General features: G+C 36.8%; 2 protein-coding genes and 1 non-coding gene across 4 annotated transcripts; all 3 read right to left on the bottom strand.

Annotated features, from left to right (window-relative positions):
- Positions 1-246: 246 nt before the first annotated feature.
- On the bottom strand, positions 247-768 carry LOC130463369 (uncharacterized). Its single transcript, XM_056832478.1, has one exon. It carries the CDS (start codon positions 766-768, stop codon positions 247-249), a length of 522 nt encoding a protein of 173 aa, XP_056688456.1.
- A 9,126-nt stretch (positions 769-9,894) lies between these two features.
- LOC110805240 (histone-lysine N-methyltransferase, H3 lysine-9 specific SUVH4) lies at positions 9,895-21,293 on the bottom strand. Of its 2 annotated transcripts, none has more exons than XM_022010846.2 (16): positions 20,941-21,293; positions 20,026-20,442; positions 19,873-19,917; positions 19,727-19,795; positions 19,481-19,535; positions 19,274-19,383; positions 18,318-18,494; positions 16,907-17,005; positions 14,796-14,894; positions 12,895-12,944; positions 12,712-12,800; positions 12,035-12,194; positions 11,839-11,944; positions 11,565-11,747; positions 10,671-10,907; positions 9,895-10,353 (listed from the first exon to the last, which is right to left on the bottom strand). In XM_022010846.2, exons 2-16 carry the CDS (start codon positions 20,398-20,400, stop codon positions 10,339-10,341), a joined length of 1,869 nt encoding a protein of 622 aa, XP_021866538.1. In that variant the 5' UTR covers positions 20,401-20,442; positions 20,941-21,293; the 3' UTR covers positions 9,895-10,338. The 2 variants fall into 2 exon arrangements, with proteins under 2 accessions (XP_021866538.1, XP_021866537.1); XM_022010845.2 differs by having other exon boundaries at positions 9,895-10,388; positions 20,941-21,292.
- A 6,913-nt stretch (positions 21,294-28,206) lies between these two features.
- On the bottom strand, positions 28,207-28,313 carry LOC130464507 (small nucleolar RNA R71). The gene has a single exon (XR_008924911.1). It is a non-coding gene; the product is annotated as a small nucleolar RNA R71 (small nucleolar RNA).
- Between the last annotated feature and the right edge of the window lie 32,635 nt (positions 28,314-60,948).

The raw sequence follows: 60,948 nt of genomic DNA, 5'->3' as shown, positions 1-60,948 counted from the left end.
AAAGTTCGAGTCTAAATCACAACTTCCAATTAAATCCCAAAAACTGTAAAAAATTATTTCGATGTAATTCTTTCGTTAAATTTCAATAAAGTAAAAACAACATTTATTTTTTTTGGCAAGCAAGTAACAGATTTTATTAATTACCAACCACCAATTTACAACTCAAAGTGATAACCCAACAGCTACACTAAGAAAACAGAAGCTAAGAACACTTAGCTAAAAAGCCTAAACAACGTAACACCCAAACTAGAGTGAAGAAAACCAATCCCTATCTCTGGAACTCACTTTCCTACCCATGATGTTCTGGATTCTGCCTCTAACATCAGTCTGCACATTCTTGACCACTTGATTCACAGTGGGGGTCTTCAACAGCCACACACTTTCATTCCTAGCCTTCCAAACATGGTACACAAGACCAGCAATCACTGTGTACATTACTTTCCTTCTAAAGTCACCCTTAGTGTATCTTTCAGTCTTTCTGAGAAGGGGGAACAGGCCTAGATCCCTACCAGGAATGCCAACCCAAGTGAGCACAGCCTTCTTACATTCAGTACTAAAACAACAATCAAAGAACAGATGAATGCTTGACTCAGTTTCTCTACCACAGATGGGACACAAATCATCAGTTCCTATTCCATATTGATGCAGTCTATCCTTTGTTTTCAGTTTGCCTTGGATAGCTAACCACAGGATGAACCTGTGTTTAGGGACAGTTAACCTGTTCCAAATATAATGAGACCATTGGACCTTCACACCCCCCTCAATCATTCTGGTGTACATACCTCTGATGGTATAGGTAGTATCAAGAAGCCATTGCTCACTGAATTTGTCATTGCACCAGCTTTTGACATGACAGATATACTTCACCACCCAGCTTGCTGTAGAAGTGGGGGTGAAATCAGACCAGTTCTTTCTCTTAAAAAAAACAACATTTTGAATCTACGCTATTTGTACATTTTAAGAAACGACTAAATACGCTTGCAAAGTAAGACAATTTAAAAGGTCCACCCTAGGCCTACTAAAGCTAAAGGTCCACCCTAGGCCTACTAAAGTTAAAGGTCCACTATAGGCCTACCAAACGAGGCTCACTCAGTCTCGCCTCGTGACTCAAAGACCACAACCATCTAACATTTAGCCCAAATAAAAAAAAATTGAAGGATTTATTTTGGGGAGAAATCCCAAGCAAAAAGAGAAAATAGAAAGAGAAAAGGGAGAGCGAAAAGAGCGAGCCATGAAATACTTAGCCCGTACCTCCCAAAGTGCGAAATTTACCCAAGTAAACGAAGGAAAAGAGTTGAGTCAACCAATCCAAATCATGCCACAAAAACTACATAAAGTTCTGCGATGTCTACCCTTTCCAATCCTTATGTTCTCAGACGCCTTCGCTCTGGAGCCCCTGTTCAGCTCATTTAACCCATCCATGTTCTCATAACCCAAGAAACCATTACCTCGACTCTTATTCGCGAACCACGTACGGCCATTGACACGTGCGTCATACCCATTATTTCCAAAGCCCAAACCTGCTCTTACACCACCATTAGCATAATGACCATATAACTTGTTTGGATACATCCTGTTGATATACCCTTGAGCCGTCCCCATGCTACTCATTGGCCTTGGTTGATGTAAACTCATGACACTAGCTACATTCTACGCTCAACGTAAAAAAAAAATGTAATAGTAAAAAAGAAACTTTGCAAAGCGCCTCTAAAGTTAGTCTAAAAAGAAAAAGAAGCATTTAGCGCACCAAAAAAACGATCCGCCCAGAAATCATTTTCAGCGCCCAGAGCTGGGCGCCGAAATCTTTAGCGCCCCAGCCTGGGCGTTGAATCTCTCTTCTTGCTAAAATTTGTCCAGAAGTGCTCGTCATTTTATCCGCACGTACACGGAACAATAACGAACACTTAGAGGGGTACAGCACGTATTCAGATATACGTACCAAAAAACACATGAAAAGATTTTTGCGCAAATACATGTACTTAAAAAATAAAACAAATTTTTGGCTTACGGCAAGGCAGCAGATTAAAATAATAATAAACTTCACTTATTCTACCGTTTCAAATAATATGTTTCCACCTCATAACGTACTTGTTTAAAATCGGCATTCTAAGAAACCATTTTCTAGGCTAAGAACTACGCAAGACCTGATTCCAAATTAAATCTATTTAAGGCGGATACGTAGGCAATCCACGATTCGGTCCAACCAATTTGCAAAATGTTAAAGCCTATAGAATAACAAGAATAAAAAATAGAGTCCTTTATTGAAATTTAATTACTTGCAACCCAAGTCGAAAGAAAAATTTAAGTAAAAATGAATCCAAGTCATCAAGATGCCAAAATGAGCACACATCGAAAAATAATAAGGGCACGTACCCTTGCCAGAAGGAGCACTCACACTCCTAGGCACTTAGCCAAGACTCAAAAGATCGCTTTGCCTCAATTGAGTGGGGGCTAGCGCAAGCGTCCATGACCTCTAAAGTACTCGACTTGACCCTCCCAAAAGCGAACTAACTCACTTAAAGACCTTCTTTCACCACTAGACACAGTCATAATTGCCAACAAGTAGTAAAGGCAGTAAGCTTGCAATAAAGAGGATTGTTCTACGGCATCCCCCATCGTTCCTTCGAACTCAGGGCACCCGTTCATGGTAATTCAAAATGTTTGCGAATCCCCTTTGAAAAAAAACAGACATTGTCAATAGGACTTGGCACTTAACCAAGGCTCACCCTACTCAGACATATGACACGGGCATCTAAAATCGAAATCTGAAAGCATCATTAATGGGAAGACATAACAACAACTGGGGGCTAAAAATTGAAATGAAAGAGCTAAGGAAGGAACTAAGTATACCTTGACCTTTTGTGCAGACATACACCAAGTAAATCTAAGTCAATTTGAAAAACGGTTTATATTCCCGCAATTATGGAAAAGATGGCCCTAAAAAGCCTAAAAGCATATGCCAAACGGGCACAAGTAATATCTTGACACCTGCACCCTGGCTTCCAGCAAATCCTTAGACAGCATTCCAAAAATCGTAACAGTATTTTGATTCACTCATGTAATCCTGTACGAACCCTTCTATAAGTCAACCTACTTAGGACACCTCGGATTGTACACAGTAGGACTCGGATTTCAAATAATTTTCAAAGACTTCTTCGAACATAATAAAGTGTCGTTGGTTTAAGCTAAGTATGCGTTTATCTCGATGTTGCAAGTGAGTCAAAAAGATTTCTAAATATGATTATGGGTAAAGAAAGGCACCTAGCTTTTGGCCAAGGCACACTTCAACATGTGACTACCTTGACCATGGCAATGTCGCACAATACGACACTTACAAGAGAAGTAGCAAATCACTACTCGAACGTACCTCGCACTAAACGAGTCTGGTTCAAACTATTCATGATCCATGTCACCATGAATGCATAAAAACGTATGCAAAGCATTATAGCACCAAGCCAATCCCGTAGCTACAGTTGGAGGCTTGAGAAAAACACTCTAAAAATGCTAGAAATGACGATTTTATCGCAAATTCTCGACGCTAATGCTATACACACGTCATAGGGGGCACGATCCTAAGGTTTAATCGTGTAAAACGAACCTTAGAATGGCTACAACCCCTCCCAAATTCTAAGCACTACTTAGAGTATATAAAGTCACCCCACTAACAAAGGGTAACTGAAAAATCGCGAGTCAAATTCTGCCCAGAGATCATTTTCAACGCCCAGAGCTGGGCGACGGTATCTTTAACGCCCCAGCCTGGGCGCTGAATATCTCTGCTTGCCAAATATTGCCCAGATATAAAAACAAGAAAGAAACATCCATGAATCCTCGCATCGAACGAAGTAATAAGTCGTGCACACCCACGCAGAAGGTGCTACACTTTTTCGAGCACCTGAACAAGGCGTAACGAAGTACTCCAACGCAAAAAAAAAAAATGATATCCCAACACCTGGAGAAATGTTCTAATACATGCGGTTAGGCCACACAAGCCTACGTCGCACCATAAGTTCAACCATCCCACGGTACAAGTCTAAAAAAAAAGTATAAGGCATATTGCACTAATGCGGGCACGACCAAGAGTAGGAGGCAAAGACTACTTATCGCCCAAATGCAAGCCCCACGACTCCTACATTAAGGATTAAAGGTAGCAAAATATTACCTACCACGGAAAGGACAGCTCGCACCTACACGAGCGGAACCCCAAGGCATCTTTCTCGAAAGAACCTACAAAAATCGTACGCCAAAAGGAAGCATCCCAACATGCATACTTGGGGCTCCAAGCTACGAAACGACCATACCAAAATAAAAAATCTCGAAGCAAATGTTTGAACGATCGAAAAGGGCACGATGCTTGAGCCCACTTCACGAATGGGCCTGAACCCTATCAAGCTTCTAAGCAAACTATTCAAAATCAGTCATTGCTCAAAAAAAAATGATTCAAGCGAACTGATTAATGGACCGCACGCAACGGCCATTCTATGAACGCTCGTTCGCACATACATATCATCGTTCTAGGAATCGAACATTCACGAACGCATTCAAAAGGAAAAAATATATAACAACAAAAGCGATCAAAGTCTCATGCCTCAAGGTATGTTCCTCGGGCCATATAGACTCGCCCAACTATTGCAATAACTGTACGCCTTAAGAGCGACAGTTCCTTTAAATAATCGCCCCAAAGCGACAAAACACCGTAGTCCACCAATCGGCTACGGCTTCTCGAGAAATCATCATGTTCACTCAATTCATTGTGATCTCCAATAAAATTCTACGAAAAAAAAATTAAAAGAGAAGAGAATACGTAGAATCTCCAAGTGAAATAAACGGACGGAAAAGAGGCAGATCTGCCCAATAATCAACTCCGACGCCAAATCCCACGCCTGACTTTGGGCGTTGAAGATGAATCCCACAATCGTTCTAAGCTAAGAAATGGCGAACGAATAAGGAAATAATAAACACCGTTGGTCCACTATTAGGCTACGGTTTCTCGAGAAATAGTTATTCACCAATCAACGGTGATCTCAAATGAACGGTTCGTTCCAAAAAAAAGAATCTCTAGACGAAAAAAAAAAAAACGAACGAACAAGAGGCCAACTGTGTCATCAAGAAACCTCGCCAGAAATCATTTTCAACGCCCAGAGCTGGGCGTCGAAATCTTCAACGCCCAGGCATGGGCGCTGAAAATGATCCTAGACCCAAAAAGGCCGCCCTGACTTCTATAGGACCCTGCCGTATCTATCCGACTCAAAAATTGCCGATTTCTTTACTGAAAGTCGCACCTCACGGCTTTGTTAAGAGTAGCACACCACTACAAAGATCGCTCGCACTTACGAGCACAATTCCAAACACGATCAAGGACATTACAGAATGCGTATCCCCAAGGAACCTCTTCAACAAGAAATGACCGTCAAGCACGAGTGCTTGGGGTCTCGAAAGGAAATATACATTTCAAAAGAGAGTATGCAAAATTAAAACAATATTCCCAGACTACGTTGTACGAAATCCCGTGTTTGGATAATCTTGAAAGATAAAACCAGATTACGACCTCAAGACAAAGGTCGTCGTTGATACTTATACATAGTCCCCTAATCAAGGACCCAGGTAGTGGCAAAATTGAGCCGTAAAGACTAGCTCAAAACCATGAAAGATGATGACCACGAGACAATGGTCCGTCTAAGCACGTTGTCAACCCACATTCAGGTTGCAACTAAATCCGAGCATCCCTCGAAAGAATTCGCTCCTGCAAGAATGAATAAAAAGAAATTCTCAAAAAGAAATCACAATGAACAAAGAAATAGGGACTTGCCTACCTCAATCAGGCAAAATCGCGTCACGAATCATGCGAGTTCCAAATTGAAAAAAAAAACGAATTCCGGGACGTCCACCCTCAGCGGACAGGGCTCGCCCACCTTCAGCGGGCGGGGTCTGCGTCACTAGCCGCGCAGGTCCTCAGTTTTCGAAAAATAAAATCTTTAAAACAAAAAAACAGGCTCGCCATCTTCAGCCGGCGGGGTCTACGTCACAAAACGCGTAGGTCCTTATTTTCAAAAAAAACCCAAACAAACTTCAAAACAGATTCGTCCACTTCTATCGGACGGGGTGTCCACCCTTAGCGGACAGGCTCGCCATCTTTAGTCGGCGGGGTCTGCCCACTAACCGCGCAGGTCCTTAGTCGCTGCAGCGATAACCTTTTCTGGTTTTCCCTTTTTCCGAAAATTAAAGGATCGGTTTTCCCTTTTTCCAAAAATTAAAGGATTGGTTTTCCGTTTTTCCAAAAAAGAACGATGTGATTGGTTTTCCCTTTTTCCAAAAATTAAAGGATCGGTTTTCCCTTTTTCCAAAAATTAAAGGATCGGTTTTCCCTTTTTCCAAAAATTAAAGGATCGGTTTTCCCTTTTTCCAAAAATTAAAGGATTGGTTTCCCGTTTTTTCCAAAAAAGAGCGATGTGATTGGTTTTCCCTTTTTCCAAAAATTAAAGGATTGGTTTTCCGTTTTTCCAAAAAAGAACGATGTGCTGGATTTTCCTTCATTTTACGTCCCATAAAAACAAGGAGGTTTTCTCGTTTAGCTAACCCTGAAAATGAGAATCTTTTAAAAACATTTTACCTCGTGATTGGGCTTGGCCCAATTACACTTTATAGCTTTGATTTCGAAAACATCTATAGCTACTCCCAATGACAAAGTGAGGGAGTTTCTACGCATCTTTAGATACTTCCAATGACAAGGTGAGGGAGTTTCTATACTATCCGTTGATAAATCCCAATGACACGTGAGGGATATGTCGACACTTCAAGTGATGACCCTTAAGTCAAATGTTATCACTCGGGGGCTCGTGAGACCCTCGCAAAACAGGTCACCATGGCTTGTGTGACGCACTCCGTCTAATACTTTGACCATCGTCTTACTCCAAGACTCAGTCAAAGTGGGGGCTAACTGTAGACACCTACTTTTGTCCCCATTCCCGAAAGGTAATGTTCGATGATGAGAACATAAATCTCCACTTGGCAACGCATCTCCTGTAAAATAACGAATCTCAATCACCCTTTTTATTTCACCCGAAACCTGCTATTTATAGAAACCTGCTATTTATGGAAACCTGCTAAAAATAGTAATTGCCGTAATGGGTAGTTGTTAAAAGTGGCAAGTCATAAAAGATAGAAACCCGTCAGAATTAGGTGTTGCACTCCAACATAAATCCTAAATGAGATAGAAATTGCGAGAGCAATCCTATTCCTAATATGATTCGAAAACAAGAGTTACGTATTAATTAAAATCCTAACGAGCCTAGAGTTGGAAATGGGCCCAGACGCATTCCGTCATAAAGTTAATACGCACTTAAAGACTCGAATAAGTCTCAAACACTCCGGATAATAAGAGTCCGAATCTGACAAAGAAAACGGCCCAGACCCTATTTTTAACGCCTGGCTCTGGGCGCCGAAATCTTCGGCGCCCAGCCCTGGGCGCTGAAATTACCTGGGACGTGTTCTTTCCTAATTCTTCGAAGATTAGAGCTCTAAAATTCTATCTTTCCACTAACTCTTTTCTATAAATATAGCCCCAAATTCGACGTGAAAACACACAATTCATATTCTGAGTATTGACTCCAACCCCTAAGCCTAAGCCTCACGCTGCGAAATTGATCCCGCGTTCTGTCGCAATCGATCCAAAAATCGAACAGAACGTATCCTGTCCCGTAACTTGAGATTCGTTAAATAAAAGGAGAAATAGCAAAGCCAGAGTGGTTAGTTTTCTGAGAACCGTGACGCACCTCTCAAGGGTGCGTCGTAATGTGTCCCTTCGCGTGATTTAATTGCTTTCCTCACCCTCTTATGAACTGTTAAACTAATCAAATCTGATTGTTCTATCACGCCTAATAAAGATAATATGTTGGGAAATTGGATTATCATGCTAGGTCCCTTAAAACAATCTAAATCAGATAATCGCGATCGATCTAGTATTATATGTTGCATATTGTTAAAATCAACTCAGATTAGTTTAATAGTTAACGCATGTCCCTTCAATTATTTATGCTGAGCTAGTAAGGATATCCTGCCTCTGGAGTTATCGAAGAGCGAGTACTCCTCTCGGTAGTTACAGTCCCCCGAACCCTCAATCTCTACCTTGCGGGTGTATGTTGAGAGATCCCCACACCAGGGATCACAAGGGAACCTACGGCCGTCGTGGTCAAACATAATTGCACTCCCTTTATGTCACGATAACCGGGTCGTGTCATTTTTTCTCATTGTCGTTAAAAACTGAATGGCGACTCCTATATTACTAGTCAATTGGGTGTAAACTCACAGGAAATCCAATTACACTTGATTTGACAAAAAGAAACGTCACACCCACGAGGGACGAGGTCACGCATTAGCCTCGCGCTTTTTCGACCCCCTCACATTGTCCTACTCGGATTAGAGTAGACAAGCGCTTCAAATTCAGTTCCGGTGTCTGAATAATTGAGGTTTTCCATTTTGCAAAGAAAATGGTGGATTTTTCAAGGCTTTGTAGTATCTTCCCCACATACGGTACAAAATTGTTCCGGGTATGAAACAATGGTTTTCAATCCGAAGGCCCTTTCCTAGTAGTGAAAAGATCTAGCTTGGTCTTGAGTCTTGCTGTCCAAGAATACCTGCACACAAGTGAGATTAACTAGCCTCAGGGGTGCTCCGAGGAAAGCACCTCTTATGCTTAAGTAAGTTCTAGGTTCCGGAGTATAGAAAGCTCTACAGGTTAAAGTGTGTGTGAAGGCAATAAATGATACATAATTTGGTTTGTGCACGAGGACGACATATTTTAGTGTGTGTAATAAATGTTGGTGGGCTTATAACTTTATTACAAGTGGGTCGTGGGCTTAAGAGACGTAGAACCTTAAGAGGGAGAACTGATTAATGTTGTGTTAGCCAAGTGGGCTTTTGGACAGCAGACCCAAGTGATCGACATGATTGCCAATTGGGCACCCAAACAACTCTTATTCACATACATTAAGCGAGGCAAACCAACTTCCTATTAGAAGAGCAAAACTTCATCAACTTTTAGATCTTGTCCCTAGGGGTATGCAAAAATTTGTCCGGACCTAAAAGGTGGACCGGATCGGACCGACCCAGATCGGATCGAATCAGACCGAAGGCAATCGGTCCGGTCTCCAGGTCGAGAAATATCAATTTCCGGTATTCGGTCTGGTCTGGTCCAAACCCCGATTTTGGACCGAGCCGATTTTTCTTTAATAAAATATAATATAAACTACCTAAAAAGTTAATTCTCTCCTTTAATATGTTTTATATATTACTATATTGTGATATATTTTATTTTAGCTTTCAAAACAGGCCTTAAACAATTGGTTTTTTTTATATATATTTTTTCTTTTTTACTATATTTTTTAGCAAAAAAAAATAATATCGAAATAGGTCTACAACCGGTCAAAACCGGTCCGGTCCGGCCCGAGCATAATTGGTCCGATCTTTGAGTCTCGAATTATCAAATTTTTGGTCTTCGGTCCGGTCCCATGAACACCCCAACATTGAGGATATTGTAGGGAATAATTGGGGAATAGAGGTTCGATTCTTCAATGCGCCATTTTGAAGATATTTCACTATCAACATATTCAACAAGCTCAAAACGTACTCCGTTGTCGTTAATTGGGTTTGAAGGATACAAACTTTAGGCTCACGCTCTATGAAAGAGCTTAGCACGTATACAAACTCCGTTGTCGTTAATTGGGTTTGAAGGATACAAACTCCGTTGTCGTACACAGTGACTTAACGCTCACGCTCCATCTGTGTGAGGCTACTGTCATGCATTGTTTACAAATGTTAAAAGGTACAAGTACCAACCAATTTCGGCTTTTGATGCTGAAAAACAACAAAAACAAATTACTTGTTGCATTTCTCAAAAAATGGAACTCTTCAAAATATAATTTCATTGTCAGTGGTTGTAGATAAATTACAAAATCCACTAGTAGTGAAGGATTATACATTCTGAGCAACATTTCACATTAAACTTCCAAATATATAAGTTTTAATATAGTGTATCATACAAAAACTGCCCCCTATACTCATCTATATCCGAGCTCCACAACCTCACTGTAATTGCATATCTATATCTAAAAACTCAGGGCTGGATTTGCTACCTCAAAAGTCTTACCATAAACAAAAAGAATACTCCTAACCGTTAGACATCTATACAACATTCTATCACAATTCACATTATCAACAATGTGGGAGCCCAACAGTTATAGAGACTGACAAAAATCTGGTTGCTGAAGCCAAGTACCAGCTCAAAATAGTCGCTTACGACAACCCTCAGCACCACAATAGCAAGCCATCTCCTTTACCTTCCCATCAGGTCCAATAACACTGTCAAGCGCATAGCCATAGTCATATGTAAGTTCCTATCAAAAACAACAATTCTCAGTCAGTAACTCGGTACATCAGTTTTAAATACTCTCATCAGGGGTTAGGATCACCATTCCTGATGTGTGTGTTACCCCCATCCCATATTTTTGACCAACTGTATAAGCCTTTTAGCTATTATACAGTATCATAGACACTTTATTCACTTTCTGTGATACGGCTCTGTACACCGACAAAAATTGCAGACTTCTCACTTCTAATTAACATGGTAGACAATTAACAAAACCAACACAATGCAAGGAAAAATATAACGCAATTACCTGTAAAGGTGGTATGTTATCAGCAGCAAAAAGCATTACTCTTGCGAGTTTAATATCATGATGTGCACTCAAAACACACTGCACAAACAGATTTGGTTCACAGCTATGATTGATAAATCTTGCTAGATTTCCTGTGACACCAGCATCGATGCAATACTCCACCATACTATCAACCACCTTCTCCTCGGGCTTCTCATGGATACCATCTGAAGGAATAGACACATCTCGCAATCTCATCTGATGGATGTATAAATGACAAGTTTGAACAGAAAGCATTATCAGAAGACTTGACCAATTGACAAGGAAATATGAGACTTGAATACTGAATTCATTCAAGGCATTGAAAGACTTTAAAGGTTAGTTTCAAAGTTTTAGATGGCAATACATCAAAGATCAAGTTTTTGAGACCAGTGCGATAAAAGTTTGAGACTCCGTTTTGTTAAACCAGATTTAAATAAAAAAAATGGACGAGTGGCAGAAAGAGAGTGGCGCCTAGCCGTTGAGAGCGTCTGAAATTCGCGCATTCGCGTACAAACCAGTGCAGACGACACATAGTTAGCAAAAAATAAAAGTGAGTAGAATAAAATAAACAACCGTAAATTGAAAGTGCGTGGAACATAAAGTGATAAAACCAAGAAGATGGTACCATATATCATTCTCTGGAAAAACCAGGAAAGTACTCATATGGATTAGGCAAGAACGCATGCTAAGTGGAAGAAAAATAAAGTGGTCTTTCTGCAGTGATACCAGTTTGCAGCCTAATTATTTTCCCAAATTCATATAATCCTCTTTCCTAAACCCTTTCAAGGGAAGTTTTAAAAAAGTGCGGAAAATAAACATCAAGGGAGAAACACTTAAAAAACCCCTGGAAAAGTAAAATACAACCCCTAATACCTGTCTTCCATCAAGTCCCTTCATTGTTTGAAGGCAATCTATGTCGAAAATGAAATTGTTTTCCAAGACACTGTCACCCTCGTCTGATCTTTTCAGAAATCCCGTATATTCACATATTGGTGCACCAGCTGGGATATAATCCCATGACCTGACACCCCAACCCTTCTTTGGTGTACGGAAAACCTACATGAATCAAAACAATAATAAAGTACATCAGAACAACAATTAAAACTAAAATTAATATTTGCTAACTAAAATTATCTCATAGTAGCACCTCAAAACGGTATCTCAGGCCCTTCTGGGAGGTACGATTGATACAGGATGATCCACAACCACACTTCGGGCCACACTCAAAAACCACAGCCTTTGCTTCAATGAGCCTAAAAAAACACGCAGATGTAAACAAAATCAAGGAAAAATATGGAAAAGCTAGAGCTCTTCCACCCAATTAACCTTTGAATTTTCTTTACCTGCCACCGTCTCTATGAACATAGGGGAAGTCTGACCCATTAAGCCGGGCACAAGCACAGATATTGGGGTTGGTGCAGCCACCAACACAATCACATCCACTAGAAGCAGCAGGAATTTTCACATTGTCCACAACTTGGATTGACTTGCGGTACTTGAAACCTAAAATTCGTAATCTCACTTAAATGGAAAGAAACTAAGCACATGAACTAGGTCCTAGTCAAATTAAGAAAATAAAACTTAAGCATACAATAAAACTACATATTACAGCCGTTAACAATTCACAATTGGAAAGTACCATCTCACAGATTAAATGGCAATGGTAACTTAAATATAACAATCCTTATCATTACACAATTACAGACACAAGCTTCATTTTTAAATTTTATACGCCAAACAAAAGAACCATTGAATTGTGATTATAATCAACTAAAGTTTTAATTTCCTACAGTATCTGGAACAAGGCTTTCCCATTCCAAAATCATGTAAGGCAAACAACACACAAACAATTTCCTACATTTCTATCAAGCATCAAGAATAAGGCAGGTCTGATGACATTAACAACGAATTCTAACCAATTTCTGATTACTGTTGGATTTACAATGCACATACCGTCTATGGGTCAAAAGAAACCAAATAGTAAGTAATTAAAATAAACAAAAACAAGTGATAAACTCACCAGTAGGTGGTACAGGAGGATCATCGACCAAATTTGTTGCAGGAATAGGAATATTCTCCTGACCCTCAGAAATATCCGCACAAACCAACCTTTATTTGAAAAACAAATCAGCATTGTAACATCTTGAAAAAATCAGTCAATTTACCTAAAGAAAGGGAATAAAGAGTCTAATATAACAGGTACCCTCGAACTTCAGAGACAGAATCAGGAATACGTCCTCGGATAAATTGAACCTGCCACATAAGTTAGAGGAACATAAGAAACTGGATAAATATGTAATTGTCATATAAAATTTGGGGATGAGAAGTGGAGGAAAAGTAAACCCATAGCTTTGGCTTCACCAGAGCTCCAAAATAACAAAGTACGGAAGGGAAACAAATATCCAGGAAAAGTGTGTGTGTGTGTGTGTGGGGGGGGGGGGGGGGGGTCTAACAAAAGATTCAAAATAAGGTAATGAGTTGTAAAGTTTCCAATCAGATTTTATGCTCATGATATCTTAAGTGTACCAATACCTGCAACTAAGGCCATAAAGCTAACATATATTTCGTTCAATGATTCACCTTCTTCTTGTGAAAGAAACCATCAGTTCAGAACAGATGTATGGTAACTGTCACAATGCCTGTGCCACTTTAATCTACACAGTTTGTTTTCCAAGATAACCAAGGTGAAAATGCAAAGGTAGAGTGGGAAAGTGAAAAATTGGAAAGAGAATGCAAAAGGGTTGCTGAGTAGTTTAAAAAAAGTAGAAGAAAGACAATAAATGACGGACCTCATGTCCAAAAATATAAAAGGCAAGAGTGAAGTAAAAAAAAAATGATCGAAAAAGGAAAGTGTGTAGGTTAAAAGAAGCGAAGGGGGTGGGAAGAGGTATCAAATCAAAAGATGGTTCATGATAAATTAAGCTAGGATTTAGCCAAATAATAGCAGAATACATGGTAGAGTCTTTAGAAAAAGATCGATGATAATGATTTAAAAAACTTGAACAGATATGCTTTGATTGTAAGATAGTAATTGAGCTGTCCGGCTAAGTGTTTTCACCACAAATTATATGCCTGAAGCAGAAGGAACACATTTTGTAAGGCCAGAAAGCTATGCTAAACGCTACAGTATTGCTATTTCTTTCACTGGAAGCGGCTAAAATGAACAAGGGGCAGCTTAGGTAATGCATAATTAGTTTGTCAAGAGTAGCCTGAAGAGGAAGATAGTTGGGTAGCTTGAGGGGAAAGGAGAATTAGTAATGCTATATAAATAAGGGAGAGTAGGGATTTAAGGAAGAAGAGGGCATTGAGAATGCGTTGTAATCATAGATTTGTTTAGCTTTTGGGAATAAATCAGACCCACTCGAACTCTGGATAATCTAAATCTCTTTCTTCTTCCTTTCAATTACGCTCCAGTTATGTCAAATTCACAGGACACTCTTTTCAACAGGATAAAGGCAGACTATGGTGAAAGTTGGAGAAAGAGCCCTTTTGGGAAAATCATATACAGATAAGAAAATAAAGACAAACTGCAGAATTTGCAGAGCCCTAGGAGGGGGAGGGGGAAGGGAAACATCTTCAAACAACCTTGCCTGGTTCACCAAAATATACTATAAGACATCACTACATCAGTTATGCCTGATACTCAAAAAAGCGAAGATCACGGCATACATACTTCTTTCCATTTTAGTTAGAACTCAGAAGACTTAGCGCACTCAATACCCCAACATGGCAACATCTTCAGAGTTTCTTTTTAAAGGTGAGTCAAGGCCATAACACCTAAATTTACATAAATACCTTCAACGCATGGCACCAAACAACAGATAAGTCTGGTAGAAATTTTTTTAAAAAAATAGAATAAAGTTTCTTGGGAGCTTGCAGCTGTATTAAGCAAGTATAAGTTATGCGAGCTCACAGCGTGAGCTTAGCACATAGTAATATTACAAATCTAAAGCAATAAATGTGACAGACAGAATGGAGACGGAAAGAGAAGACTTCAACAACTCAGTCAAAATAGGGAGAGCAAAAAAGAGAAAAATATCATGTCTGGACACCAACAATTATGTTAGAAACTTAGCATAGAAACATTTCGAAGAGTGCAGAAACCTGGTTGGTAGTCAACTCTGGCTGCCCCTCAAGCCGCTTCAAGCGAAATTTGTAAACAGTAAAACCAGATATGCCTTTCTCGGCCCAGTAATTCACAACCTGACCAAAAGAGTGATCACATATTTAAAACACAATGTCGAACAAACAAAAGTGATGCCAAGAAGATCACATGAAACTTGTATCATTATTCTACAGAAAGAATTACAATTTGAAACACAAGGCCAGCAAACAATGCTTAATCAAGTACAAGTCACCAACAAAATATTCTTGCGTAATCCATGATACAAGATGATTGTAGTGTTAACTTGGGAGTGACATAAATACTCTTCCTATTTAAAAATAAGGCATCACAGACAGACTGGATTTATAATCATTTCGTTACTACCTCCGTCCACGTAAGTGATTAGGAACTGAAAAAAACTTAGGGAACATCATCTACTGTGATGATTCAAAGACGTTCCTTGGGCAAGTATTACAACAGATACTGTATGAGCATCTATTGAGAAGAATCAAGACATCAACACAAATCAACAACTTCAAAGTTCACAAACAACAACAACAACAACAAAGCCTTAGTCCCAAAATGATTTGGGGTCGGCTAACATGAATCGTCGTAGGAGATCGTCATTGTCACCAATCAAACCAGAAAAGAGCAGGAAGTAAAAAGAAAAAAACAAAGAAGAGAAAGTGAAATTAATGAAAGTAGGATAAGAGAAAATGTATATATATATATATATAATAGAAGAAATATTGTAAAAGATAATAAAAATAAGTAAAATTTAAAATAAATGAATAAGTAAAATAAGTGCATTTCAAAATAGCATGTGAAATTAAAAAAATTGAAAGAATTTTAAAAATAAAATAAAAGTAAAATAAAAATACAAATACAAATAAAGAGAATCAGAAACATTGAAGTTGTGTAAGTCAAATGAAGTCATCAATGTATATTCTCTCCCTCCACTTTGTCCTATCCAACGCTATATTTTCCTCAATCCCAAGAAAGCTCATATCGTGCTCTATCACCTTCCCCCAAGTTTTCTTAGGTCTTCCCCTACCCCTTGCAATTCTATCCCTTTGCCACCCTTCTATCCTCCTAAGTTCACAAGGCTATAAAAAAATAACTGTAAGCTATACATAAAGAAGGAAAAGCTTATAGCGAATCTAATATAGTTTTATTAGTTAAATATCATAAAACATTGCTTTCTATTAAAGAAAGCAGCCCGGTACCAGAAATACAATTGAGACACATTGTTTGACCAAGAAACAAATACTATTACAATTTGAACATAGTATTATCAAGCTAAACTTTCACGGCCAAATTCGGAAGTCCTCTACCACAAAGTCTATACTATTTTATCACTGTTGGATAAGCAGATATACACACAATGTGTCCAAACCACTCTATCAAGTCCAGACTGTTTATTTCACCGATTTAACTATGTCAATATGGCACAGAGAAAATAACATATGCAAAACAATACAAAAACTGAAAACCCCATAATTTCCAACGATCATCTAAGACTTCCCTTCAAACCATCTCCAAAAAAAGGCCCACTACCATACAGCAGTCTGCACCCAATTTATCCTAGAGATTTTCCTAGAAGAATATGGAAAGTCTATATCAACCCAATATCCAATCACTGGCTGCTTAACCTAAATGGGAACCTCTCCCATCTCTCTTTTGCAGCAAAAGCTAACCACATAGTACATACATCTATTTTATAAGTGAGCTTAAAATCTATTTAGAACTAATTCTTCAGCAGTCAAGACACTTGCAGTTACTACACGTAGCCTTTTGCAAAGCATGGCAGTCCCTCCAGGAGCAGATGGAAGGTAGGGCACAAATTATATGGCCTTTAACTGCCCGATGTTTTATCATTTATTAGAAGATTGTATAGGTTTCCATTCACATCAATATTATATAATTATCACACACCAGTCTTACAAATAAAGAGTCTTCTATTGGAGGAAATATTATGATAAGAGCGAGTGTCAAATATCAAATCTTTTTCACTTCCCAGATTATGAGGAAAAAAATACCTTCAAAACAATAACAAATAATAGAGGCAAACGTGATCAACACTATGTAATAAGCCTGACCAGGTTATCACCTTATACAAACCATCATACGTGTAGACTTTCCCGACATAACTGCTTTTAGAAGAATGACCACGGACGACTCTCACAGGCAAATCCTGCTCCATACTATTCTGCAGACAATAATTATATACATCATCAGAGAAAAGGAAGTATTTATCAGAAAATTTAGACACAAGTGAGTTTTGTTTGCAGTATATAGATCCATTAGTACCCAAGTCTTAATTGATGCTTCACAATAATTTTGAGAGCAAATTATGAGCTTTGAGCAACCAATCCCCAAAAAAGTGCCTCGATAAGACAGCATGAATCGCATCAAGATAGCCTTGAATACAGAAAGTATATGATACTTTTATGCATTGCAACAAAAGGAAACTAAGTTGGGAACTTGATATTACAGGATGTTAATTTTGGGACAAAGAATATTCAAGGTTTCTGGTCAAATAGATTGGTTGTTGGAACTCGGAAAACAAGCAACACCTGCCTCCTTTTCCCACGTCCAGCTGCGTAGGAGTTAGGAGTTTATTTATTATTTCCTTAGGCAAGAAAGCTTTTCGTTACTGAAAATAAATTGTTGAAAAAAAACAAAGATCAGTATTCCTCCAGTAACTAAACCAGACACTAGGTCATCATCAACATTGTCTAAAGAATATTTCTGAAAGGTTCACCATGGGCTGTGACCATAAAGACCACTCCTTTTCAGAACATTTTGGTCATATGGAGCACTCTCTCATTCCAATTAAAAAAGTGGGGAACCTTATTTCTTGATTAAAAGAAAAAAAATTAAATTTTTCTCCATTAAGATCCCCTAGCACTTTAACTGCACTCATCTGTTTTGGAACATTTTATTAATGCATTGTAGATCTTCAATTAAAGAGTGGTGGAAGCCTGATGGTATCTCTTACCAATTGCCTCAACATTATTTTCAATTGCCCATTGCTGCTACAGTTGTGTCTTCAAGTGTCCACTTAGGCATTACTTTAAGTATCAAAGTTTCAATTGAAGTAATAAATATTTATTCTTCAATTAGAACTCACAAGAGCAGTAATAATTAGTTGAGCTATTCAGCCTTTCCAGAGAAAATAAAAATTTGGATTATGAAACAAAAATGTCAAGACAATCTCCTGTGACAATTCATGGTAGCCGACCGCAAATCATTTTGGGACCTAGGCTTTGTTGTTGTAAACAAAGATGCCAAGAAGATTATGAAACTATTTACACATTTATTCTATATTTTTGTAATGAGCCTATTTTATACACTTTTTCTATTATTTTTATAACTGAAAGAAGATTTCCTGCAATTTCACAATCTCTGTACATCTCAAACTCTCCTCGAATCAGATATGCAGCCATGAACAATCTTTATCTATAGAGAAGCTAGTAAAGTATCCAGAAAAAGAGACACTATTATATAATTTACCAGACCTTTAGTGCTAAATTGCCACGTAACATTTTCTGATCTTTATTCTGCTTCTTATCACCTAATAGGTTGTTTCCACCTTGACCTGTGTAGACAACATCCTCTGAATTGTCCAAATCATCCTCATATTGGCCTGAAAGGACAATAGCAACAGCAAGAGGAAAGGTATACTCGCTGTACTCCTGAAAAATCACAGGAACAGAGGTTCAGATAAGAGTGTTCGCATACAAGGGCCGTTAATAATTAGTGCATATATTAAAGATGTTAAGTGCATGCATGGACCATTTACTATGTTCTATGTGATAAGCACCATCAGTATTCATATAAATAAAGCACACTAAAAGTATTGGAACTCTAATCAGTTAATCACTCCCAAGATGCTCCTACCTTCGTTTCATGATTATCTATTAATGTTTTTCATTTTACTCAATTTCATGAAGTTCCTTACATTATGCTTTATAATTTTTTTTTAACAAATTTACTATCCTTTATCTTTTGCCCCACCAACATTTACAACTTTTCCGCTCAGTTATCATTTTTTTACACTCACCCATCTTTTACACACTCTATCTCCTACTTTATCCATATTTTATTACTTTCACCCGCCTATTTACACACTCTCTCCCTTTTTCTTAATATTGTGCAAATGGTAAGCATAATGATCATTATCAAACAAAGTAGTATGCGATACACATCATCTCATAAGTATTCATATAGTTGAAGCACACATAAAGGATCGAAACTCTAATCAGTAGAACAACTTCAAAAGTCCATGCAAAGACCGAATAACTAAGCACCTCAAGATGCCATGAAGAATAATACTATCTCATTACGTATCAGAAGTTAAGCACACTAGGAGCATTAGAATTTTTGATGTTGTCATCTAATCATTTTCTACCGTATCATAACAAAAGTCATCAAACAAAGGGCAAAGAGTTATAGAAATGGCAAAATGCATTACCCCAGTGCTATATGACGTGCCCATATAATCAATTCCATTCAGCCAGTGGCTATGGAAGCCTACTGCAACCATTTCCGCCCGTGAAAAGAATTGGTGGCCCACATCAACACCTGCATCAAAGATACGATGAAGGCATAAGTACAACTTTCATCATCGAGACTGTTGTACACATATGTTCTAGAATTTATATTTTACTTCTACACCTACCAGGAATGGCCCCAAACCGCTTGCTGGGATACAGCACTTTACCAGTATTCATCATCTGTCACATACCATGAGCAAGAATCAAGTAACACTTAGTTTCAAACATAAAATGCTCATGCAAAAAGAAAATAAACACATATTCACCATGACTTGAAATATTCACATATCAAAGAACGAAATAAACTCCAGAATATCATTGAACAGCGGTCAGCGCATATCCATAAATTTTGTAATGTGTATGCAGAATACCTTTGTAATTGCCTTAAGATCTGGACGCTTGTGAGGTATCCTTTTGTCCTCTACACCTTTCTGGGCTTTCTGGGAACCCAAAATGACATAAAATCAGAAAAGTATTTAAAAAATAAAATTAAAACTGAAGAAAAAATATATTAAACCTGCTTCTTTTCAGCTTCAATCAGCTTGCATCTGTTCTCCTCGTCCTACAAAAACACCATAATTACAGGCATAAAATGTCAAAGACAACATCAGAATTAAAATAAAAGATTATTATAGTAGATATTAGAATCCCGTCACAAACACACACACACCTGAATAAGATGCAGGTAATAATTGTTGAAAATTCGCAGAGTTTCCTTAACCCTCAAATGATCACTCTTTTCAACAACCCCATTTCCATCCTCTTCCACCTCCTCAAGCTTAAACCCTAATCCTGTCAACCCATCACCGTCAACTCCAAGCAATCCTCTCACCATTTCCATCTCAGTACTCTCTTTCTGTTCCGGCACCTTCACTGTCTTCCGTTTGCCCCCATTCCGTTGATACTTCCTCTTCTTCGGACTCACTTCCTCAATCTTCGCAAGTATCGTTTCGTTGTAAGAAATGCGTCTCCCTCTTGTCCGGTCACTGGTTCTCCTCCCTTCCGCTGCCACAACCTTGTCTCCCACTTCAACAACCACTTCCATTTCCGCCACCTTAAAATTTCCAATATTCTGTCGACTTTTATACTGCCATAAAAATTCCAAGCAATAACATGCAGAGAAAAAAATGTTGACAAAAGTTCCATTATCACTCAAATGAAGTCACCATTTCAACAGAATAAATAAAATTAAAATAAAGTCATCATAAAAAACAGGACAACATCACAAAATTATCAACAGAAAGTAAATTAAAACAATATTGAAAAAACACATGAAATGCAGTCACCTCTCATCAACAGGAAGTCAGGAAAAAAAACACAATTTGAAACAAAAATACCCAAAAACGCAAAAATCACTGAAGTTCGCAACACCAGCGAAACAAATTTTTCAATATTTTAAAAACACACCCAAAAAAAAATTGCTACCTATGGGACACAAATTTCTCAATATTCCAAAAACCACATAAGATGCAGCAACCTCATCAGCAGAAGAAAGAAAGGAAAAACAATTTGAAAACAAAAATACAAAAATCAAATAAATTCACAAAATTATCATCACGAGAAGAAAAAAATTTGAAGAACTTACGAGAAAAATGAGACGATTATGACGAAATTAATCTCAGTTTTCTGGAAGAAAAAAAAAAAGTGAGATTGATTTCACCTAGGGTTTGAAGAAGAAGAAGAGAAAGTTTGGGGAAAAGGAGGAGAGAGAAAGTAGGCGAAGAAGCAGAGGAGGGTGTATCCGTATATGAACACCTCGAAAAGTGTGGAAATGGAAGTGGAAGAGGAAGAGGCGCGGAATTTTGAAGGAAAATTTCACAAAAAATCAGAAAAATTGCGCCATGTTCAATTGTTTGGTTTTCTCTCTCTAAAAATGCATTATTTTTTAATGGTTTTCACTTTTTTATGATTTGGTGCTGTGAAGTGGGGAAGGGGAAAGTGCAGGGCTGGTGTATGGTTTTCTCTCTCCTGTATTTTTTATTTTTTTATTTTTTTGTCTTTTTATCTAAATCTAATCGAATCCTAATACGTATAAAGGCTTGAACTCTTATTACGGAGTATTATTCATGGAACCGTGGATTGCCCATATTTCCCTTTGTTCTCCTTCATTTTACGAAGTATACCCTTCCCTCCAGATGCTGCCACGTCCATGTACCTGATCTCATCCCATTTTGCCACGCTCTTCTTTCCTCTTTCCTCGGATTCCTTCACCCTTCTTCTTCATTCAAGCTTATGTGGTTTCTTCGCCCACTTCACCCTAGATTTCATCTCTCCTCTTCAACAATTCTATATGTTAAATCCCATCCAAGCTATCTCAAATTATTCGACTTTAAGTTCTTTTCAGGTATTATCTTCTTATCTCCCCCAATTTCTGAATTTTTTTTACCTGTCTAGGTTTTTGTATTAAATTTTAATTTTGGGGATTTTTGGCGTTTTAGATTAGGGTTCATATCTTCCTCATCTCACCTCATAGAAGGTAGCTCCAGAAGATGATTTATTTTTTGTTCTTATTTTATAATCATCTAATCTCTCTTCTCTTTCACCTGACTGTATTTTTTTTCCGTCGATGTTTTGGTTATCAGATTGCTACCTACTTCATTTGTGGGATCTAATATTCCCTTTTTTATTGTGTTTGTTGGTTGTTTTTTATTTCGACAATTTGGTTTTTATGTGATCTCTTTTATTCGGTGATGATTCGAGTTTAATTTGTTTTGTTGATTTATTTGGTTTTATTCTCACTGGATCTGATTAATTACTATTCTTTTTAGTTCCTGCAATTTCAATAATTTTATTACCATGGTTCATTTTCTGTGGTTTAACTGAATTGTTTGATCGTCAATTATAGGTTTTGTTTGCTAAAGAGTGCATTTTTATGTCATACATGATAGATAGGTAAACATCATGGTTGCATTTTTATGTCTCATGATTAATTGGAATTGCTTCTGTAGTAATCGGATAATTTAGTCCAAGGCTTCACGGGTAGTACACGTTATAGTGTTATGTACTTTCTTATTATGTTTTAAAAAAATGTGCAAGTAATTTAACTTGCCTTGTGTTCAGCCTTTTGTTCAAACTCATTATGTGGTTCCCTCTTTGGTGTAATCTATGGCACTTCCCTGGCTTTTTCCTTCTCTATAGTCTGTTGAAGATGGTAGTGCTTTTACTATATTCTTGTTTTATAATTTTATCTTGTTTACCCTTCCCACTTTAGTTGTCCACCTTGTCATTTGTCATGGCTCCCGGTTTCGTTTTCTCTCACATCTTTTCCCTCTATTTCGAACTTCTGGCTTTTCTTCTCCTTGCAAAAATGGATTCCTGCAAATCCTCTCATTTTCCAAATTATTTATACTTGGTACTCTGTACTACTCTAGGTATCTCTTTCTATCTCCTTGGTTTTTTGGGGTGTGCTAATTTGATTTTAGTTTGTGCCCATTTTCTGAGCAATGACATAAGTCTTACCAATTGAATTCACTTGCAATCATCTGACACCGTATCTTCGCCTGAGTTTGAGTGGGTCTGATTTATCAGGCAGCTAGAAAGAGATTTAGATTATCCAGAGTTCGAGTGGGTCTGATTTATTCCCAAAAGCTAAACAAAACTAAGGTGACAACTCAATATTCTCAATGCCCTCTTCTTCCTTAAACCCCTATTCTCCCTTATTTATAGCATTACTAATTCTCCTTTCCCCTCAAACTAACCAACTATCTTCCTCTTCAGGCTACCCTAATTGTCAAACTAATTATGCATTACCTAAGCTGCCCCTTGTTCATTTTGGCCGCTTCCAGTGAAAGAAATAGCAATACTGTAGCGTTTAGCATAGCTTCTTGGGTTTACAAAATGTGTTCCTTCAGCTTCAGGCATATAATTTGTGGTGAAAACACTTAGCCAGACAGCTCAGTTACTATCTTACAATCAGAGCATAAAGTTTTTTTTAAAACATTATCATCAATCTTTTTCTAAAGCCTCTACCATGTGTTCTGCTATTATTTGGAAAAATCCTAGCTTAATTTATCATGAACACATCTTTTGATGTGATACCTCTTCCCACCCCCTTGGCTTCTTTTAACCTACACACTTTCCTTTTTCGACCGTTCTTTTTTAATCTACTCACTCTTGCCTTCTATTTTCTGGACATGAGGTCCATCATCTATTTCCTTTTTATTCTTCTACTTTTTTCACTTTATATCTCCACCTTGTCGTTTAAACTACACATCAACCCTTTTGCATTCTCTTTCCAACCTTTTCACTTTCCCACTCTCTCTACCTTGCATTTTCACCTTGGTTATAGTGGAAAACAAACTGTGTAGATTAAAATGGAACAGGCATAGTAACATTTATCATACATATGTTGTTCTGAATTGATGGTTTTCTTTCACAAAAAGGTGAATCATTGAACGATATATATGTCACCTTTATACCCTTAGTTGCGACACTGAATATATCATGAGCATAAAATCTGATTGGAAACTTTACAACTTATTATTTTATTTTGAATCTTGGATAGACCCCTCCCCCCCACACTTTTCTTGGATATTTGTTTCCCTTTCGTACTTTGTTGATTTTGGAGCTCAAGTGTAGCCAAAGCATATGGTAGCTTTGGCTGAGTTTGCTTTTCCTCCACTTCTCATCCCCAAATTTTATATATGGCAATTACATATTTATCCATTTTCTTGTGTTCCTCTAACTTATGTGGTAGGTTTAATTTATCCGAGGACGTATTCTTGATTCTGTCTCTGAAGTTCGAGGGTACCTGTTATATTATACTCTTTATTCCCTTTCTTTGGCTGATTTTTTCAAGATGTTGTAATGCTGATTTGTTTTTCAAATAAAGGTTGGTCTGTGACAACTAAGTGAAGATGAAGTGGTCAAAATCGGTTGAGATCATTTTCTGAAAATCCATTTCTCTGTTATTCAGGTCAGAAGAACAAAACATAATACTTCTCGCGTCTTTACTCTACCTTATAAAATGTAAGTTGATTCTTTTAAATAAAAGGCACTATATGTATTAATGTTTAATTCTCTTCCATATGAGTCAATTGTGTTATCTGTTTTTAAAACTTTGGGTGTTATTTTTAGCATTGGTATGCTATTTATTCAGAAACTGTGTTGAAAAGGACAAAATATGGGTGGACAAATTGCTCGAATTGTCCAGTTACTAAAATCAAACGGTTGGTGATGTTTTTTTACGAAATCAGTTCTTGCAATTGCTTCTAAATGTAGTTCTAGCATAATAACTTATGCATCCCCCCTCCCTATTTGGTTGATATATCTCTAATGACAAGGGTAGTTTTTGGTTTTTTCGAGCTTTTAATTTTTATAGACTGATAGGAATGTTCGAGTTTAGTTCTGATGATGAGATATGTGATATTCAAATAATATGGAACTTTCAAGAATGAAAAGGTGGTTATGTATGGATTTATATATTGATCACCATTGGTTATATGGGATTGTCGTTTTATTTTTAGTAAAATTTTGACTGCTCTGCTGAATCCATCTGAATTTATTTTTTTCATTTAAAAATGGAAGGTGTGATGCTTATTTTCGTATTATAATTTATAATCAATGGACGTATGACACATGATACATATTGACATAATAGTGATCAGTGAAGTGTTATGTTATGATACATATAAATGAATATAAATCATACGGAAAAACCATAAAGCCAGGAATCCAAATTAATTGACACATAACAATTAGCATAATTTAGGACACATACACTTTGTAGCGTGCCCTCCCTAGCTGCGCCCGGACCGAACAAGAACAAGTCTAGGACTCCAAATGTCGTCCCTCCGTAGATAGTCCACAGCACGTTCGGATCCACCTTAAATTTAATTAACTAAAATTGCACCTAAGGTTCTATGAATACGTTCGAATATTTTGGAAAATATTATACGTAGTTTTAATCCTTAAAACTAGATGTATGATTGAAAATTATGTGTGTTCATAAATTTGTGAATGCCATCACATATTTATAGAGTAGGAATATGGAATTGGAAGTCTACTAGGATTCAAGAATTCTAACTCTATTAGAATTAGAGTTTCCTTAAAACTAGTAATTCAGAAAATTAATCTAATCCTAATCGCTTTAGGATTTGATGCATGCACAAACTCCAACACGCACACGAGCACGGCCCACAAGCGAGCAGACCATGCCCGCGCGCGCGCGAGAAGCCCATCGCAGGCTTCACAGCCCACACGAGCTCGCTGCCTCGCTGCCCATGCGCTGCCTCGCAGCCCGTGTTGCTCACAGCCTTGGCGCGCTGGGCCTGGCCTTGCGCTGGGCCTGGCGTGCCTTTGGCTTGCTGTTGTGCGCGCTGGGCTTGCTGGACGTGGGCCTGGCTTCGTGTTGGGCCTTCGTCTAGCAAGCTCGTCCGATGCTTATTTCGTACGACGCGCTTTCGTTTAATTTTTCGATTCCGAAATTCATTTCCGATTCGAACAATATTTAACATTTCCGATTCCGGAATTAATTTCCGTTTCGAAAAAATATTTAATATTTCCGATTCCAGAATTATTTTCCGATTCCGATAATATTTCTGATTCTGACAATATTTCCGTTTCCGGCAATATTTCCGATTCCGGCAATATTTCCATTTCCGATACGTACCATGTTTCCGTTTCCAGCAACATCTACGACTTGGATAATATTTATATTTCCGATACGATCCATATTTCCGTTTCCGGCAATATCATCGTTTTCGGAGTATTCATTTGTTTGCCTTTGACGATCTTAGCTCTGATATGTGCGTTTTATATAGTGTTTCACCCCCGTCCCTTAGTACTTTTTATGTGTCAAACGTGCTCTTAGGAGCCGTTTCTAGTACTAATGTGTGTTATTGAGTGTGCCTTGAGTTTCAGTTTTGATTATGAGAAATTGGTCTTTTTAGACCCGTTTCATGTTGATCTAGGCCACTATATGAGCCCGAGGAAGTTCGGGACCTCCATCGTCGACTTTCGGGAGCCTTGGATGCTTATGGTTGAGCCCCGAGAGTTAGACTCAGTGATTTGGGCGAGTTATATTGAAGATTGCAAATTGCCCTGGGAGCTGAGGGCGAAATGCAACTATCGGGCGGAATTGAAGCAAATTTGACTCATCAACGCGCGCCCGATCAGGCGCAGCTCGCCCGATCCGGATCGGGCGGTCATCCTGGAGCTTATGTGGAGAGTTTGCAATCCGCCCGATCGGGCGGATTTTGGCCCGATCGGGCCGACTATCGAGTGGATCGCCCGATCGGGCGAAGCGACGCCCGATCGGGCGACGCCAACCTCCTGCACTTATGCGCGAGTTTTCTTTCCGGTTTTTGGCTTGTATTTTGGGCAAACTATAAATACTAGCCCCTTATATTTTTAGAGGCACCTTATTTTTCTAGCATCAAACACTTAGTTTATTTTCCTAAGCTTAGTTTTCTCTCTAATTTGTCCCAAAATACTTAGTTTTATTTCCAATTAAAAGTTCAAACTTTATTATTCCATTGTTCTTCAATTAGGTATTGTTCTTTATTTCATTCATTTCTTTTGCTTTAATTATGTTTTCAATTATGCTAATTGCTTTGTTTATTATCAACATGCTTGAGTAGTTTAATTTCTAGGGTTTGGGGAACCATGAATTAATATGATGGGACTTTGAATAATTGTGATTATTGATATTGTGATTAATTCCTATTGATTGGTTTATTCCACTATTCAATTAGATTTGCGCAGGTTTAATTGTGTAGTTATGCAATATCAAGTTAAAATTCGAGAGATGCAATTTGATGTTTAGGCGTGTGTCAATAGGTAGAATTGGGATTAATAAGTAGCGAGAGCCCGTTAATTCTAAGTCTATGAATAGTATCGATTCGAGAGAGCATGCTAGTCTAATTAATTAATTTGTTGATTATCGTGATTGTTCATTGTCCTGGATTGTTAATTGCTGGTGAACCTATGCCCTAGATTTCCTTAATATATTGATTCATACTTATTTAATTATCGTTCGTAGTCTTAGTTTACTAACAATCAACCAAATCTTGTTCCCAATAGTTTAGTTTAATTAATTAATAGTAGAAAGAACGCCTGTCTCCCTGTGGATTCGATCCTGACTTCCCTTGCTACCTAGCTAGTGGACCTTAGGTTATTTTTGATTAGGTGATACGACTTTAGCCTGTCAAAATTTTGGCGCCGTTGCCGGGGAGACGGTTTTATTTTCTGTTGTTGATTGCTTATCCTAGATTATTGTTTGTTACTACTTAAGGAACTCACGTTCCTTGAGACCGGATCTCACATTGTTTTGTAGTCTTTGTCTATGCCCAGGACCATAGGTACTAGTAATCTTACTCCATTCGATCCTGAGCCCGAAAGAACCTTTCGTAGACGAAGAACTTTCATTGCACAGTGTGGGAATTACTCTGATTCTGATCATAATATTGGCGATCTTTTTCCTTCAGATACAGATTCAGTTTCAGAGATAGAGATGGGTGACGAAAATCTGCTACCGCCACCTACCCCACGGCTTACAGACTATTCTAAGCCAAGTCTGTCCGTGCTACCAAAGGCGATCATGCCTTCTATTGCAGCTGAGACCTTCAAGATTGAGCCTGCATTGATTAACATGATTGAGAGACGCCAGTACGGTGGGGAACCAGGTGAAGATCCCAATCTTCACATTCAGTCCTTCATCCAATATTGTTCCACCATCAAGCAAAAGGGATTGACTCCGGAGCAGACTATGGAGATACTTTTCCCGTTCTCTTTGAGTGGGAAAGCTAAACTGTGGATTAATGGGTTGAATCGGGCGGCTTTGAAAATCACTAATTGGGAGTCCTTGGCTCTTGCTTTTTATGTTAAATATTTTCCACCTGAGAAAACGGCTCGTCTGAGGGGTCAGATATTAGGTATCTCGCAACAAGCGGATGAGAGTTTGTTCGAGGTCTGGGAGAGATTCAAGGATTTGCAAAGAGAATGCCCGCACCATGGTTTGGAAGACTGGTTCCTGATTCAGCAGTTTTATAATGGTCTGGGCAATGAGTCTAGATGTTTGTTGGATTCAGCTGCCAGTGGGAGGTTCATGCAACTTGAGGTGCCTAGAGCTATGGAGGTGATTGAGGAGATAGCCATTCACAATGCCCAGTATGGAAATCCTAGAGGTCTATCTAATAGGGGTGGTAAGCATGATTTAAATTCTATTGAACAATTAACTGCCCAATTGACTGCTTTACACTATAAGTTTGATTATATGCAAGCAGCCAATGCTCAACCTACCCAACCTGCTAGTGTAGCTGCTATGAGTGCCCAACCTGCTACTGTTTGTGAAAGTTGTGGAATGTCTGGTCATTATGCACCGGAATGTAGGAGCTCTGTTGAACAGTGTAACGCATTTCAATCCTACAAACAAAATAACCCATTCTCCAACTCTTACAATGAGGGCTACAAAAACAACCCTCTACTATCCTACAGGAGCAACAATATCCAGAACCCTCACCAAGTCCAACATCCACAACAACAGCCATACCAACCCCCACATCAACAATCCTACCAACCACGGAACAACTACAACCAACAGTCTAGTGGACCACCTGGGTTCCCTAGACAACACACATCACCTCCACCACCACAACCTCAAGCCACACAGCCTGACCCTATGCTAGTAGAGATGAGAAACATGATGCTTCAAATGCAAAAATCTCTAAGTGAAAAGGATGCAAAGATCGATGCTCTTACTGCTCACAACAAGATCATTGACACACAGTTGGCACAGATGGCTACTACTATTGCAGGGAGGCCACCAGGCCAATTTCCTTCACAGCCCGAAAATAGGGAGACTGCTAATGCAATTACATTGAGGAGTGGTAGGGATTATGATGGTCCTTCTATGCCGATTGAGGTTAATTCTGGGGTGTCTGCTAGTGATCTGGTCAGTGAGGAAATCCCGAAGATGGTTATGGATGAAAAGGAAGCTAAAAAGGTAGTCAATGAGAATCAGGCTACAACTGAGGTTAAGAAGGGGGCAGATATTCAAGTACCACCTATTGCACTTCCCTTCCCAAACCGACAACTCAAGAATAAGCTAGACAAGCAGTTTGGCAGATTCTTGGAAGTGGTCAAAAATTTGCAGGTAACGGTTCCTTTTACTGAATTAATTTTACAGGTTCCTGCTTATGCTAAATTCATGAAAGATATTTTGACCAGGAAATGTGCTTTTTGTGAGGTAGAGACTGTAGCTTTCACTGAGGAACGTAGTGCTTATTTGCAAAATAAGTCTCCACCTAAACTTAAAGACCCCGGGAGTTTTTCCATCCCATGTAACATTGGCACTGTATTTATTGATAAGACTTTATGTGATTAAGCTGTGGATTAATATCATTAATTCCACTTGAACTGAAGCGGCCTCTAGCTAGGCATACAGTTCACTTGATCTCACTGAATTATTAACTTGTATAATTAATATTGAACCGCATTTATTAGACTTTAGCATTGAATGCATACTTGGACCAAGGGCATTATTTCCTTCAGTCTCCCACTTGTTCTTAGGGACAAGTGTGCATTTCCTAATTCCTTTGTCGCTTGATGCTTGCTCTTGAACATAAGGTAAGAGTTGTCATCCTTATTATGTCCAGAGGTGTTTCTCGGTTTAAGAGTTCAACTGATCAAATAAACAGATAATCATAGCCTATAATTCATCTAAGCACGGCCATGCATTTTACAGTTTCTAGCTCTCCGAGTGGCCTTGTACAACTTTCAGCATCTCATCCCGATTTATGGGAGGACAATCCCAATCTTGCGATCTTGAGATTAGACTTCGTTTGATAGGTGATTACCCGAGCGTTGCCTTTATAGCCTCCTTTTATGGTGCGACGGTCGACAACGTCAAAGTAACCAGTTCTCAAACAAGTAATCTCAAATCACTCAGGTATTGAGGATTAGTGTCTAATAATTTTAATGAAATTTACTTATGACAGATTTTCATCTCTTACAGTAAAGTTTCATAGGTCTGTCCGATACTAGTCTTCCCAAAGTAAATATCTATGAAAATGATTGCGACATTGCCATGCCCACATAGTTCAAGAAACAGAACTACTAGTCATCTTGCATTCTAGTCGTGTAGCGTTTTCTATGCGCCCATCTTCATAGAAAACTCCGACCAGGGACCATTTTCAACTTTTGACATTCAAGTTCACTTGATAGACATTTCTTAGTCACATGACTAGTCCTGACAGTCTATCTTGAATATATTGTCAATTGAAGGAACTCATCATTTAATAAACCACAAATTAAATGGAAAAATGAATCCTATTCATTAATATGAATGGTTAACCAATAATGTTTTACAAAGTATTAAACTCTAAAACTTTAAAACATTAAATAAGGACATCAAAGCCATTGCTTGATTCCCATAGCTGTAGTGTGCGAGTTGTGCTTCGCTTGCGGCAGAGGTTTAGTTAATGGATTTGAGATGTTGTCATCAGTTCCAATCTTGCTTATCTCGACTTCTTTTCTTTCAACGAACTCTCGTAGAAGGTGAAATCTACGAAGTACATGCTTGACTCTCTGGTGGTGTCTAGGCTCCTTTGCTTGTGCAATAGCTCCATTATTATCACAATACAGAGCTATTGGTCCTTTAATGGAGGGGACTATACCAAGTTCACCTATGAACTTCCTTAGCCAAATAGCTTCCTTTGCTGCTTCATGTTCAGCAATGTACTCCGCTTCAGTTGTAGAATCCGCAATGGTGCTTTGCTTAGCACTTTTCCAGCTTACTGCACCTCCGTTGAGGCATAAGACAAACCCAGACTGTGATCTGAAATCGTCTTTGTCGGTTTGGAAACTTGCGTCCGTATGGCCTTTAACAATTAATTCATCATCTCCACCATAGACCAGGAAATCATCTTTGTGCCTTTTCAGGTACTCCAGAATATTCTTGGCAGCAGTCCAATGTGCCTCTCCTGGGTCTGACTGGTATTTGCTCGTAGCACTGAGTGCGTACGCAACATCCATGCGTGTACATATCATAACATACATTATTGAACCAATCAATGATGCATATGGAATTCCACTCATTCGTCTACGATCATCTAGTGTTTTTGGGCACTAAGTCTTGCTTAGAGTCATTCCATGAGACATGGGTAGGTAGCCTCGCTTGTAGTCTGCCATATTGAACCTTTCAAGCACCTTATTGATATAAGTGTTTTGACTGTAATCCCCCGTAAATTTATACTTATAATCTTTATGGTTTGAATATGATTTTCAGATTTGGTGTTGATATTATAAACTAATTATTTTCAGTTTTGGTTGATTAAAATATAAGTTAGGGTTTAATCATGTTTTATTAATTCGTATTATGTTTTCTTGAATTAAAGTTATAGTTTTTATGATTTAAATTATAGATTTCAGATTATACGAATTATATAATAAAGTTACTAATTTTCAGATTATATTATATTGGTTAAATTAGTGCCTTTAAGTAGTAAAGTGTGACTTTTGAGGTTTTTATGGCTTTAAATCATAATAGAACGATTATATATTATTAAATTTATTATTTTTATGATTTTAAAGATGTTGAATATATTTTGAGCAAGTTCTTAATTATTTTAGATTGCTGGAAATTTAAAAAGGAAAGATTATTGGAGTTTAAGATTTGGGATCCTTAATATAATTATTATTATGTTTGGAGGTTAATTAGTTAAGTTTTGATATTGGAGAATGTTCTAAATACGTTTGGGATGTGTTTAGAGTACGTTAGTGTTGCTGTAAATTGTTAGAAAATTGATAGGGGAATTTTATTGGTTGTTTTTAGGCGGAGAATTCTTTGTAGGCGACTTTTGAATTCGTTAAAGTGGCCTATCAGTTTGTTTACACAAGGTACGTACATACCTGTGTGTTTGTGGATGTGTGCTGTATTGAGATTATGTTGAATATATATTATGAACTTGTTTATGTTGGAATTTCATGTTCAATGTCGTTGAATTAATGCGTTGAGCATAGAACTTTGTTTTAAGAATTAAATCATGTTAGCATTTAAGATTGATGCAAGCATGTCAGTTTGGGAACTTTATAGTAGTTTATTTATTGGCAGAGATCTATATTGATCGTTGTTCCCTTTTAGCTTTCCACTACCTTACAAGGGTCGAGGACCTTGTTTGGTAGATGATACTTTATATCAAGAAAGTCAGTTAACCATTTGGTAAAGGAAGAATTGAAAGAGTTGCAAATGATTCTTGATTGAAGCTTGTGACCACCTTTTAATGCAAAGATAAAAGAAGTTGAATACTTGTTGATTTTATTATCTGTGTAATTGACAAGTCATATTTAAGTGTTAAAAAGTAAAGCATGTAAAGTGAAACTGAATAGCAATAGCTTTAGACTGTGCACGTCTAAAGTGACGGACAATCAGGAGTTGGGGTCATGGGTCGCCTATGGCTTTCTCTGGGCCGGATTGATCACCGGTTCTATTTTATTCAAAAGTCCCTCGATATCGCAGGTCATTGGGGTTTACGGAGTCGCTCCCGTACCTCGTCTTCCTTAGTGAAGAAGTTTCTAGTAGCCAACTCAGTCCATTGACTATTTCAATTACAATAATGTTAATGATACAAAGGTCTAGTTCAGTCAAGTATAGTCTTCAAGTCAATATGTTTTGGTTATCCTTGCTTATGTTTTATTAGTATCATGTTAGGTTTGTTCGTTTAAAAGAATCATGTTAGGATTATTATTGTTTTAGTATGTAGTACTCAGCTTTGCTGATTACGTGCTTTGTTTGTGTGTGTTGATCATGGCTATATCTTATTGATCATGTGATGACCCATTTTTGGTGGGCAGTCTCTAAGGATCAATAAGTGTTTCCCATCTATAGGTTTGAAGATGATGCATCATTGGGATCGGGACTAGAGAACTTGTACTTATTTTGTCTTGCTATGTGATTTGGGTTTTGTTAAATTGGACTTTAAACTTGTCGCAATATTTACATTTCCTTAATTTCGTTGATTGGTTTTTGGGATTAAATCTATAATCGATTATTTATAAACCTAAAGTTAGTTTTATGTTTTCCGCTGCAAAAATCTGAATAAGCCGTTGCGTTTTCACACGGGCGATAATGCCTTGATAATTCTCTACGTTTTATATTAAAAGGTTATTTTTGAAAAGGAGAATTGTCGGGGTGTTACAAAGTGGTATCTAGAAGCTAAGGTTTTACTTTAATAAAAATTTTAGGCTCCTGTTATCTAGTTATTTAAAATAATTTTTTTTAAAATCGAGCTCCTACGTATTATAGTGTTCAAAATTGGTACTTTTTTTGGGGGGCCGAATTCCTTTTATCTTGTTTGAAAGTATATTATAACATTAACTTATTTATTCGAATTAAAGTGATAGTTTCGAAATTTTTATTTTTCTTATTATTTATTATTCAAAAAATTGGTACAATTTTTTTTAAAGAAGTTCGAAATTTTTAGTTGCTTTAAGAGGTTATAAGTCTTTGTTTTAGGAAATATAAATTCATTTTTCGAATTAATAACTTCATTTACGATTTTATTTGCTATGAATTTTCTTAATTTATTTTATTTTCTTAATTTTATATTTTTGTTTATTTATTATTTGATTTTCTTATTTTCCTATCATTCTTCTCGTTTTATTTTACTATTTAAATTACTTCAATGTTTTAGTTTACGAGAGATGGGTAGTATAAGAAGGGCATACAAGATAGAATTACATGTGCATTAGTAGCTAGTTAATATAATGCTAACATAAGAAATTAATTGTTATGTACGTGCATGTGTTTATTGTTTAAATGTTGCAATTATATGTGCATAATAGAAATTGTTTGCTTCCACCAAACTTATTGTGTTATCGAATTTTGATTATGATTTGGTTGGGAAGTCATTAGTGAGACCTGGAATTTTTTATTTCAGGAATAAAATATTTCTTTCCAAGTACACCAACATAGGATCTCTCGAGAAAGATCGATATAGAGACCACCGATATTTTTGTGAAGAAAGTGGTGTTTAGATGTGAATATCTTGCTAGAATTCAAGAGCAACCCAATTGTACTAAGTGATCATGAGAATGAAATGGATTATGAGTCTGACATTAATAGTTACACCAGCTTTGAACGCACTATGCGTCATATATTAAGAACAGGAGAGCCTGATAGGGATGAGGAAGCCCTTCGTGAGTTTGACCGTGCTAGAGGGCATACTAGAGTTGATATTTATAATGTAGTGATACCGAGCCAGAAGAGGATGACCTCAATCTCAAAGACTACGAAGATCCACAAGGCAGAGAAAACTAGCTTAATATTTTAATACCGAGGATGAGGATGAATTTAAATACGAGCCCTTTACTCCAGAAAGCTATAAGGAATCAAAGAACAAGATTGATAATGTTTCCCTTTAAGATCGTTTCATTATTTATTTATGTTGGGAATACTTTGGGACAAGTCGCCCAACGGTAGTTTAAATTTATTGCATAGCGCTTTTATTTTATTTTGGGACAAGTACGTTATTATGGTTTAGAAATTGTTATTAATATTCTTTTGAGGAATAAAAGCTTCTTTTGAGGAATACAAGTTTCTTTTGAGGAATCAAAGTTAAATATTTAATTATCCAAGTGGTCAATGATTTAGTTTGGGCACCCGAAGAGGAATAATTTCTTTTATTATTATTATTATTATTATTATTATTATTATTATTATCATTATTATTATTATTATTATTATTATTATTTGTGATGATTGAATTTGATTTGTTTTTCCTCGATCGGATGTCCTTTATGTGAATGTCGTTCACGAATGATCGAGGAGGATTATTTTGCAATGATTATTGCACCTTCGTAAATGATTGTTGCACCTTCGTAAATGATTTTATGTGAATATTGTTTATTGAGGCGATCTTTATGGTCAAATCAAATATTGTTTGATATAGAATGACGTGTAAGTGGTGTTTAGAACCTAAGATAGAGTATATTAATTTCAGGTCGTGTTGTAGAATGACCAACAATAATGACTTAGTTGTTGCTATTCGCCTCTTGGCGGAAAAGCTAACCCAAGAGAGAACTGAACGTCCCGATTCTGTTGGGGACATGTTTGAGAGACTAGCCAAAGTTAAGTCACCACACTTTAAGGGGAAACTGATCTTACCTTTTTAGAGAACTGGGTCAGAGAGTTTGAGAAACTGTTTGGGGCTGTGAACTGTCTTGAGAACATGAGAGTGGGTCAAGTTGTAATTTACTTGAAAGATGAAGCTGATTTATGGTTGAGAGAAAATGGGGCTAGACTTAGCGCTGTTGAGGGATTCAATTGAGATTCGTTTGTTACTGCCCTAAGGAAAAAGTTTTATCCTCCTTTTATGTGAAAAAAATGTAAGGTTATGATACATATGACAAAACATAAATCATGCGGAAAACCTTAATGCCAAGAAACATATTATTTACACATAATCATTTAGCATAATTCAGATGCATACACTTTGTAGCGTGCCCTCCCTAGCTGCGCCCGAACCGAACAAGAACAAGTCTTTAGGACTCCAAGTGTCGTCCCTCCGTAGATAGTCCACAGCACGTCCGGATCCGCCTTAAGCTTGACCAACTAGAATCGCCCTTAAGGTTCCTAGGATTTTCGGCTAAAACGGTTGCAAGTGTTTGGCTGATTTTTGCTTCAAAATCTTACCTTTGAATACTTCAATGTTGTGTATAAATTTGTGACCCTAGGCACCTATTTATAGAGTTATGGAAAAAGACTTAGAATCCTATTAGAATACTAATTTAGTTTAATTAGAATCCTGCTAGGACTCTATTAAATAAACTTTATCTATTAGGATTAGGATTTAATCATATGACGAATCCCGATAGCATTAGGATTCGTGCAACACGCATATGAGCAGCGCACAAGCACCGCACGCCCATGCGCAAGCCTTGCGGCCCACGCACGGCGCACAGCGCTGAGGCCCATGCTCGTAGCCCATCGCTGAGCTCGCGCGCCCCAAGGCTTGGCTGGGCCTGGCCTTTGCGCTGGGCCTAGTCGAGGCGTTTGGCGTGTTGGATGCGTGTGGCTTGCTAGGCGTTGGCCTGGCTTCGTGCTGGGCCTTCGTCGAGCAAGCCTCGTCCGATGCTAACTCGTACGATACGCTTTCCGATTAAATTCCCGATTCCGGAATTCATTTCCGATACGAACAATATTTAATATTTCCGATTCCGGAATTAATTTCCGTTTCTACAAATATTTAATATTTCCGTTTCCGGAATTATTTTCCGATTTAGATAATATTTCCGATTCTGACAATATTTCCGTTTCCGGCAATATTTCCGATTCCGGCAATATTTCCATTTTCGATAATATTTTCCGATACGTACCATGTTTCCGTTTCCGGCAACATCTACGACTTGGATAATATTTATATTTCCGATACGATCCATATTTCCATTTCCGGCAATATCATCGTTTCCGGAGTATTCATTTCTTGCTTTTGACGATCTCAGCTCCCACTGAAACCAAGATCCGTCGATTCCGAATATCCATAGATGGAGTATTTAATGCCATTAAATACTTGATCCGTTTGCGTACTATTTGTGTGACCCTACAGGTTCAGTCAAGAGTAAGATGTGGATTAATATCATTAATTCCACTTGAACTGAAGCGGCCTCTAGCTAGGCATTCAGCTCACTTGATCTCACTGAATTATTAACTTGTTAATTAATACTGAACCGTATTTATTAGACTTAACATTAAATGCATACTTGGACCAAGGGCATTATTTCCTTCAGTCTCCCACTTGTCCTTAGGGACAAGTGTGCATTTCCTAATTCCTTTGTCGCTCGATGCTTGCTCTTGAACATAAGGTAAGAGTTGTCATCCTTATTATGTCCAGAGGTGTTTCTCGGTTTCAGAGTTCAACTGACCAAATAAACAGATAATCATAACCTATGATTCATCTGAGCACGGCCATGCATTTTACAGTTTCTAGCTCTCCGAGTGGCCTTGTACAACTTTCAGCATCTCATCCCGATTTATGGGAGGACAATCCCAATCTTGCGATCTTGAGATTAGACTTCGTTTGATAGGTGATTACCTGAGCGTTGCCTTTATAGCCTCCTTTTACGGTGCGACGATTGGTCAACGTCAAAGTAAGCAGTTCTCAAACAAGTAATCTCAAATCACTCAGGTATTGAGGATTAGTGTCTAATAATTTTAATGAAATTTACTTATGACAGATTTTCATCTCTTACAGTAAAGTTTCGTAGGTCTGTCCGATACTAGTCTTCCCAAAGTAAGTATCTATGCAAATGATTACGACATTGCCATGTCCTCATAGTTCAAGAAACAGAACTACTAGTCATCTTGCATTCTAGTCGTCTAACGTTTTCTATGCGTCCATCTTTATAGAAAACTCCGACCAGGGACCATTTTCAACTTTTGACATTCAAGTTCACTTGATAGACATTTCTTAGTCACAGGACTGGTCCTGACAGTCTATCTTGAATATTTCGTGAAATTGAAGGGACTCATCATTTAATAAACCACAAACTAAATGGAAAAATGAATTCTATTCATTTATTGTGAATGATTAACCAATAATGTCTTACAAAGAATTAAACTCTAAAACTTTAAAACATTAAACCAGGACATCAAAGCCATTCTCCAATATGCTTGATTCCCATAGCTGAAGTGTGCGAGTTGTGCTTCGCCTGCGGCAGAGGTTTAGTCAATGGATCTGAGATGTTGTCATCAGTTCCAATCTTGCTTATCTCGACTTCTTTTCTTTCAACGAACTCTCGTAGAAGGTGAAATCTACGAAGTACATGCTTGACTCTTTGGTGGTGTCTAGGCTCCTTTGCCTGTGCAATAGCTCCGTTATTATCACAATATAGGGCTATTGGTCCTTTAATGGAGGGGACTACACCAAGTTCACCTATGAACTGAAGGAAATAATTCCCTTGGTCCAAGTATGCATATAATGTTAAGTCTAATGAATGCGGTTCAGTATTAATTGACAAGTTAATAAATCCAGTGAGATCAAGTGAGCTGAATGCCTAGCTAGAAGCTGCTTCATTTCAAGTGGAATTAATGATATTAATCCACATCTTACTCTTGACTGAACCCGTAGGGTCACACAAATAGTACGTACACGGATCAAGTATTTAATGGCATTAAATACTCCATCTATGGATATTCGGAATCGACGAATCTTGGTTTCAGTGGGAGCTAAGATCGTCAAAGGCAAACAATGAATACTCCGGAAACGATGATATTGCCGGAAACGGAAATATGGATCGTATCGGAAATATAAATCCAAGTCATAGATGTTGCCGGAAATGGAAACATGGTACGTATCGGAAAATATTATCGAAAATGGAAATATTGTCGGAATCAGAAATATTGCCGGAAACGGAAATATTGTCAGAATCGGAAATATTATCGAAATAGGAAAATAATTCCGGAAACGGAAATATTAAATATTTGTTCGAAACAGAAATTAATTCTGGAATCGGAAATATTAAATATTGTTCGTATCGGAAATGAATTCCGGAATCGAGAATTTAATCGGAAGCGTATCGTACGAATTAGCATCGGATGAGGCCTGCCAGACGAAGGCCCAGCACGAAGCCGGGCCATTGCCCAGGAAGCCAACACGCAACAAACCACACGCCAAGCTCGACCAGGCCCAGCGCAAGGCCAGGCCCAGCCAAGCCTTGGCGCGCGCGGATCATGGGCTGCGGGCAAAGGGGCTGTGCGCCGTGCGTGGGCCGCGAGGCTTGCGCATGTGCGTGCGGCTCGTACGTGCTTGAATGTTTGTGAATCCTAAAGCTATCGGGATTCTACATATGATTAAATCCTAATCCTAAAAGATAAATTAATTGTTTTAGAGTTCTACTAGGATTTTAAGTTAATTAATTCGTATCCTAGTAGGATTATAATTCCTTTCCATAAACTCTATAAATAAGGGCCTAGGGTCACATATTTATCGAGACAATTGAAGTATTCAAGGTAAGATTTTCAAGCAAAAATCAGCCACAAACACTTGCCCTATTAGCCGAAATTTATAGTACCTTAAGGGCGATTCTAGTTGGTCAAGCTTAAGGCGGATCCGGACGTGCTGTGGACTATCTACGGAGGGACGACACTTGGAGTCCTAAAGACTTGTTCTTGTTCGGTTCGGGCGCAGCTAGGGAGGGAACGCTACAAAGTGTATGCATCTGAATTATGCTAAATGATCATGTGTAAATAATATGTGTCCTGGCTTTATGGTTTTTCCGCATGATTTATGTTTATTCATATGTATCACAACCTAACAGTGGTATCAGAGCCTCTTATTATTTTCATAATCTAAATTGCATGAACATGGTTAAATTTTACAAATTTGCAAAGAATTAAAGGGGTGATTAATTTTCGTAATTAATTGCAAATTGCGTTTATTTAATTATATGTACGCAGTTTTTCGGCAGTTTCTTCGTTACTCATCCAAATCGAGTGATTTTTGTGTCAATTCCGCATGTAAAAGGCATTCTAAAATTTTGACAAAAATAATTATTTTCGCCGAAACCCAGAATTCCCAAATTCGAAGCCTAACTATGACTTTTCGGAGGTTTTAGTTTTTCGAACGCAAAAGTTTGTAAATTTAAGATGTTAAATTGAATATTTGCGATTCTTGTTGATAAAGCTTGAGTTTTTGATTGACCTACAGTATATGTTTAACAACTTTGAATGCCTAGACTTGTTAATTATACAACCTAATTTGTATTGTTGAAATTTGAATAATTTAGAATTGATTTATTTTTCATAATTAATTAATAATTTAATTAGGTATCCATGATTAAAATCCACCATAAAAATTGTTAATTTGTGTTAAATTTTAAATTTTTATGACCTAAATTTGAATCCATGTTAATCGGAAATTAATTGATTAATAAATTTTCGATTTTTAGCCCTAAAATTATGAAATTAATATGTTTTATTAATTTGTCAATAATTTTAAATTAAAAATTTTAAATTTTTATGAAAACGCCCATAAATGTTGCACGCACAAAGCAATGGAAGCTACGTGTAACCCTTAAGGGGTGTTTTCTCGTGCGGGCACGCGACGACGAGCAAGGGAGCTCGTCGCCCGTGCGGTACGAATGCATCGAGCAACATAGCGTGTGGGCAGCCGCCACGACGCACCAAGCTCGCCCAGGGGCAGCAGCCACGACGCAACGCGAAGCTGCGCGCAGCGTAGCCCGCAAGGCTGCGTGTGTGCGTGGCATGGACGTGCGTGCGAATGGCTGTGCGGGACGTGTACTACGACCAATGGCGCGGGGCATGTACCTCGTAGCTCGATGGGGCTTGGGCGCAAGCCCAAGTGCCTCGTCTTGCAAACTATTGATGCGTTTCGTTTTAATTTTAAAATTTTCAGTTCGGAAATAATTTTAATTAAATTTAAAATTAATTATTTAAATTGTTTTCTCGGATTTAATTTTGAATATTATAATTATTATAAATTTTATTTATACCAATTATTTTACTAAAGTTAAACCTTGAATTAACTTAAATTTATTCAATTCAACTGAAAAATAAATTAAATAAGTGGATTCAATTATAATTTTATATGAGCTTTAAATTTTAATTAAACTTGTATGTTTCCGGTTAGACTTAGAAATACAATTTTATGTTTAAAATTAGTAAAGCATATAAAGTTATTGGTTTAAATGGGAGTATTTTTAGTCATAAACTCTTGATTAGGTCTACAAATCCTTTAAGGTTAAACAACTTGATTAGAATTAATAAGGACTGAATAATTTGTAGATTATTGGTACCCTTGATTAATTGCTGCAAATATTTAAGTGATGTATAACGTGTTTTTACTAACCAGCTATGTGGGGCCATTCATGATAATTAATGGGTGAATGGTATATATTGTATTTGTACTGCTTTGCAGGTTATGAAGTGACTAATATGGCCCAAATAGGATAGAAAATATGGTCTGCGTACCATTAATTTGAATGTAATTGGTCAAAAGCACCAATTTTTTTTTTCAATTCAAATATGGTCTGCGTACCATCAAATATTTGTAATTAGTTTAATTATAGCTTATCCTATTTGAAAAAAATGGCGCCTCCCACGGTGAAATTCAAGACGAAGTTTCCATCCATTTTCAAGACGGACTTTGACGTTGAAGCTTCAAGATGAAGTCGGGCCATACTAGATCACATTTATCTTATGCATGTTTTAAGTTATTTATTGCTTTAAATATGTCTTAATTATGCATGAGATTATGGCTTGATTATGTTGCATGATTAAGGATTTTAGTTCACTTAAAATCTAACCAACATAGTAAGAGCCTTAAGTTCCAAACTTAAAAATTGAGTTAAAAGGTGCCATGCCAAAATAACACTTACTTGGATAACCTTTGCATTAATCTAGTAATAGTTTTACGCTCAGCGAGGTGTTACTTATTGATCCTAAAGGGGTAAGGTACACAAATAATTGTGAGTACATGTTAGTTTTGGTGAAACTCAACGATATAAGTAAGGGGTCCTTTTATGTCGTGGCAAATGCGATAGGTTTACCTAATAAGTTCTTAGACGTACCTATCAACCAAGAGTAGTTTCTAGACTATTAGCAAAAGGCTTTTGCTTACCTAAAATATTTTAGAATTGAGTCAAAATACATAATGTGCTTAATTCTTCAATGAGGGTCTTGGAATCATTTTAGTCACACCTGCCGGAACAATAAATTCGAATAAAATGCTAATAACTTGTTTGAATTGCATGATTGCTTTAATTTTCAAGTTATTACTCATGATAAATGTTTAGACTTTGCATGCTTCAATGTATGTTTTAATTATTGTTTATAATTAAATATCTTGCACTGTAGTAAATCCTTTTATAAAGGTAACAGTAAATTTCCTCGATTGGTAGTGAATCCAAGAACGATTCACGGAAATGAGAGAAAATGAGCAATATTAAATGTACGTTTCTTATAGCGAATTTTATTGTTGTTTTCGAGTATCAAAGTCGAATGGCAAACCGATTGGTGCTTGTGAATTCAAAATACAATGTAGTTTTGAGATCATAAAGCATTGAGTTTAAACACTCAGCTTTACCAATGGTTAACAACCTAATATCTTTGTCCATTTAATTCTCGAATGAGTCTAGTCCCTAGACATTCGAATAGATCGATGCTTAGAGAACTTTAGAAGCTTCTGGTAAGATCATCTAGTTGAAAAAGAATATTCAACATAAATAAAATGGTAAGAAATTTGTTGGAGTGACATTGGACATGTCTAACAAAATATAAAGGTCAACAGTAAAGAATTCAATTCTTAAGACTATAAGAAAAGGTACAAGAAATAGGAAAATAAGGAACAAATGAAAGAAATTTTACGATTTCGTTTCTACCTATAAGTTTATATTTAAAGAGAAAGTGACCTAGCAATCAAACTTCCTTGGTATCATATACCGCTTGAGGTTCTTACTTCGGTAATAACTCAAACAATGGAAGCTAGGCTACACTAATGACCTACAAGTGGGAAATGAAGCATGACAATGCTACATTAGTTGTAGGGTCATCTAGTTTGTTTTAAGTCCTTTCAAAGGCTGGAACTTAATGGCTATTTTGTTCCATAATCAGCATACCTAAATATCTGCTTCAAACACAGAAAGACTCACATTCAGAAGAACGAAAACAATGCTTGTTTGTTTGTTCATTTGAATGAAATGGTCACTTACGGTTTGAGTCAATATGCTTGATTAAAAACAAACAACTCTTTAACAATAAAAACTTTACTAGGTTCAAATCAACCCCTTGATTTGAGTTCCACTAATCTTTGGCATGGTTACTTAGACCATATCAACAAGTTAACATTCATAAGCTCTATTTCGATGGACTTTTGAAAGTTGATTGATTTCTAGATCAATTTGAGACAAGCTAGTCTTACTTGTTGAAAGTAACAAAAGATATGAACTATTGTTAGAACGCCTAGACAATAGAATTCACACTACTAGAAAAATCGGATACAGAGGCAAGTCATAATTGCCTCTAAAAATAGGGATTTAGCCTCTAATGGGTTTTTGAAGCAAAAAAGTGGATGCCTCTAATAATTCCGTCGCTAATTAGTGTTTGCCTCTAAAAGCCCCTTTTTGAGGCAACACAATGTGTTGCATCTAAAAGCTCATACATTTAGAGGCAACCATATATCCTTGCCTCGAAATGTAATTAGAGGCAACCCCATATTGTTGCCTCAAAATATAATTAGAGGCATCCATTTATACTTGCTTCAAAATATAATTAGTGGCAACCATATATCTTTGCCTCAAAATATAATTAGAGGCAACCACATATTATTGCCTCGAAATATAATTAGAGGCATCCGTATATTCTTGTCCCAAAATATAATTAGAGGCTAACCTATAATCTTGTATCAAAATATATTTAGAGGCAATATTAAAAGTTGATTCTAAAGACACTATACATTTAGGGGCATCCATATAATTTTGCCTCAAAATATAATTAGAGGCAAAATAAAAAATCGGGGGCAACCATATGGTTTTTCCTCGAAATATAATTAGAGGCAATATAAAAGGCTGTTTCTAAAACGACGTATATTTAGAGGCAACCATTTAATTATGACTATATATGATTAGAGACAGTATCTTATTTTAAAAATAATGATACTTGAATAATTTGATATCATCATAAAAAGTGTTTAAAGGCCCCGAAAAACTCTAGCGTATTTACATTTGTAACCACGACCACCTATAAGAAATAACCATGATAAGATAACAAAAGTAAAACACCAAATTTCATAGGAATTGAAAATTTATCAACTACAAGTAATATTATTAACCAAATGAGAACAATTGTTATTCAATCTTAGCCAAAAAAACACTTCAGGGCTTGCAACAACCCGCAAGCCCAAAACTAACAAAAATCGCACAAATATGCTTTCGTGTAATATACCAATCGCAAAAATCGCAGAAACAAAATTTTCACAAGCAGAACAATAGTATGACAACAACAAGACAACAGCTGGACATCAGGACAGGACATCAGTGTAGCAGCGAGACAACAGCAGTGTAGCAGCGAGACAACAACAGTTTAGCAGCGAGACATCACATTATCAGTGTGTAACACAATATAGCAGCAACTCTTATCCTGAAGGTCATATAAAGAGCACTATTTAGACAAGCGATTTCAACAAATAGGGTGAGAAGCAATACAGAAGCAATACAGCAGGACATCAGATTTTTTTTTTCAAATGATGTCGCCTAAACTGAGCAACATAGATCTCTTACCCGTGCACCAGAAACTTTCTCAGACATAATGGAAGCATGTACAGTGGCCAGCCAACCAACCAGAATTAGCATAATCTATCCCATCATATGAGATATTATTGCAGAAATATGACTCCAGATTCAAGATTTAAAACCATAATTAGAGTACTCAGAATGGATGTACCTCCTGACATTGTAAATATAAAAGGATCCACGATACATTTCCTCACTCTAAGCCCGAAGACAACAAGAAGCAGAAATGATAAAGTTCAAAGCATAAAAAACTTACAAACCAAAAAATCAGAGTACCAATTATTAAAGCAAGTCTATGCAATCAAACAAAACTAGCTTACTTAAATGCTGCTATGGAGGCGGAGGATTCAATCTCAACGAATATGAGATATGCAACAATACACTTGGGCGACATGGAAAAGTCCAAAAATTGATCAATTAGTCTACAACTTATTCAAATGGAAATTTAATTCAAACTATGCACCAAAGTTAATCAAAACACAATAAAAATCTTCATGCTATTAAAGTAAAGAATAACTTACCTCCATGGAAATGACTGTTAGCGGTGTGATATTGTGCTACCATTACCAAATAATAAAGAATAACTTACCTCCATGGAAATGACTGTTGTTTTTATCATCCTTTAACGCCTTTTTTCGTTGAAGTTCTAGCAAACATGAATTATAAATTCGTCAATTCCTAATAAATGTGTAATTTGATCATATATAAAATAACATGGAAACTCTAATGACTTAATGAGCATACAAAATGAACCTTCTCGTAAAGCTGTAAGGGTTGCTTCAATAGTTCCGACTTCTTTTGTTCCATGTTTTGCTTATTTTTCCTTGTTCGATCTTGGTTTTAATAACTTAGGAACTGACATCGATGGAATAAATTTACTCATTACTTTTAACTTGAACAAGTTTTAACAATAAAAAGTAAGTACGCAATGGATAATATACACAAAAGCTACCATTCAAGAATCGCATTGAGTGTTGGTAACATGAGAATACTCATTCAAGATAGTCTCAAGTAGGCTCTTTTATCTTTCAGAAAGATGTGAAATCATAATATAAACACCAGAAGGTTTTAATAACTTAGGAACCGACATAGATGGAATAAATTTACTCATTACTTCTAACCTGAACAAGTTTAACAATAAAAAGTAAGTACGTAATGGATAATATACACAAAAGCTACCATTCAAGAATCGCATTGAGTGTTGGTAACATGAGAATACTCATTCAAGATAGTCTCAAGTAGGCTCTTTTATCTTTCAGAAAGATGTGAAATCATAATATAAACAACATAAGGTTTTAATAACTTAGGAACTGACATCGATGGAATAAATTTACTCATTACTTTTAACCTGAACAAGTTTTAACAATAAAAAGTAAGTACGCAATGGATAATATACACAAAAGCTACCATTCAAGAATCGCATTGAGTGTTGGTAACATGAGAATACTCATTCAAAATAGTCTCATTCAAGAAAGTAACTGTTCTGTTAGAGCAATCAGCAGAAGGATAGTTTTACGGTGTATATGTGCTGGTGAATCTACATCTATTGTAAGCTTTTAAGATAAAAACAAGCACACTGCAATTGTAAGCTTACAAGATTGCAGTGGTTAGCAGCTGTCGGTAATCTGTAGTCAGAAGCGAGGAGGCGCAAATGCAACTTTTCGCTCAGTGAAGGGGTTGAGGAGGGGGAAATTATTTCAAGCTCCAGTCACAACTCAAGTGAGAAGCTTAGCTTCACATGATGGTCCTAAAACATACTTGTATACAACAAATGATGAAAATGCATAAGATGATGAGGAAATCATCGTCAACCACAATAAAAAAAATAGTGCAGACATGCATCTCCAACTGTGCACAAAATGTGATGCAGGAAAGCAGACAGACCCGATCATCCAGGAAAACAAAACAATTAGACAAATAAACAAGAGTAGCTTTGAGAAAATAAAATGAAAACTTAAACAGAAGTTCAATCGTGCTGCACTGTAAACGTTTTTAAGTTACCGGAATCAAAACCCATGTTCTATCATGTTATTCCCTAGGCAATTAATCATCATATCTGCTTCAATAACTTGAGACAAAATCTCATAAACTTAACTCTAAAAGACACGCCCCTCCACCCAACTCTTCACCAGATGGTTAAACAAGGAATGCTGCAAATAAACGTTTTTGATAGACCCCAACACAAGTGAAAATCAAGAAAGAAACCTTTTACACTAGGAGATCCAACAACAATAGCGCAACAAACTATATATCCAAAATCCTATGATTCCATTATATGTTTCAGGTTAAACAAAGCACAATTTTCTTTTTATTACAACTATTCCCATCACTACATGTTGTAACGTTTTAACGTACATCTGATACCGCATAGTAAATAACAATACATGTTTAAGATACAAGGGAAGGGATATGCTAGTCCTTATGGATCAGAATACCAACACAGCTACAAACTAAATATAAAAGTGCACTTCAAACTAATCTGATTCTCCAACAAAGCAAGCCAACTCAATCAATTACCTAAGCACTTTCAATTGCTGAAACACAGAAGTGCAGTCAGTTGCTAACAAGAAAGGCCTGAAACTAATCTAAATCATGTTTGAAGGGAATCAAATTTTATACGATTATCTCCAATTCTCCATATTTCATACTCTTCTTTTCTTTAATTGTTAAATTAGTGCACTTAATTATTAGTTCGTTTATCAAATAAAGTAATGTACTTTAATCTTTTATTATTAGATATGATTATAACTTTTGAGAGCTCGTTTAACAAAGCTTGTTAAAAAGCCCAGCAGCCAAAGCCAAAGAGAAGCAAAGGACAACTAGTTGGAATTGTGAAAGTCTAGCAAAAACACAATTCAATCACTCTAGCTGGTGTTTTAACCATCAAGGGTATCCTCCCAGTCTGCTCAAATTAACAATCTGCTCAGTTCAAATTCATTCTTTCCCAGTTCCCACAATTCAAAAGGTCAAGAAACTAGGAAAGAATGCAGGAACCAACAGCAGTCTTGAACACCAGTCCAACCCACCATCAAAACTACAACAACGCTTAAGTCCCTGCAGACCTTTCCCAAAATACTTTCTGACAAACAAAAAACCAACACCCTCTCGTTAGCCATATTTCAACACCCCAACACTGTCCCTTTGATCATTGACAACCCTCATTTAAGCTTTTGGATCAACAACGCAAAGCTTTCATCACAATCAATAAGTTTCATAGCATATAGACGATAATGAATCAAAAAATTACCCCGCATTCAATTACAAATTCAAAAAAGAAAAATTCAATTGCAAAGACAGCAACACACGTTTGACAAATTAACACAACGTACAAAAAATTATTGGAAGATTACTGCACTTACCTGAATTCTTGCACACGAGTTCAATTCATCCGCACCTCGGTTCCGAAGTCCACGAAGGAATCGAGATGGAAGTCCGTAAATTGTCAGCAATTATTCGCCAGAATCGATTGATTAGATTTTGTAAATTAGGTTATTTTCTAAAATTCAACAAATCAATTAACAAGATTAAAGAGATTACCTAATAGAGTGGTGGGTTGTCGAAGACGAAAATTTGAGACCACCATCGTCGGCGGTACTGGGAACGAGAACGAGAGAGGGAAAGCGAAGCAACACCAACAACAATAGCGCAACAACAACAAGAACCGCATCAGCGACGACCAGCCAGAAAGGGAGGGGAGGAAGCAGCCATTCCGGCGCAGTGACACGGAGGAGATCGAAAATTGAATTGGAGGGGCAGAAGATAGAGGAGGTGAATCGGGCAGAAGGTAGGTCTCCAAACTGATATTTCTGAAAAATGGTTTTGAAAGGGTGATGTAAATTATATAAAGTCAAGTCAATTATCTTAGAGAATGTTTATTTATTTAAATAAAATATACCTACATGAATGAATATATTTTATAATTTGATTTTTTAATTTAAATTCTTAGCTAATCCTTAAATTTAAATAAATAATTTTCGAGTAACAAAATCCAAAATTATTAAATGAGATTTTCAAAAAATTTATCTAATGTAATAATAAAATATTTAAATTCACTCATTAAGTTTTGATCATCGATAATAGAATATCTAAATTCACTTAAGAGTTAATAATAAAATATTCAAATTCCCTTACTTATTTTTAAAACTGCAAAACCATAATCTCAAATTCGTTTAGAAAGAAATTTTAAGAGAAACATTAAGACAATATTTAAATTTAATTATCAAGTTAAAAGTTTCTCAAACTGTGGGATATTACGCTATACCACCCTTAGATTAAGTTTCATCCCCAAACTTAAAAATGTAAAACCTTAAGTCATTAATATAAAAATAGTTACTAGTTACTTTTAGTTATAAACAATTGAAATAAGTAGAACTTATAAATGTAAGTATAAAAAGAGTTCATTTAAGCTAAAAAATTTGCAAGTTATACAACTATTATGTATGCAGCACGAGCTAGCAAGCTTTACTTAAAAAATTTATGGATGATAGCTCTTAAATAGGTAGCATAACTTGTGGCACGGGTGAAGGTTTGTAGTAATGCGTTCAATAATAAATTCAAACAAAGTTAAAGTAAGGTTCTACCATGAGTCAATGAGTTCCAAATAAATTTCAAACAGGTCAACAAGATTACTCTAACTCTATGGTTTACTATCTTGCAAGCATGTATGAATATGTCCAATTACTTCAATTCAGATCAATCAAATATTCAAGTTTAATCGATTTCAATAAGTTCAGTTAAGTTCAGTTAAGTTCAGGGTTGAGGTTTTAGGGTTTAGGGTTTTGGCATAATTTCCCCCCAAAATTTCACCAAAGTGGGAGTTAAATAGCTATTGAGCGCCAGAAATTTTAGGTCACCGCGTCTCTCCCTCAATTCCTACTCTCTTGTGAACTGCCCTGCCCTATTGAAGAAGATCAATCGGTGATTTGATTAGCGGCAAGTCTCTGATGAGGTATTTCTTCTTTTATCATTGAATTATTTATCTAATTTTCCGCTTTTCTCAAGTTCGTTTCGGACCATGAATTTCTAGGGTTTAAATACGCTGATTATAGTTTGATTAGTCTTCTGTGTTTGAATTTGATTCTTATTTGTGAGGAAATACGTTTTCTGCTTCATTGTCATGATTTCTGGTTTTAATTTTGTGTATGTATAAATTATAATGAGTTTTTATATATACTGGGTTGTTATCGAGGCCTCGAGCAGGTGAGTCAATTTCAAACTTCTGAAGTTTGATTTTTGTTATTGATTGAATAAGATCTACTGTATTATTGCTCTTTGAACAAATTGAAGTTGTTGATTTTTTTTTCCTGAAAATGCAAAGGTTCATGTTTCAATTGTTTCTAGTTTTTGTTAATTTTGAAGGTTTAGTTAGAATCTGAAGCAATTTATTGATCTGACCGACTTGAATTTCAAACTTTAGGTTTTTGCTTGAATTTAGATTTAGAATGCTGTCAGAAATACAGCAAAGTTCACCAATTGTGAAGGTTCTACTGGTATCTATTGCAATTAACAGAACTACTCGACTTTGAATTTCAGTTATTTAGGGTTTTGCTTATCATTTATTCATGAATTACAACTGTGTTGGAAATGACGATTAAATCCGTTATAAGTTTACTACAGTTGAAGGTTCAACTAGGTTTTGAAGCTATTTACTGATTTATTCAATTGGAATTTCAAACTATATGATCAGAGTTGACCATAGTTGATTTCTGGTATTTGTTGTATTTGTTTAGCTTGTGTATATCATTATCTCATCTGAAAAATTATGGCAGGTGAATTTATTTAGACTAGCCTTATGTTTCAGCTCAAGGAATTCCTCCTAGTAGTCTGTCACCAAATGTGAGCCAGGGAGCTGCTGGTTTTGCTGGAAATTCTGTTTCATCTGCGGCTGCTGCTACTAGATGCTCATGGGAGTCATGCAGGTGTCACTGTGTCAGGTATTGTTCCCAGCTCATTGTTGCCTATTGATGTTTCTGTTGTGCTACGGGGGCCTTATTAGAAGCTGCAGTAGTGTGGTGTTGGTTAAGGTATTAAGGAAGTATTATCTAACTTGTTAAATTTTATAAAGCTCTCTGCCTATTTAGGCTTATTTGAGTATGACTTTCTATTCTTTTCATTCAGAAATCTGAATTATAAAAGGTGTACTCTTATCCTTTAAACTAGAAAGATGTTACAATAAGGTATACATTTGTCCCTTTTACGTTACACTTTCATGTTTATAGTGGTCAGGTACTCAGGTTTGTAAGTATGTAAAGGACCAAAGGTCCAAGTCTCACTATAAACTTAATGTGTTGATGTGTCCTGTGTTAAAATTAGATTAAAACAGATGCACTTGTTGCGCGTTTAGCTTTGAACTCAAGCATTTTTGAGGTAGCAGTCTTATTAAGAATTGTTTGTGGCTGTTGAAATTGCATTCAGTTGATCTAAAAGAGTAAATTCTCAATTGTACGTAGCATGTTTCGTTTGAATTGAAATCAAGTTTCTATACTCCTACGAGGTTTTCAACCAATTCATGGTATGGTCTCTCTGCAATTGTATGGTTCTGTCTTCATCAAAAGCCTTTGATAGTGCATCTTTCAAGGACTTTCTGCTCGACTGTACCTCGTGCAACTTGTTCTCCCAAATGTCAGCAGCCTCTTTCAACTTCTTTAATCCATTCTCCAGTTAGTTCTAACTACCTGGGCAGCATTGTTCTCATCAGTTAGCACAGGAATTTTGGTTCGCACTCACTGAAGTACCCAGCAAGCCATCTTAACTTTTCATCAGGCTCTTCAAAACTTGAATCTGCAGGTAAAGAGATGTTTCTAACTGATTCTGTCTTCCCATTCAACAACTTGTTGTTTACTGAGTAAAAATCTAATGCACATGGATGTATGTGCACTCTGTTCTTTGGTCAGGTCCAGCATTAAACATATGAAAATTTTCTGGTTCTTATTTTGTGTGTGACATGGATTAGTTTTTCAACAGGATGTCTCATGTGGCATAACTGCTGATATATCTGCTGGCATGAATAGGCCGACATGAAACGACCGCGGAACATTTTCTCTTTCGTCCTCAGACGTTAGATGTACAATCAATTAGTTGTTGTGTATTACTTGTGTGCTCTTTCCACTCATGAAGCCGATCCAACGTCAAAGGTCTGTCTTCCGTACATCATTGACTATTACATTTCTGGTATTGTAAGGATATTGTCTCAAATTGGAATTGCAATAATATGTTTCAGTTGAAAACTTAGAGAATACTTACAATCTTGCCTCAGAAATCGATGCAGTATGTCTGATCTATGCTGCACATAAGAATAAGCAGCTCTGTATCATCATTTGAATTATATAGTTTGCTTTGTTCTGAGCTTATCTGTCTGTTTCAGATATGGGTTTATGGAAATAGCTTCCAGTCTTTCGTGGTTGCTGTAGTTAACCCAACAATCAGGCTCTCGAATGCTGGGTTGAAGAACACGGTGTTGTGGGTGTATTCAGGCAGTATTGCAACAAGTTTAGTCTTAGGAGCCATCCTATAAGGGTTGTTAGACTACTCTACAATAGTGTTCGATTCTTTTATTCATCTGAGGTACAGGTGAGAGTGAAGGAAATAATGCCCTTGGTCCAAGTATGCATTCTATGTTAAGTCTAATAAATGCGGTTCAGTATTAATTAACAAGTTAATAATTCAGTGAGATCAAGTGAGCTGAATGCCTAGCTAGAGGCCGCTTCAGTTCAAGTGGAATTAATGATATTAATCCACAGCTTACTCTTGACTGAACCCGTAGGGTCACACAAATAGTACGTAAACGGATCAAGTATTTAATGGCATTAAATACTCCATCTATGAATATTCGGAACCGACGGATCTTGGTTTCAGTGGGAGCTAAGATCGTCACAGGCAAGAAATGAATACTCCGGAAACGATGATATTGCCGGAAACGGAAATATGGATCGTATCGGAAATATAAATATTATCCAAGTCGTAGATGTTGCCGGAAACGGAAACATGGTACGTATCGGAAAATATTATCGGAAATGGAAATATTGCCAGAATCGGAAATATTGCCGGAAACGGAAATATTGTCAGAATCGGAAATATTACCGGAATCGGAAAATAATTCCGGAAACGGAAATATTAAATATTTGTTCGAAACGGAAATTAATTCCGGAATCGGAAATATTAAATATTGTTCGTATCGGAAATGAATTCCGGAATCGGAAAATTTAATCGGAAGCGCATCGTACGAATAAGCATCGGACGAGGCCTGCCGGACGAGGCCCAGCACGAAGCCAGGCCATCGCCCAGCAAGCCAAGCGCGCCGCACAAACAGCCACGCCAGGCCCAGCGCAAGGCCAGGCCCAGCAGGCTGCACAGCGCGCACAGCGCGCACAGCACGTGCAGCGCGCAGCGCGCGCGGGCGCTGCGTGGGCTGCTGCTCGCGCGCACGCATGGGGCCCATCGTGGCTGCCGTGCGTGTGTGTGCAAGTGTTTGTGTTCATGCACGTTTCCTAAAACATGCAGAGTTCGGTTAATGATTAAATTCCTAATTCTATTTGATAAATTAATTAAATTAGAGTTCTTGTAGGATTCTAGGTTTAATTAATTTGTATCTGAATAGGATTTCGATTCCCTTTCCATACCCCTATAAATATGAGGCTAGGGCTCACAATTTATAATAAGTTTCAAAGTATTCAAAAGTGAGTTTTTTGAGAGAAAATTAAAACACACATCTTGCTCATAAAAGTGCCGAAATTTTCTAGTACCTTAAGGGCGATTCTAGTTGGTCAATCTTAAGGCGGATCCGGACGTGCTGTGGACTATCTACGGAGGGACGACACTTGGAGTCCTAAAGACTTGTTCTTGTTCGGTTCGGGCGCAGCTAGGGAGGGCACGCAACAAAGAGTATGCATCTAAATTATGCTATATGATTATGTGTAAATAATATGTTGTCCTGGGTTAATGGTTGTTTCCGCATGATCTATGTAATGTCATATGTATCATAACCTAACAGAGAGTTGCTACTTGGTTCTTTATTATATATACAACGTTCTGGCCGTGCAGTGGGTTTGAAGTTGTAATTCTGTTCTAGCTGTGAGCTGCAACCAATTAGTTTGTTGCAGTGGGATTCTTAATCAATTAGTAAACTGCTTGTAATTTTTAGTCGAATTGATAAATTTCAATCTTCCCAGCCATTTCATTTTTCACTAAGCACAAGCTGGGTTTGGGTAAAGTCTTCTGGAAATATATTAGTCTTGATTCAGAAAATGACATTTGGTAGGGATGATTCGGATGAAGACTTGAAGATTATTTTTATGTGTATAATACTATAATGTTCCCCAAATACCTGTGACTAAGGTCCTAGAACTATTTTAATCATACTTGCAATATTTTAGGAAATGTGTTCGGTGAAAGAGTATTTTTCCCCTCCTTTCTTTTTCCCTCCTTTCTTTTAATGATTGTATAAGTAAACAAATATGCCAAATTCATTTCCATTTGCAACTGAGTATATACGTGATATATATTTCATTTTATAGTTTATAAAGACTGCGGTCCAACTGTAATTAACAATGTATGTGGGGTTGTTGATCATTGCTCGTTATTTTGATCAGTTAGGCTAGATAAAATTCTGGTTCGCATGGGCTCACTTAAGATAATAAACGACTATGTAAACTAATGTCACTACACTTTATTTTTTCTTCTTAAAACTACCATGATACTATACCAATAAAAAGAGTCTATTAGCTCAATTGGCGGAGCTTTGTGCAATTGCACAATGATGTAGGTTCGAATCCTACATAGGCTACTATTAATTCATAATATTATTCTCCTATTGGTTGATCATTTACTTTAGTTTATTATACCCTTATTAATCCAAGGGGGAAAAAAAATCAGAAACCTAATTCATGAAAAATAAGTCGGAGAAATGAACAGAAGAATATAAAAACCACGGTTACGAGCACATAATATGGATAAAAAATAAACAATAAAAATCAAAGACTTTCCCGAAATTTCTTTAATGCTAAAAGTTACTTTTTAGGGGCATCATAAATTTCATTGATGCTAAAAAGAAGGTTTTAGAGAAAAACATTACTTTATTAAAACTAAAAAAATAGGAAAATTCTCTTTGGTAGCATTATACTTTTGCAAATTCTCATTGATAACAAATATTTTTTCACTTTCTCTAAAATAGCCTTAGTAATCTAAGTTTTCTCTAATATAACATTATTTCAATAATTTTGACTTAGTTAATCTAATTAGAGTTGACCATGAATTAAAATTATAACATTTCTCTAATATAAGATTATTTCTTTAATTTTGACATAAAAATAATTTTTTTTTATTATTGTATACGGAATCCTACTGCTATACAATACTTTTTAAGGGCAACCATTATTTGATTAATGCTAAACAATACTTTTTAGGGGCAACAAAATTTTAATTGATGATAAAAAAGAAGTTTTAGAGGCAACCATTATTTTCTGATTCTAAAAAAATATTTTAGAGGCAACCATTATTTCATTAATGCTAAAAAGTACTTTTTAGGGGCAACATAAATTTTGTTGATGCTAAAAAAAGGTTATAGAGGCAACCACTATTTTCTGATGCTAAAAAAATGTTTTAGAGGCAACCATTATTTCATTAATGCTAAATAGTACATTTTAGGGGCAACGTAAATTTCATTGACGCTAAAAAACAGTTTTAGAGGCAACTATTATTTCATTAATGCTAAAAGGTACTTTTTAGGGGCAACTTAATTTCTTTTGATGCTAAAGAAACTTTTTAGGGGCAACCATTATTTTATTAATGCTAAAAAGTACCTTTGGGGGCAGGCTAAATTTGACCGACCCTAAAAATAACTTTTAGAGGCTACCATAATTAACTAATGCTAAAAGGCACTTTTAGAGGCCATAAAAAATGAATTGCCTCAAGGTGTTGCCTCTGTATATAAATTTTCTTGTAGTGTCAAAGCTAGAGAAAGAGATTTTATGACTTTATTATTTCACCTAGATTTGAGTGAATGTTGGTTCATTTACTCAATGTGATATAAGTTTGAATTTGTTTGGCTAGTTCAAAGATTCAGAAGTATAAATTCACTTGGCAAGAAATCATAAAGATCTAGGATAGATCATGTTAATGATTACTTGAGACCAAAATGATCATCAATGATTGTGTGTTGTAATTTCACGATCTAGCTCCATGAGATATGGCATATCTAAGTTGGAACGATCGAAGTCAATTAGTACTTGATTCGATCAATGATGAATCATATAGACTTTTCCTATAATTTCTAAAACAAAATGCTCAACTACCACCAAACTAAACCAAATTCGTCAAAGCTATTGAAAAGTAATTTCAGAATATCTTTTCATAATATATCTAAAGAGTTCTTAAACTCAGTGGGAGCTTAGGGTTTGTTATTCAACAAACTAAGGCCCAAGTATAGATATATGTTTCATTGTGATTTATTTAAATGAGACACAAGGTATTGTTTCTACCACGAATTTTTGAGAACATAATGTTTGTTTGCTCGAAATAATGTCCTTTTGGAGATTCGTTTCCAAAATGACAAGTGGGAGAAAATAAACCTCGAAAGTCTTCGAGGAGAACAACAAACATAAACGGACATTCCGGAGGCTTTCTGAAGTTCTTTAGAAAATCCGGACACGTATTCTTTAAGGACTTTAGAAGTGGCTTATAAAGAATAGACATCTCTTAGAAGATTTTACAAGTGCTTCAAGGAGAACAGAATATTCAAAGGACTTTCAAGTGGCTATTGATATTCTATTGTTTGATCGATGTTCTATACCCAAGTAGGCATAGAGTTCAAGTCACTGAAACTATGAGATTCTTATATTAGATAGTGAAGAATCATGGAGTTCAGGTCACTGAAGCTATGCGATTCTTCTATTAGATAGTGAAGAAACCTACAACTTGCAGTCAAACTATTATCATGTAGAATAATAAGTTTGTGACTTGTAAGAAAGCTATGACGAAACCTAGGTTCCCTAAAATGGTTAAAAGCCATGTATAGACTCAAATGTTTTAGATGGTTAAAGGCCATAAAACATAACCAATGTTTTGATGACAAATTTGAAATTTTGTTGATTTGCAAGAATGGGTTAACACCTATTGGTTGCAAATTGGTTTTAAGGATAAAAACCATCAAACATGGAATTGTGTTCATGTTGGAATAACTATGTACATGGTATGTCATAGGATTTGTGGATCCAAATAAATGCTTGAAAAGGAAAGCTAGCTTATGAAATCTAAGTACAGATTTAAGCAAGCAATTGGGAATTGGAATTGTATTTTAGTGAAGCTAATAAGTATTTTAGTTTCATAAAATGTACATGATTCTTATAGATATATAAGAAGTTTAGTGGGAGTACATAAAACTTAATTGGTCCTATGTGTATCACACACATATCTCTCTATTGTGAAACAACATTCAAATGCTAATGACTTAGATTTGAAATTATTCATCAATGATGGACCATGGCGAAACTTAGTGCATAATGGGTATTAAGTTCTATTACAAAGATCTTATTATATTGTTTTGGATTAAGTAATGACATTTACTAAATCAAACACGAAATACTCCATTGGAGATATTCGACCCATGTGAATAAATCTAAGTAAAGAATGTTTGAACTATGTATAAGCATTTACTAAGTTAAACATCAAAGAGTCTAAATGAGATTCTTAACCTATATTATATGTCAAAGAATTTAGCTGGAATTAGTATCTACTGAAACTAGATGAGCTAAAGTTACATGAATAGAATTCAATTGGGAATTATTCTGCAAAAGAATTTATCATGTATGATATAATATGAGGATCGCCAAAAACGTATCGTATGGCTTTAGGCATGACGAACATATACCAATCTCTATTGATCTAAGTGAAGATCAACTAGATTGAGATCAAGAATACTTATGGTACTTGAAAAGGTACATAGGAATAGTTCTTGATTCAAGGAAATAAAGATATGCTAAATATTGATGCTACACGCAAAAACACTGGCAAAGGATCAAGAAAGATCCCTTTGCAGTTAACCATTGGCAAGAACGAGCTATAGAGCATCGTGTTTTGAAATGGCAACATGGATTGGAGACCATGAGTTGTTGCGTGGGAAATTAAATATTAATTTCTATGTTTAAAGATACAGCTGGAAAGTCTTCCACATATCTGTGAACTGCTTGGATAAGTAAATCCAACCAAAGCATCACTAGCAACCTATACAGTTGAAGTAACAGTACTTATTGCCTAAGAAGCAATAAAACAGGGTTGTTTATGTTAAAGAGTTCTTCACTGAACTTGGGTAGATCACATGTCTGTTGACTTAATGGTTCTTCATTGCAAAATGCGTAGAACCACTATTGTAGCAAGAAAGACTAGATCACAAAATAAACAAACTCAAAAAGATCTATCATCTATCTCAAAGAACATTCGATGAAAAGGATATTAAGATTGGCAAAGCATGATAACTAAACCTATGCAACAAGTGAGAAGCAACACTCACATTGTAGCACTGGAAATCAAGCATAGCTTTGAAATTCCATGAACTGTTTTAAAGATGGGTTTGAGGCCCATGGTTGTAAAACATTGGGGTTGAACATTTATCATATATGAAATGTATTTTCATATTCCATTTAATCTTGGTTTAGTATTAAATGATGAGTCCCTTCAATTTGACAATATATTCAAGATAGACTGTCAGGACCAGTCCTGTGACTAAGAAATGTCTATCAAGTGAACTTGAATGTCAAAAGTTGAAAATGATCCCTGGTCGGAGTTTTCTATAAAGATGGACGCATAGAAAACGTTAGACGACTAGAATGCAAGATGACTAGTAGTTATGTTTCTTGAACTATGTGGACATGGCAATGTCGTAATCATTTGCATAGATACTTACTTTGGGAAGACTAGTATCGGACAGACCTATGAAACTTTACTGTAAGAGATGAAAATCTGTCATAAGTAAATTTCATTAAAATTATTAGACACTAAATCCTCAATACCTGAGTGATTTGAGATTACTTGTTTGAGAACTGGTTACTTTGACGTTGACCAACCGTCGCACCGTAAAAGGAGGCTAAAAAGGCAACGCTCAGGTAATCACCTATCAAACGAAGTCTAATCTCAAGATCGCAAGATTGGGATTGTCCTCCCATAAATTGGGATGAGATGCTAAAAAGTTGTACAAGGCCACTCGGAGAGCTAGAAACTGTAAAATGCATGGCCGTGCTCAGATGAATCATAGGCTATGATTATCTGTTTATTTGATCAGTTGAACTCTGAAACCGAGAAACACCTCTGGACGTAATAAGGATGACAACTCTTACCTTATGTTCAAGAGCAAGCATCGAGCGACAAAGGAATTAGTAAATGCACACTTGTCCCTAAGGACAAGTGGGAGACTGAAGGAAATAATGCCCTTGGTCCAAGTATGCATATAATGTTAAGTCTAATAAATGCGGTTCAGTATTAATTGACAAGTTAATAAATTCAGTGAGATCAAGTGAGCTGAATGCCTAGCTAGAGGCCGCTTCAGTTCAAGTGGAATTAATGATATTAATCCACAGCTTACTCTTGACTGAACCCGTAGGGTCACACAAATAGTACGTAAACGGATCAAGTATTTAATGGCATTAAATACTCCATCTATGGATATTCGGAATCGACGGATCTTGGTTTCAGTGGGAGCTAATATCGTCAAAGGCAAACAATGAATACTCTAGAAACGATGATATTGCCGGAAACGGAAATATGGATCGTATCGGAAATATAAATCCAAGTCATAGATGTTGCCGGAAACGGAAACATGGTACGTATCGGAAAATATTATCGGAATTGGAAATATTGCCGGAATCAGAAATATTGCAGGAAACGGAAATATTGTCAGAATCGGAAATATTATCGAAATCGGAAAATAATTCCGGAAACGGAAATATTAAATATTTGTTCGAAACGGAAATTAATCCCGGAATCGAAAATATTAAATATTGTTCGTATCGGAAATGAATTCCAGAATCGAGAGTTTAATCGGAAGCGTATCGTACGAATTAACATCGGACGAGGCCTGCCAGACGAAGGCCCAGCACGAAGCCGGGCCATCGCCCAACTAGCCAACACGCAACAAACCACACGCCAAGCTCGACCAGGCCCAGTGCAAGGCCAGGCCCAGCCAAGCCTTGGCGCGCGCGCGGATCATGGGCTGCGGGCAAAGGGGCTGTGCGCCGTGCGTGGGCCGCGAGGCTTGCGCATGTGCGTGCGGCTCGTACGTGCTTGAGTGTTTGTGAATCCTAAAGCTATCGGGATTTTACATATGATTAAATCCTAATCCTAAAAGATAAATTAATTGTTTTAGAGTTCTACTAGGATTCTAAGTTAATTAATTCGTATCCTAGTAGGATTATAATTCCTTTCCATAAACTCTATAAATAAGGGCCTAGGGTCACATATTTATCGAGACAATTGAAGTATTCAAGGTAAGATTTTCAAGCAAAAATCAGCCACAAACACTTGCCCTAGTAGCCGAAATTTATAGTACCTTAATGGCGATTCTAGTTGGTCAAGGTTAAGGTGGATTCGGACGTGCTGTGGACTATCTACGGAGGGACAACACTTGGAGTCCTAAAGACTTGTTCTTGTTCGGTTCGGGCGCAGCTAGGGAGGGCACGCTACAAAGTGTATGCATCTGAATTATGCTAAATGATTATGTGTAAATAATATGTGTCCTGGCTTTATGGTTTTTCCGCATGATTTATGTTTATTCATATGTATCATAACCTAACATGAACTTCCTTAGCCATATAGCTTCCTTTGCTGCTTCATGTGCAGCAATGTACTCCGCTTCAGTTGTAGAATCCGCAATGGTGCTTTGCTTAGCACTTTTCCAGCTTACTGCACCTCCATTGAGGCAGAAGACAAACCCAGACTGTGATCTGAAATCATCTTTGTCGGTTTGGAAACTTGCGTCCGTATAGCCTTTAACAATTAATTCATCATCTCCACCATAGACCAGGAAGTCATCTTTGTGCCTTTTCAGGTACTCCAGAATGTTCTTGGCAGCAGTCCAATGTGCCTCTCCTTGGTCTGACTGGTATCTGCTCGTAGCACTGAGTGCATACGCAACATCCGGGCGTGTACATATCATAGCATACATTATTGAACCAATCAATGACGCGTATGGAATCCCAATCATTCGTCTACGCTTATCAAGTGTTTTTGGGCACTGAGTCTTGCTTAGAGTCATTCCATGAGACATGGGTAGGTAGCCTCGCTTGGAGTCTGCCATCTTGAACCTTTCAAGCACCTTATTGACATAAGTGCTTTGACTAAGTCCAATCATTTTTTTAGATCTATCTCT

The sequence above is a fragment of the Spinacia oleracea genome, chromosome 6 (assembly GCF_020520425.1).
Source record: "Spinacia oleracea cultivar Varoflay chromosome 6, BTI_SOV_V1, whole genome shotgun sequence".
Classification (NCBI taxonomy): domain Eukaryota; kingdom Viridiplantae; phylum Streptophyta; class Magnoliopsida; order Caryophyllales; family Amaranthaceae; genus Spinacia; species Spinacia oleracea.
This window is presented reverse-complemented; position numbering and strand designations above follow the sequence as displayed.

Excerpts from the sequence above, each read along its gene's own strand:
- LOC130463369 (XM_056832478.1), bottom strand. The coding sequence starts at position 768 with ATGATTGAGGGGGGTGTGAAGGTCCAATGGTCTCATTATATTTGGAAC.
- LOC110805240 (XM_022010845.2), bottom strand. The coding sequence starts at position 20,400 with ATGGAAGTGGTTGTTGAAGTGGGAGACAAGGTTGTGGCAGCGGAAGGG. Across the intron at positions 19,796-19,872 it reads TTGAAGCTGAAAAGAAGCAG|AAAGCCCAGAAAGGTGTAGA; the intron begins GTTTAATATATT and ends TTGGGTTCCCAG. Across the intron at positions 12,945-14,795 it reads CAGAGTTGACTACCAACCAG|GTTCAATTTATCCGAGGACG; the intron begins GTTTCTGCACTC and ends CTTATGTGGCAG.